Consider the following 72,089-nt stretch of genomic DNA (forward strand, 5'->3'; position numbering starts at 1 on the left):
ACTATCCTCTCTCTCCTACCCGATTGAGCCAGAGTTTATGAGATGAGTTTATTTCATCACTTCCTTCTCACATTCAATTTGTTTCAGTCTGGCTTTAGCCTCCATCATATTATGAAAGAGCTCTTTACGATGTCAGTAGATCCAGTGGATATTGACTTTTGTCATCTTACTTCACCTTTCAGCAGTATTTGACACTGGCCATTGTCACTCTGTAAAATACTGCCTTGCCAGGGCTTGTATGGATCTGTGCAGTTGGTTTTCCTCCCACCTCTCTGGCAGTTCTTTATCTCTCTATTAGTTCTCTACTCAGCCATTAAATCTTAGAGCTCTCAAAGCATGGCCCCTGGCCTTCTCCTTTTCTTTTTTTTTTATGCTATACCTTGGCTATCTCTTTTACTCCCCTGGTTTTGTTTGCATTCTCCACACAGGTAGAAGCCACTAATATATATCTCCAACTTAGGCTTGTCTCTGACCTCCAGATTCATTTATCTGATTGCTTCCTGCCTGTTTATAAGGACACCTCAAGCTTGACATATCTAAAACACTCATCATCTCTCTTCCCTCCCAAACCTGACCCATTTCCAGTGTTCCCCCCAGTCAACAGCAACCACTGTCCATCCAACTCCAAGACAGACGTGAGTTCTGCCTGATAGACGCTTCTTCCCATCAGCCTTTTCTCACAGAGTAATTGCCATCACCTATCTTATCTCATTGCCTGAATATTTAAAATTTATAATCTTTACTTCCACCACCCTAATCTAAACTAACTTCCTGTATTTCCTGGGTCTAGCCTATACACATCCACCCTGTTTTCTTTCTGCCATATGTCTGTTCTTAACCACTCAGAAGGCAGAATGTTTTTTGTTTTTGTTTTTGTTTTTCAAAGCCAAATCTAACTTTATCGCTTCCTGTTGAACCCTCTGATATCTTCTCATTGCTATCAGTATAAAAGTCAAAATTTCTTACCATGGCCTTCAGAGCCCCTTATGTTATGGGCCCCGCATGTCCCCTAGGCATTGGCATGCCTTTTACTGTGTCTGCTTTAGGCCCACTGGTTTCTTTTAAGTCCCAAGTACTTTCCATCCCCTCCTCCCCACAGCACTTTTGCACACGGCCTGTTATCCTCTGCCTTCGGGACTCTTGGTGATAGTTCGATTAGTGCTTACTTCATCACCTGCGTCTGGACCAGATTAAAAACCCTTACCCTATGCTGCCTCCAAACTGTGCATCTCACCTTCCTGCAAGTGTGTGATTATTTGATCTATGTCTTTTTCCCTCCTTTGGACCATAAACTCCATGAGAGTGGGAATTGTGTGTTTCTCTGCTTCTAGGATTGTTCCTGGCAGAGGACATGCCAAATATATGTCATATGAATGAATATCCAAATGCATAGATGAATGAACTGTTAGAGCACATTTTGCTGCTGTATTTACTGCGATTTCTGCTTATTACCTTGTCTTCATATGCATGTTCCATTCGCCCTACTAGATTCCAGGAACTTGTTGCCTTCATTTTCATATGTCCTTGTATGTGGTAGACATACTTTAAATAAAATACTAGTTGATTGAACTAAATGGCAACAGCCAATTAAAGCAAAAATTCTTTCAGTATTTAGAATATCTTAGAAAAAAGAATTAGTATCCACTTTAGATGTCAAGAGCCATACCATTCTTGAGACTCATGTTTTAAATCAATTACTGACAAGATAGCCTAGTTTTAAGGACTAAATCTGCCTAGGAAAATCATTGTCTGAGTGCTGACAACTACTGTCTTTTGCTCCTCCTGAAAAAGTTTCTGGTTTATATGACTTTATATTGACACTAATCTACAAAACTTCTGTTAACTACAACAATAAAAATTTTCACATCAAATCAATAAAGCTTTGACTTAGAAGTGAAATAATTTATTTATTCCCATTCAGAACTCCTTGGGTAGTAATTGATTTAAATTTAATATAATATTTTTATATTGGCTAAATTTTTCTTTTACTCAAGTATGGTTTTTGGGTCTTCAATTAATGGTTTCTTTTAAATAAGAAATGAACTAGAGAAGAGAGAATACATTTTAATGTCTAGTGAAAATAATTAAAAAGACACTTAATTGAGGAAAGTTAATACCATGTAACTTGAATTTTCTAGAAAGCATTCTTAATTTCAACTCAGACTCTAATATCTAAAATAATGATGGAGAGAATTGAAGAGGGGGGATACTTCCTGAATAGGAAGAGATTTTAATGGGAAGCCCTGAGCATGACAGAGCCTTATGGAAATAATCCCGAGCTAAGTGGAAGTAAGTCCTGTCCTCAGAGAATTCTGCAGAGAGTCAGTAAAAACAAGGACTTGGATGATATCCACTGTGTGATATGTACAGGTGTCCAACGAGAACTGTGGCTGCACAAGTTTGACCACCATTTATGCTAATCATCCTCAAAGGCCAATAGAAATGGAAAATAGGAATCATCTCTTTGGCACTGCCAGGGTTGAATGTGTCCCCGAAGAGTTCATGTGTTGAAAACTTGGCTACCATTGTGGTAGTGTTGGGAGTGGGACCTTTGAGAGGCTTTTGGGTCATGGGAGATCTGCCCTCATGAATGAATATCATGGGAATGGGTTAGTTATTGCAGCAGTGGCTTTGTTATAAAAATGAGCTCTCTTGCATGCACTGTCTTGCCTTTCCACCATGTGATAACACAGCAAGAAGGCCCTCACCAGATGCCAGTGCCATGTTCTTGGACTTCCCAGCCTCCATAACTGTGAGCTGAATAAATTTCTTTTATAGATAAATTATCCAGTCTGTGGTATTCTGTTATGGCAACAGAAAAATGGACTAAAAACAGGCATTGATGGCTTTAGGATTTGTTTCTTTGACTGTTTATCCTTACCCCTTTCCTGCTACTGGTTGGTTAATGAGGCACTGAGCTAGGAACCCTGGAAATGTTCAACTGTTAAAATTGTGTTGTTTTACCTTTAAATATAAGGAAAAGAAATTGGGAGAGATCAGATTAAAATCTTAAATGCTTATATGGTTTAGAAAAGTGACAGCATGAGGGAGGTCAACGAGGTTTAAGGGTAAATACTTAGGTGACCAGAAGATCTACATTAAACTTGAGGACATATCCCACTAAGACCCACAACTCAGCTCCAGCTGATTGTTTCCACATGGGACTGAATGCCTGCCCAGGGTGACACAAATTTCCAGTTTCTTGGGTAAAAAACAAAAAATGTGTTTTGGGTTTTTTAGGATTGCTTTTTTAGTATGAATTTTTTATTAAAGAGTTGGCTTAAAAACAAAAAAAAACTTTTTAATACCGTACAGACCTACCAAAATGTGTATCTTCAAATTTGCCCCATAGTCTTCAGTCCTGTGCTACAGATATTTACCTCTAAATGTTATGATTCAATGTAATATTCTTCATTTTATCTCTTTTGTCTTTTTACTCCACCCTTCCTCTCTAGTGTTCTTGTTTCGTTTATTTATATTGCATTTGCTTATTAAATTAATAGATTTACTTCAACAGACTTACTAAGTTCCCACCATGTTTCAAGTCAAACTGAATAAACAAAGGTAACTTTAAAAATGGTCTCTTACTATCTCACCATAATTTAACAGAATTTGATGTAGATGAAGTGGAAGCCTTTGATGTTTAAGGATCCTTTAACTCAAAGTGAGCTTAATTAAGGGCACCAAGGAGTCTAGCAAGAAGTTCCAACTTATGGAATAAGGGCTGGAACCCAGTGAGGAAGAGCTGTACTTTATGTGGTTTGGATCAGAAGGTGCTAGAAACTTTCTTTAATGTCAGGCAGGCTGCAGAGAGAAAGCTACACTTATACTGTCTGAAGCCTTCCAACCAACAAGAAATTAAATAAGGTTTATAGTACTAGATTAGTTAAGTACAAGGCTGGGGGATTCATTTATAACTTAAACACATAAACTTTCCTGTAGAAAACATGTTTTTAAAACTTTGGGTTTATCATGTGACTTAGAGTGGAAAGGTTACCTTTGTAGAGATTCATTTAAATATTGATGGTTCAACAGTTAATATCTTGTTGAGCCTCTTGTTGCTGTAAAATATAATAAGAAAGTACATGAATGGCAGAACCTTGGGTGAGACTTTGCCTCTCCAACCTGGCGGTGTTATTTGTTCATGGTGCTCTTAGGGTAGTGAATCACAACTCTTTTATAAACTTCCTTAGCTTGCTAAGGATAATAAACTACACAATTTTTAAATTCTTGAAGTCCTTAACATCCATGACATTGTTTCCTTTTAAAAGACTGCCCGTCAAAATGTCTTTGAAACCGAATCTTGTTTTTTTAATGCAAAGGTAGTTAAAAGGTAAAGCTTATCTTTTGATTCTAAAGGGAGCTCTGTTTTCTCTATAAGGTTGGATGTCTGGGGTGGCAGTTCCCAGCACAGGATCACAGAGCAGTGTGTGGCTGACTCCATGAAATTTACCTGGGGAGGCTTTTCAGCTTTGCATTTTCAGGACCCCACCTCTCAAGATTTTGTAGATTTGGGATAGGACCCAAGAGTCTGTGTTGATTAAAGGTAGCCCAAGTCATTCTGTTGTGTGGTTAATTTGGGGAAATACCAATGGTTAGGAAGAACTAATCTGATGTGGAGGATTGGTATATATGCACGTTATTGCTTCTGAGGTATAGAAGATTAATCAGGAAGTGTTCTGGCTATTCACTGGAGTGGCGAGGAATTACTCCAAGAGTGTAGAACAAAGCCAGAGCTTTCTCTGAATGTTTCTTGACCTGGAGTGGACTTAATACTTCCCAAATTTGATAAGGGAGGTGTTTTCTTTTCTGTTTGAATCTTTTATGTTTCATTACTCATGAGTGACTTTGTCAGCAATCCTAACCTAGATTATGAAGTTCTTTGATCTTGGAGTACATTTAAAATATCTTGTTGAAATTATTCCCTCTTTATTCATGTTATTCTACAAGCTGCATTGAATTTCAGTATTGTTGGAGAATATTATTTTATATGCTTTATTTAATCTTTCTTTTAAAAAAATGTGGAATGGATACATTTTTTACAATTCTTTCAGACCTGATTTTTGTCAGTATCTTAATATTGCTGTGTCCCTCTGCTGTCTTAAATTTTTCTTTTTCTCTCTCCATGGTCTGAATTGTAATGACATCTAATGTTAGCTTCTGGCACGATGCTAGTCACTTTTTGCTCGCACCCTTCTGTGCAATGCTAATCTGACATTCTGAATTTTAAGCTCTATATCTCTATAAATCCTGTCTTTTCACACAGATCAGTAGCCAAGCCTTTTATCTGAGCCTTATATTACAAAAAGGATGCAAAATCAGAAGATATCAATGGAATAATCATTTTAAAAAATAAGATACAAAATTAAATTTGGTTCAAATATAACAGGTGATCAAAGGACCTTTCTGCATAAATTATTTTCTAAGTTATTTGTGTCTGTTTTTACTCTTTAGGCATTATTGGTTAATATTCTACCCAGTCATTGACTTAATTTTGCATGTTGTCTAGCATATTTAATCTACCAACATTAGTAGCTTATTTAATGTTTGAACCTACAGAAGTGTTGCCTTTAACCATATATCACAGCAAAGACTAAAGCATTTTAAATTACGTGGAATAATCATACACTATGTAAGTGTGTGATAACTTCAGTAATGTATTTAACACTTCTACTTTTGGATTAAAATAGTGAAACAATGGGCATTGATTTACCAAGTTGAAAGAAAACAATCAGATGATCTAGGCATGCCACGTATGTTATTTATATTTTAAAATTGGATTTATTTTGAGAGTTTTGTTTTCTTTAAATTCTATCATGAGGTAACATTTAGTTCCTATCATTTGGTAACATAGATGGACTTTAGCTTTGAATCAGTACATGCCTTTATGGTCTTGTTAAGGTGTATAAATGAAACCACAAGAATATGGTGGATGAAACCTGAGAAGGGAGATAATATTTGATGATGCACAACATATAATCTATGTACAGCCCAATCCTTATGCTTTGAAAGTTTTGTGATAGGTTGATAATTTTCATAAAAAGGTGTGCCTTGTCCTAAAATGTTTGCAGGAAATATTTTCAGTATTTTTAGTATTAAATCAATGGGAGAGAAATTTTAAACATATGAGTTAGATATGCACTGTTTATTTTCTTGTATTGCTTACAACTAAACTTGATAGTTTATGGAGTGTTTTCTAAGACTGTTATTTATAAAATAAAACCAAATTATTCATATATTTTTATATTTAAACCGTCTCAGATAGTTCTTTAATGTGATGAGAACTGGAAATATATACCTGTTAAACATTTTTGTTTTTTCTTAATAGGAAGAAGAAAAGAATTCGGTCAGTTATCCTTCTCTCCTTAGCCACATGACTTCTTCTTTCATGAATCATCCAGTCTTTCCAATGGCAAATAAGTTCTCCTCACCTACCCTTGATCTGCAAGGTGAATTCTCTCCATTACAGTCATCTTTGCCTTGTGACATTCATCTGGTTAATCTGAGAACAATACAGTCAAAGGTATGTCTCAAAATATGTCTTATACAAAATTACTGTTTATTATGTACTTGTTTTAAGGGGGTAAGGAAAGGGGAAAAAAGCAATGTATGCTTTACTATGCTTTGAGGAATTATTAACAGGGCTTCACCTTTAGCTGAAAGCTTCATGCCTTTCATTTGACTATTGCTCTGTATTTTAAAGCATATCCTGATACTAATTTGCTCTTAAATTCTGTATGGCAAGCAGGTCAGGAAATATCATTAGTAGGTGGGCAATCTGGGCCTTAAGTTTAGTACTACTGACTTTTCCCATTCATTTCTCCTTATTAGACAGTATCTCTCAGAAGCTAGAGAAATAGTACTTAGTTCTTTCTGTATCAGAGACTTTGCATTTTCGTACCTTTCTCTTGAGAATCACTGCAACTCAGTTTCCCATTAGAAAACCAACTGTTTAGAAGAAATATTAGAGGAAAAGCATAGGGAAGTTTTATTAGGTATGAAATTTAACTTAGTTAGTTAGTTATATACATACCTGTTTTTAACATCAAAAAAATAACATTTGGAAAGAACAAGAATTAGACATTTGACATTGTTCTTATGTGTTGCAAAGCTGTTTTGATATTGCAAATTGACATAGATTTAGCTGGAAATAGTAAGTGGTTATGGATTCTGTGGAAAATACCTCATGGTAAAGGCCTAAGTATGAAAAGAAGAGGATGCTCATGTTTAAAGACCATACAAGAGGTGAGAAATGTTTAATTTAGAACAAAGAACTAAAGCAATAAAGTAAGGATAAATGCCTACAATTTGACCGTTAGAGATTTACAACTTTATGTCTAAGATATAGGATAAAAATTGTAATTTCTTTTTTTCCTTCATAGATTTTTAGTTGAGACACTTTTGAAAATAAAGGTCAGATAAACAGGGGAAAAATAGCAATAGTATATTGTACATGCTATACCCGTCACTTGGGAGAGGCCTCAGTTCAAAAGTATTTTTTTCCCAAGGCAGTGGTTTTGGAACCTTGCCTAAATGATGTTTTAACAAAGAGCCATAAATCCTCTAGAGACAAGACAAAGAAGAAAGCATCTTCAGGCTTCCAAAAGGCAGGAAAGTGTGGGAGGATAAATTTATGGGAAGAGTAAAGTCTGTTCCTAGATGCTCTAGCACTGCTGTCTCTTAGCTGATTAGCAAACCTTGTAAAGGGGCCTGTCTTTAGACAAGAAAAGGCAGAGAGGAAGGGCTGAAGACTTCTTGTATTTGTAAACTGCTGTAAAAATCAGACAGACAGAAGAAGGGACAGAATGGCCCCCTGGTTTTTTTCCTTCTTCAGCTCAATAATCCTCAGTTTTTTGAGAGAAAAGTATTTTGGTTTCCTTCAGAGATAAGGAACTTATGCTTGGCTATGCAGGCAAACATATATGACTTGTAATAATGACTACAAGCAAATGCTTAAGGCATGTGTATGTGTGTGTGTGTGTGTGTGTGTATGGAAAGGCTTTTTAAAATCATACGAGTGAACTTGCAGGATTTATTTCCTACCCACTACATGCTAGTTACTGCCATAGGCACTAGGGGTGCAGTTGTGAACAAAACAGACAAATGCCCTTGCCCTTCTGGAGCTTAGAATCTAATGGGAGGAGAAAAATAAGAAAAAGTAAGAGAAATATATGTTAGATGGTGTTAAGTGTTATGAAGGAGTAAAAAGCGAAGGGCCATTCAGAGGAGGTAACACAATTTTGATTAAGGTGTGTAGAGAGGGCCTCACAGGGGTGATAATGGAGTAAAAATCTGAAGAAAGTCAGACAATAAGAGACTCCTGCAGATTTCTGGGGGTAGAGTGCTCCAGGAAAAGAGCAAGTGTGAAGGCCCTGAGGCCAGAGAGATATGTGGCCAGAACAGAAGCTCCATGAGAGCTGTGCTTGTCCTTTATTCTTGCTGTATCCCCGTGAAGAACAGTGCCTGCACAAAAGATCTCAAAAACTATTTTGAATCAGTGAATTGTGTAGATGTTTTTTCTAGGATTCTGCTGTGGTTTTTTGTAGGTCTACATTTTGGCTCCCTGAGGTGTCATGTCATAAATCAGTGAGCTAAAAGAAATGGAAAGAATAGAGTAGAGGGCATCAAATACTCTGGGCTTCAGGTTACCACCACCCAGCATAGATGGTAGAGGACATCAGCGACCTGAAGAACCCAGAAGCTTCTGGGGAGGATGGGCGGTCACCATCCCTTAGCCTCACTTCTAGGTGGCTCCTCCACTGTAGTTGTTTTAAATGTGATTGTTTTTTGGAAGCAGCTGGAGCTGACTAGAGTCAGTGAGCATAGGGTTTTACCTTCTGTAAGCAAAGCCTGGAACTTGTTTTTTATGTCACCTTTTTTTAGTGGTCACTCACTTCTTCACATCCTTGCTGCTTTTGACTGTTTTCTTGTAATACAAATCTAATCCCTTCTCAGATGAAAAATCCCATTGCCTCCTGAATTGGCTCAGACACTGAGCATTCAGGCCCTCTGCAGCCTGGCCTCTACTCACTGCAGCCACCTAGCTTCCCGTTGTTCTTCGTGTCTTTGGACAGGTGGGCCACCCTCCCTGCTGACTCAGCTACCATTTATAACATGAGGTTAATGTCACGTATTGCTGTGTCAGGTCTTTTGCTAAAAACAGATGAAATCCTATTGTGAAAGCCTTTTGAAAACAAAAGCATTTTGTAAACATACCTTGTTATCCTAATGACACTCCAACTTGGGTGCAGATTGGGGTTTTAGCAGAGGGAATAGAGAGCAACTTAACAACATAAAGATTTGACCAAGAGGATTAAAAACTGAAATGTTAATAATGCCTATTGATAACTACCATGCTGGCACATAATCAGAACTAAATACTTGAGAGTTTTGCATTATCATATAATATCAGTTGGTGCCAGTTCCTGTGTTAGCCTTTGACTCTTAGCACATATTTATAACAGTTGTTTAAAAGCCCGCTAGTAATCCAAGAGGAAGGATTGATCCATTCAAAACCACTTCTTTGAAGAATTGCCCTAACATGATAATAGAAAGATAATCATTGAAGGGAACTGTTGTGGGTATTGATTCAAAGAAAGCTGTGCTTACAAAGTGTCCAGTGTAATTCAATGCTTATACTAAAAGAAAGACCAAAATAACTCAATGAATAAGTGCAGAAGCCAGACCTAAGCATTTTGGTTGGGTTCCTGTTTCTGTGAGCTAGAAGCTTCCAATGTGCAATAATGGGCTGTTCATTTGGAGAATGCAGCTTATTTTTCCCCTTGAAATAATGTCAAAATAGACATAGGTTCCAAGCAAGACCTGAAGTCTGCATTGGCTTGTATTTAAGTAAGCATTTTCCTAACCACCAGAGTATTTCATGAGACATGTGTTTGAAGGCCACTGTAGCATGATAAGGACACATGTCTTCCTGCCTGACCAACTCCTACAGCACCATGATAGAGAGTGCCTTGCTTGGCCCTCCTCTGGGCCTCTGTCTAAAGGTTTCTCAGTTCTAAACCTCAGTTGGTTTTCTTGACTGCTGGGACAAGGGGTTATATATTCGAAGAACAGTGAGGGAGGCGAGTTGCAGGCTGCAGGTATAATAACCCACTGAGGTGGTTCAGCAGTTTCAACTACTAGTCCTCAGAGTCACTGTGTCTGGATCACACAGGGGAGATTTTAAACATAGAGACTTTTACAAATTTCCAGATCTCTGAGATTCTGATTCTATAGGGCTGGGGAGGAAAGCCTAGGAATTCATAATTTTTAGAAATTTTTCTGATGAAATTGCTGAGTTATCTCCATTTCCTAAATTAGGAAAGTAAGAGTTAGAGCGAAGTTAAATGATAAAATCACTCAGCCACAAATGGCAGAATCAGACCTACAGCCAGGCCTCTGAATCTCAGTGCTGTGTGTGGCCTCAGAGGGTAGCATTTGACTTTTTTAGAATTACTACATTTGTTTGTAAAAGTCCAAGCTTTCCAGGATTGCTCTGTATTAGTAGATGAGTTTACATTTTTGTATAGACATATCTTGCTTTTAGACAGACATATCTTACTTTTCTGCTTTATATCAATTTTTGGAAATGATTATATGCCATATATACAAATTCAGATGAAGAGGGGAACAAACATCTCTTGAAACCCTGCCTCACAGCATGCTGCGTGGCCTCGCCCATTCCAGCCACTATCTACAAACTTACCCGTTAGCCTTCCTATTTTGTTGACCAGTCTTTCAACTCTTTTCCTTGATCACCCCCTTTCCCTACACCATGAAGAGCTTGAGATACTACGAAGAAGCTTCTGTAAAGGTTTGAAACCTTGGGAACAGGAACACCACTCAAATACACTAAATGCAAAAGCCTTGTCATCAGGAAAGGACCACTATTTAAGAAGAAGGGAGATTGGGTATAGAAGATGCTGGGAGGATCTCATGGGAGGACAGATCATGAGTCAGCCTTCTGAAGCTGGAGCTGCAGGTTCAGCCTAGAATAGAGGGACAAAGAGGAAGCTGGTTAAGCTCAGCTTCATGGAGCCATTCTACTTGGAATCACTTTAGAAAAGTGATATGTAGTTCAACTCTTTTTCTTTTTCTTTTTTTTAGATTATTTCCATGACTTTTATATTTAGATGTATTTATTTTATATAAATATATATCATATATATCTTACATATATATGATATATATCATGTTTATATAAAAATATATACATATATACACACATATATACATATATATATCTTAACTCTTTATTCTCTATGTAATTTATTTTGATTTGTATTTAACTGTTTCTTGCAAATAGTTAACCATCATTTCAATATCAGCAGCACTTACTGAATAAGATTTTATCTCTCCACTTGTTCATTCTGCCTCTTCTTTTCTTATAAAAGGCAGTTTGAGGATTTTACTTTATTTGTCTTTCTTATAAGAATTGATTGGTGCTTTATTGATCTCCTAGCTTCTGGAAAGGTGAAAATTGTGGGAAAAAAAAATTCCTTTGTTGTACATATCTAAGAACAGCCGTTTACCTTCCCTTTCTTTCTGTCATTTTATCTTGTTGATCAAAACAGGATAGCTATTATTGGCCATTTTAATGAGCACCCTAAAAAATGAATTTCTACTGGTTATTTCCTGTCTTTGGACTTATAACCTTTCCAGCTGCTAGAATGCACTAGAGATGAGCGTTAGGTATTTTCAAAGAATCTGAGTGGGTTGGAGAAATTTTCTCACCAGATGTGTAGCCGTGCCTTAATCTATGTTCACCTTACTAACTCTGTGAGAAGGGTGGGGTCCCATGAGTCCTGGAGAATTTGACCAAAGTTATGGTCCCTCTTTTCCCCATAAATTGTGGGTGCACACATAGTGTTTACTACAGTTTCTGAAAGTTTACTGTTTCTTTTGGTGCGAGAGAGGAATGACATAACTCACATCTTAAGATCTTCAGTAGAGGACTATTCACCTGCTTTTTCCTTAGAAGAGACTGTCATGTGTGTATAATTTCCAGAATGGCCTTAAGTCCTATTTGAAGTGGGGTGAATGGAGAGGTGGATAGGTGGTAGATGGAAGGAAATTACAATTTCCAAAGCTTGATTTCTGAATTGATACGTTTTTTGATAAGTCACAGTTTTATCTCTGCTGGAACCATCAGTCAGTACTCCCCTTTTTCAGCCATAAATTGAAGGGGTTATCTCCTTTACAGTATTTTGTTATTTTACATCAAAAATAATTTTTATCTTTTCTCCCCTGGCTAGGTATCTATGAGCACAAATTCATAGCTAATGCAAAGGTAGGAGAAGGAAGCTGTTAAAAGCTTAAACTTTGGAATCAGATGTCCTAAGTATGAGCTTGTCTGCTTCGCTTTCTAACCATGTGACTTAGAGCAAGTCACTTAACTCTCTTGAGTCTCAGCCTCCTCCTTAGTAACATGGAAATGGTAATAATACTCACCTTAGAGATGTTCTGAGGATTGGAGATAATTTTAGTGTTAGTAAAGTGCTTAGAACAGTGTGTGGCACATAGTAAGCCCTATGAGTGCTTGACAAGTAAAGGTTCTTACCTGTGATAGTTCAGTCATGAATAATGGTGATTATCACTAATAAGGAGGTAAAAACATTGGCACTTCTTTATAAATTAGAGGTTGACATTTATTGCCAGAGTAAATCTTGATGTCATTTTTACTTATTCCTGATATTTTAGGTTGGTACAAAAGTAATTGCAGTTTTTACTATTAAAAGTAATGGCAAAGCTACAGTTACTTTTGCACCAACTTAATACTTTGTTACTAATTCCTCAGATATTTAAAAATAACATATCTAAAATTGTCTGTTTGCCAGTCATTGTGCCAAGTGCTTTACATGAACTTTAAAGCTCTCACAACAACACTAAGAAGGTAGGCAGTATTTTCATCCCATCTTACAGAATAGGAAAGTAACTGACCTAGAGATATGATAGTTAACTGTCTAGGGCACACAGCCATTAAATGTGGTCCTGGGAGCACACGCAGGTGTGTCTGAGTCCAGATGGCTTCTCAGAACCTTATACTGTCTTGCATGGGAACAAGAAGGGAGAGGGAGCACTGAAAGTATGAGGGAATACACTGTCTATTTTTCTTGTGTCCTCAGTAATAATAGGACACCTACAGAAGGATATCCCAACCATTGGCGGGAAAAGACTAAGGGCTAATCCAAGATCACTAGTGGTCATTGCTATTTGAGTATGAGAGAGAATGCTTTGCGATAGAGGTTTTCCCATATATTTACATATTTTAATACAAACTCATATACCACCTCAAATATTTCAAAGGTTGTTGTGAGATAAAATGAGTTAATTAATGAAAAACATTCTGCACAGGGTATGGCACACAGCAAGTGCTCAACAGGTATTAGCAATGACTGATATTATCACTGCAGTTGACCCTCAGTCCTCAGAGGGACTCTTCACAGGTCCAGCTTAGCTTGATGAATTTGTAGAGGTTTACTCAAAGTCACATAAATGGTTCATGGTAGAAAAAGTCATTGGTCTGATCCAGCTTTCTCTAAGCCCCGCTTTATCTGATGGCTTCATTCTGCAAACCAAATCATCTTTCCCCATACTCCACCAAGTTGCTGGAAAAGTCTCAGAGGCCCAGCTTAGTCTGTGAGCTGAATGTTGGTTTTATCCTCTGAATTAAGTTTGCAATGGGTTTTCTCTGTGCAACTTTTGAATACGCCAGCCTTACTTCAGTAATCCAGCCTTGAAAGTGTTCTAATCTGTTTTACAAAGATAGTTACCTACCACAGTGCTTGGCACAGTTTCAAAAATTGTAAATTTTCTTCCCCACATCCTCCCGTTTTATGGGGTCCAGATATTACTAATGCATTAATGAATGTAAAAGTAGTTCTTCCAAAATCTGTTTACTCTCCTAGAGTATACAGTGTAACTACTTGAAGGTATCTGTTTTCCTGCATGCATATTCAATTTAAATTCACAGTTTCCCTACTTTGAAAAACAGTTTTCTTGGAAATAAATGTCTAGACAGACTTTGAAACTGAAAAACTGCTGCTTTGCCTCAGGTATTTTTGCTTGAAAACTGATACTTTCATGAATATTTGATTTTTTAAAAACTTGGACAAAGATGATTGCTATTTCAGTTTGTTCTTACAAAAGTGATGTAATTTTAGTTTTGAGAGAAAGTGTAACTTTTTCTATCAGTGAAAGTTAATTTTTATGACTTTTATCTCTATTTTTGTATTGTCGGTTTAAATCTCTTGTAGAATTCAAATGTAGAATTCCAAAGGTGTTTCCCTCCCAACTTTTTTTGTCCCCTTCTGTTGCTATAAAGGCCTTAGGAATTCATTATTCCAAGAGCAAATGTGTTGCAGGAATTGTAGCAATGCATGCTATCAAGTGATAAGTAAGGATGGACCCATGAGTTAAAAAGGCCAAATGCTTTAGGTTAATAGTGATATGTGCTTTTAAAAGAGCTTAATGAAGAGGGTTTCTAACCTGTTAATCTGAATACAGACTTTGTTATGATTTTGATATATGACTCTAGACATATAATTTAGGAGTTCCCTGAGTCTTTAGCTACAAAGTTGTAATGTCAATAAAGGAAATTTATGCTAAGGGCTTCCTGTGTGCCAGACACTTGACCAGATCTTTGTTAAGCTATTTCATTTCATTTCATCTTCATTTTATGGAAAAGGAAAACCTGGTTTTGTTGAAATCCACAGCTAGTAAATTGCAGAGCAAAGATCCAGATCTCCAGCTGTCGGACTCCCCACTCAGGCTCTGAACCACTCTTACTACACAGCTCCTGCACTAACGCGTTCTGCCCTACAAGGCAGTGTGAGGCTACTTACATAGTATTTCCAGCAGGTTAATCCACACAGTGACTCATGAAGGAAATAATACAAGCATTGCCTCCATTTTGCAGGCAAAAAAAATAGATATTTAGGAAGAAGAAATTCCTATCCTAAGGTTTCACAGTTGGCACATGATAGAGTCCTCTTTGTTTTTCTTTGGGAGATCAAATGATACCATAAATGAAGGATTTTCCTATTTATTTTTCTACTACATGGGGAGGGTGTTTTAAATGTATTGAAATGCATTAGAAATTTTTATTATATGATTTAAAATTGCTGTGTGTATTGTGGTCTTGTGATGACTCAGAATTCCTTAAATGACTTTTCCTTCAAACAAAGTCTTAGCAGTACCGCTACAAAATATCAGTGTGAAACATCATAACATAGGTTATTCTAGCCAAGACTCTGAGGTGAGGACAGCTTTAAACCGTTCAGGCACATTAAAATCAAATCAGTGGTGCAGATTCTGGCAGCTATTCAGGAAAGATGTCTCTTTAGTACATTAAAAAATCTTATCCCCTGGTGAGGACGATCAAGAGTTTGGGCATATTCCTGTCTGTGACCAGAGAACAGAGGAAAGAATCAGTTTTATCACAGTGTCAGTGCTAAGCAGCACATGACTCTTTTTTCAAAAACTCTATGTTTCTTAATTTTTCCAGGGATTTTAAATTCATTTATCATAAACATCTTCCAACTTTAGGAAACATAAAATTTATTAAGATAATTGTATTTTAAAATATTCAGAGACCTGAACCATTCATGACATTGATACTTAAATGGATATGAGAAATTTTATTGCGAGAAAAGGTATACTGACACTCTTACCTGACTTGTCAGGCGGGTATTTTTATTTTTGCCTGCCCATCCACAATAGCTTCTGTAGTATCAATTTAAATGATACATCAAACTGATAAATGTGAGCTGGCCTACCAAGTGAAAGCATAACTAAATTTAAATAGCTCTAATATAAAAATAATGAATCAATACATCAAAGATTAAGAATGCAGTTAGCAAAAATTAGTGTTCAATAAAGAAGCATGTGTGACTTTTAAGTTAGATGGTATATCATTCAATGACCAGATAAGGACTAAGTTCAGGTGCAGTTTATTCAACTGACATGTGTGTTCAAAAAGTAAGATGAAAGCAAAATGCTTTATTTGAAGAAACTTTGATAAAACAAATAATATATGGACATAAGGAAACCTAAGTCCTCGGGGATTATAGGAGAAACCAAGGCATGAGGTTACCTAACAAGTAACCTTAGAACATAATCTCATCTGGCTCAGTACAGGTAGGAGAGGATGGTAGCAGGTGAATGGGCAGTGAGCATGGACCTGAGGAGAAATGAATTTGCCTAACTTTCTTGCTAAATAAACGTGCTTTTGGATGCTGACATCAAGAGAGTGGTGTGTGAAGTACTGTAAATATTTGCTTTATTGCCTGCGCGGTGTGACTCCCTTCTGCTCATTTGTAGGTGGGCAATGGGCATTCCAATGAGGCAGCCTTAATCCTCCACAGAAAAGGATTTGATTGTCGGTTCTCTAGCAAAGGCACAGGGCTGTTTTGTTCTACTACTCAGGGAAAGGTAAGTTGAAAAGGTTATTTTTGCTTACTGTTAGTGCCCTTTGAAATCTCTTTCTGCAAAGAATCTTGACAATAAGATCATGTTTCATTGCCTCTTTACTATCTCAGTTTCATCAGTCTGCAAATTAGTTTGAATCTCCCCAACTGAAAAATACACTTTCTCAAAACTTCAGCCTGCTTTCCTTGTCAACATCAAAAGGTATAGCTGGAGTTTATGCACATTTGAAGGCAATGCTCTTGTCATTTCCTCAGCCTTCTATTTCCAGTCTACAAAGTGCCTTGTTCCCAGTCCCCCAGTTTTCTCCTCCCCTGAACCATACATGCTCACATATCATTTAGTTCAACACTGGTAAACCTAAGTCCTACAGAGGCCGAGGCAAGTTTATAATAACTGAAGCTTTATAGAGGTAGCCATAAAGAAGCAACTGGGAAAATTGAGACTGTAGGCTAGTAGGATAATCCACCCACAGCCCAGGAGGCAGCTGTACGTAGCACCAATCAGTTGTTTTCCCTTGGGAAATAAATGTAGGTCTTGGTCTTCTGATTAGTGCAGATTTGCATATGAGTCAACACTGTGCAGGCCAAACAGATCCTCAGTCTGAACACAGCTTGCTGGCTGCCTATTTGTTATTTCTTTTCAAGTTGGTCTTTCTGGCAGTTCCATCAAGCCTGTCCTTGGAAGGAAACAAACCTCCAATCTCCTGCCTTTGTCACTGAAAGGGCCATGACTCAGAGAAGGCAGCTGGGTTGATTTAGGCACACAGGCAGGTCTGCCTCACCAGGCAGCTCAGCTGACCCAACTTTCCTCCAAAACCCCATAAATAATGCTGTAGACCAGACTCAAGTGATTCAGTTCCAATCCTACAAATTAGCGTGTGTGGGGTCCAAAAAGAAAAGACAAATGTGGTAGGAGCCCTGAACCTACTTAGATAGATTAGCTTTTACATTTCTTTTACCCTACCCTGCTTGGAGTTGATGCCAAGAAAGCACTGATATTTTTACTACTTTTTTATTATACTGTATTTGCACTCTATCTTATTGTTGATGATCTAAGTATACTTGGTTCTGAGCATTCTGACATTAACGCCTTGAGTCATAAGGGGGTTATACGATCCAGAGAGACAGATAACATGGCAGCAGTGAGGGAAACACTTTCCAAATGACCTGTCCACCTCTGTAGACTGGGACTCAATGACATAATGATCCTTCCTTATAGTGAGCCTTTGTGCTCTCTCTCAACTCTGTTGGAACAGGAAAAAGTGGTTGAGGACTACCATTGTTAGGGATAAGTATGGACTAAAAGAGAATAAGGATGTTTTTAAAGCTTCTTGGCCATTGGATGTCCTTTCTATTATTGAAAAAGCCCCTGTGCGTGATAAAATTCTCAAGCAATACAAAAAAGAATGCAGAATTTGTTGCTCATGACCATTACTGGTTTCCTGTTTCCTTCCAAGGATAGTCTGTATGTTCAAGCATGTATATGTGTATATTTAATTCACTCTTTTTTCCATAAAAGAGAACTTATATATGTATGTTTAATAACTTATATATGTATATTTAATCCACCCTTTTTTCCTCAAAAGAGAACTTCAACATACTGTTTTATTCCTTCTCATACTGATTTTCACAGAATATATAGTTGTGCTGCTAATCTTCAAAGTTGATCTAAATATGCAAATTTTATCATTTACTTTTCAGATGTTGGTACAGAAACTTTTTAACAAGTTTATTGTTGAAAGTCTCACACCTTCATCATTATCCTTGATGCATTCACCTCCCGGCACTCAGAATATAAGTGAGATCAACTTGAGTCCAATGGAAATCAGCACGTTCCGAATCCGGTTGAGGTGAACCTGACTTTCACATTTGGATTGGGAATCATTGGCTTTTATACCTTTCTTGGTTTGACGTGCAATAAAGAAGCACATTATTTTAGCTTCTGGCTACTGTGAGAACATGAATTCTGTGATTCTGTGATTTTTTTTTTTCTTTTACCACTACAGTAAGAAAAAAAAAAAAAAAAGCCATGCTATCAATCAGGTTTCTTTTTTTTAAAACTTCCTCCCATGAACTACCACCATCAGTATGAATTGATGCAACAAATTAAGGAATATTTAAAGACAGCCTCTCAACAGATTGTATCTCAGGTTAAATGCTAACTAATTATGTCTGTGTTAGGGGTTGTGAAGAGATTCTTACAGTATCTGTGTGCTGATCCTTCATTAGTTTTACAAAAACACCTATTTGGCTGAAATGGAATAAAGTGTTTGTGGGTAAAAGCTAATGGCCAAAATGGTTGCAATCATTCATACTAGTTTGAAAAATTATGTGTTGAAGTAAGTGGAAAAGTGCAATCTATCCACCCTTATGATTAACATAGTTGATTTTTATACCTTTTTCTGGTGTACCTCTTGACCTTTTCCTTCCCTTCCTACCCTTTCTAAGTATTTCCAGAAATACCTGATTTTGAATCATTCAACAGTAGAAAAAGAGGCATATTTTCATTACTTGACAATGTGGGATGGGTGCAATTTATTCCATCTTCACTAAAATAGAAGCAATTCCATAGGTACCATAAACCTATTTTAGGTACCACAAGGTGTCTTTTTACACAACTCATTTGAATACAGGTGTTCTGAGAAGGGGTTTCTATTTTAAAATTACCATATCAAAATAAATGTGCCTTATTTTTTTATAAGTCTTGTTAAATCAGTGTCCATATTACTGTCTGGGGAAGGGGGAATGTTGCGGGATCGGGGAGAGGGGTGGATACTTTCTATGACACATAAATTGTGTAATTTTTGCCTGACAATGCTGGCCACATACTGATCTGTTTCATTAAATTTGTGGTGATGTTACTCTAAACATTTTGACTATTTGAATGTACTGAGATGTCGGAAAACAAAACAAGGAAGGAAAATATTGTTAATTAAAATATGCTGCTGCCAAGGAAACTGCAACTTGAAGCAAGGATTTTGTAAAATGCAAAATCCAGCTACTGTTTCCATTTCACAGTAGTTAACTATATTAAAGAGAGAATGCTTTAAAATTGATCTTGTTTTGAAACCCACTTTTATGTAGCTCATCATGGTTTATCTAACTAAGGAATATGTTTGTTCATTCAATTCTCAACTTTTGTATGTGCTAACCTTAAAGTGAAGTTCTGAGCCCATGTGCCATTACAGTGCTTTTAATAAAATTTATTTGGGATTATCATTTCCTTAACATTAAAATAATAGCAACATTTAGACTATTCAGTTTTAGCATAGAAAGGAATCTTTGAGTATGTACAGTTTTGAAAATTCTCTTTGAGTTAATCGATTTCGTATTCTGTGGCTTTCAGCCTCCATTTACCTTTTGTCATTCCAACATCTTTATAGAGAAATAAAAACCCAATTTCTCTTTCACCATATAGTTTGATTATCATCTGGATTTTCACTCAAGATGCAGCTCCTAAGATTATTGTTATGTTAAATTCATAAACTCATTTGCCTTTAATAATTAAGGAAACAATACCAGTGTTGATAAAGATATTACAAGGGGTAATTTCATGCAATAAACATGTACTGTAAGTTTTCTTCCACATTTTTTGGGAAAAAACTAAAAAAAGAAAAAGGACTTCCTTTTTGTGGACATCTACAGGTGTTAGGGTTGCCAGAAGCAAACCCCAGGAATGAGATCAGTATTTTCATTGCATCTTAAATGTAAAACCTTCCTGTGGGAGTTCAGTGTGTTCTGTGGTTAAGTGGGTGTGCTTAATCATTCTGGAAATTCTGATCAGATGAAATTAAAAAAAAAAAAATCTTGATGCAATAACAGTGATTTTGCCACTTCTGGTTGTTTGAGATGGATCTGTCCCATGTCAGTCTGGGGTTTTATTCAGCTTGTGTTGCTACTAGCAGTTCACAGGTAAAGCAGAAATTCTCTTTAACCAGCAAGTTTCTGCTTTTTAAAGTTACTTTTAGAATAAATCATCAGGGAAATGAAGAGAGGATGCTTTTGCTTTGGGTTGTGGTCAAAAACTGATTAAATAATGTAATGTCTCTGGCACACACTAAAAACCATACACTTCAGTTGTGATCTCAGTGGCATATTTATTTGGTTAGGTTTCATTACATTTATTATTACAGATGTTCAATTGACCAAGTAGTTCAGTGTTTTCTTTCCTTTTTTTGGAAATTTTGAGTTTGTGACTGCAGTGTTCAAGAACTCAGCATCCTTGTTTTCTACAAATACTGATTAAAATAAAATGCTGTAAAATGTGTTGTAAAACATTATCATGATCTTCCCATGCCTTTGTTGTACTTGTGCCGAAATGTTTTTATATTCCTTTGTCTGGAAGAAAATGTTTGCCTTCATTTTGATCATTTTGTTCACCTTGGAATCAACAGGTTTTGATATTTTTCTCTTGGAAGATTTTATATCTTTTTGGGAATATGTAATATAAGATCTCTAATAAAAGATAATCTTATCATGTACATGGTCCTCTAGAGTAGTTCTTAATCCTATTTTATAAACATGTTTTAAAACATAATGAAAGGGTAGGGGGAGTAGTGAGGGTCTGTTCTTTGTTCCTTCATGATGGATTGCCTTTTTTTTTTTTTTTTTTTTGACACAGAGTCTCACTGTCACCCTGCAGTGATGCAATCTCAGGTCACTGCAACCTCTGCCTCCTGGGTTCAAGCAGTTCTCTGTCTCAGCCTCCCAAGTGGCTGGGATTACAGGCACCCACCACCACTCCTGGCTAATTTTTGTATTTTTAGTAGTTACAAGGCTTCACCATCTTGACCAGGCTGGTCTTGAACTCCTGACCTCGTGATCCACCCACCTCAGCCTCCCAAAGTGCTGAGATTACAGGTGTGAGCCACCACACCTGGCCTGGATTGCTATTTCTTTAGTCCAGTTGTAGTTAGAAAATGTAGTTGTAGAGAGAAGATTGTAGATGGGTGGTGTCTAGTGTTACATCTGGGTTTGGAGGCACCTTTCCGGTTGAAGTCTAGGGACCCTCCTAGCACCTGTGCCCCACGGGGCCTTCTGAGCCCATTAGGAGGTAGGTAAATTGTGGTCAGCTTCCATATATAAGCAGGACAAAGTTGTGGAGGGGAGTAAGCTCAGACATGAAGCTAAGGTCCATGTGAGTTGATCTGGAAGGAAGGGTGGGTTGAAAGAGTCGGATCTGGAGTCATCCTCCAGCCTGCTGGCCCAGACTACTACAAAGCTTCAATGGCTTTAGAGGAGTCCCCTCAAAGCTGGGAGGCAGGCGCAGGTGGAGAATATTCTGGGAGGTACACATGGGTTAGCCAGGTAAACAGTACATGTTAACTAGGAAATCTGCACTTGGTTTGGATAACTTGTGCCATTAAGAAATAATCCACTTAAGGCCAGGTGTGGTGCCTCACACTTGTAATCCCAGACTTCGGGAGACTGAGGCTTGCAGATCACTTGAGACCAGGAGTTTGAGACCAGCCTGGCCAACATGGTGAAACCCCATCTCTACTAAACATACAAAAATTAGCTGGGCATGGTGGTGGGCACCTGTAATCCCAGCTACTTGGGAGGCAGAGGTAGGAGAATTGCTTGAACCCAGAACACTGAGGTTTCAGTGACCTGAGACTGCTCCACTGCACTTCAGCCTGGGCAATAAGAGTGAAAATCTGTCTCAAAAAAAATAATAATCCAGTTATGTACACACAGGAGTGTTAACAATCTGTAGAAGTTAATAAAAATAGATGTCATTGAGAAATAGAGACTTAAGTCTTTGGCTCCACAAAATTAGATCATTTACATTTTAAAATAATTTGAATATTAAAATTGGTAAAACTTTAGGTGGGCATATGTTCACAATGCCTTTTACAAACCTTCGAATCAGACTAACAAAGGGCAGTTATGATGCTGAAAAGTTGGATCATAGGGGAGTTGGAAGAATTAGCAAGTACTTGGTTACTACCACATATCAAAGCAGAAAACAAACGTCTTAAGAGAGGTTGTAAAGGGCGAGATTTCTCCACTATACACTAGATGAAGCAAAAATAGGAAATTATAACTGTCCAGTAACTAGTGTTCAAGGTAGATAGCACTCCAAATACAGCTATTGCCAGGTAAGAGATGCCATCTAAGCTCTATCTGCATCTCTTGGATTTTCTTTCCCCTGAGTTGTCCTCATTCTTGGGCAAGGTCTGCTCATTGAATGGCAGAATGGCTGCCAGCAGGTCCAGACTGGCATCCAGACAGCTCAAAGACTTCAGTGGAAAGGGTACTTTTATCTACACTTTAATTTTTTCAGCAAATGTCCTGGGATTAATGTCACTGGCTCTCATCTGGCTCATGTGCTAATGATTATGGCTAGGAGTCTAGACTTAGGTTCAACTGAACACATGGAGAAATGGGTGAGAAGTAGTGCCCCATCCCCAACCCAAAGAAAATGGAGTTCTACAACCAGAGAAACAGGAGCTGGATGCTCAGATACTTTGGATACTAGGCAGGCAAAATACAGTAGAAATACACTGCAGAGGAAAACCAAATAGAGATTGCAGATTTAAAGGAAGCTGAAAGCAACACCCAGTTTGAGTTTCAGGAAAGGTCCCATAGAAGAAGTGGATTAAATGTAAATAGCAACACGTGGCTACTGTGTCTGGAGTGCGTAGTTAAGTATAAGATATTAGCAGAAAGTACAACTGAAAATACAAGTTAAGGCCACATTTTGCTAGAATCCTGGTATGGTCCTCATCCCAGAAGCACTGACATTACCTGAAACATGTTAGAAATGAAGATTCACAAGTCCCACCCCGAACCTACTGAATTGGAATCTATTTTAACAAGATCCTCCAAGAATTCAAGTGCTCATTAAAGCTGGCCTAGCACATTTTTCAAGAAGTCAGGTCTCTGTCTTGTCAAACTTTTCTAAATAACTGTTAAGTCCCACCCTTACAATCTCTACTGCCTGAAAACATCCTATAAAATCTGTGCACTTGTCCTAACACCAACCAATTACAAGCTATTTCCGGCCCTGCCCACTTCTAAAAAGTGACATTCAAAAATCTTCCTTGTTAAAAATCTTCTCTTCTCTTGGAAAAACATAGATGCATATTAACTTGGATTAACATAGAAACTTTTGCCATGGCCTAAAAGCCTGGCCTGGTCCCTGCCCCTCCACGTATATGAACTTTATTGTGTGTGTTGCTTAAAATTTTTTTTTCATGACCCAAGCCAGTCTTGCCTTCTACCACTCTCCCTCTTACTGACAGTTATCCAGGATTTTCTGGGTCTCTAGCTCGCCAAGATCATTGCTCTTAACGACCTTGCACTTCCCTCTGCATCCAAGGCTCTGCTCTCAGACCTCCCTATGGCAGGCCTCCTCCTGTCCTTCTCATCTTAGTTCAGTTGTCATCTTAAGGCCCTCTTCTCTTGGCCGGCCACTTTATCAGAGTCCTACCTCCACTCCTTCACTTAGTTATCTCCTTTTTCTTACAGCAGAGCCAAATCTGAAATTTTGTTGGTTTGACTTCCCCATTAGAATGTAAGCTCCTCTGAGGGCAAGAACTGCAGCTGCCTTGCCTTGTATCCCCACGCTTGGAACAACAGGGGTTCTATAAATATTTGTTCAATAAATGAATAATGATTACCACCTGTAAATGTAGAGAAACAAGAATTATAATTTCAGAATAAAAGGCTGCAAAATCCCTTACATCTAATTATTTGTTTGTTCATGTTATTTCCCTGCTCAAAACTCTCAGGGAATTCCCATGGCCAGTAAACAATGTATGAATTTTCAAGCTGCATTCCTAATCCCTTCAAAGGATATGACCTTGTGGAATATACCATAGGTTATTATCAACCAAAAGCTGTCCCTTCACCTTCTTCTTCCTAACAAAACTCTGATTTTATTCAAGTATCAGGTAGCCATGGGTCTCAGAGGGTGAATCATGGTTGATCTAAATCAATCATGATAATTTCCGTCTCCAGGCTGGATTATTGATTTAGGAATTGACATGTGATACAATTCTGGCCAATCCAATGACTTATCATGGAAATTAGTTGGGAGTTTCTGGGACAGGCCTCTTTCCTCCCTCTTAAAAAGGGGAGAGCATCTTACTCTCACATGACCATGTTCAAAGACAGCACTGGGTAAGTGTTGATGCTGGAGCTGCTGCAGCCATTTTGTAACCCTGCAGGGAAAGCCTGAGGACAGAAGTCAACTGGGTAAGTAGAGCCTTGGTCCCTGATGATGCTGAGCTGGTGGATGAACCAATTCCAATTTTCTTGTTACATGAAGAAATAACTCACTTGAGTATTTGGAGTTGTTACATGACAAAGAGCTAAAAGCATTGAAACCACTGCTCTTGGGTGTCACCACTGCCCCAGTACCACGCTCTTACTTATGTAGATGCTTTGCCGAATGGGTACATTTGGACTTGAGTCCACTCAAGGGGACCTGATTGCAGAGTCAGTCCCTCGGAACATGGTCTCTTACTTTGTCTCTCCTCCCCTCACCACCTCACACATTTTGCTCAAAAATTTTAATGAACTGCACTTTATTACACTGCAGTATCTTTTTTCAAACATAAGGTGTGTAGATGGGTTTTTAAAAATGCAAAGTGAATTGAGCATGTGGGTACTAGGGAAATGCCTGAAGATTTTAGAGTTCCTTTAGCATCTGCTCAGAGAGTGTTTTAATTCAGATGTGGAATTGGGACTGGCTCCTGTGTGGCAAGATGACCCTTCCAAATGTCAACCAAAAACTGAAGGTAGAGGGGAAGAATAAGTAAAGGGCTGGGGTGGGAGCGATGAGTCAGTGGCAGCTAGCTTCTTTGAAGTATGTCAAGTAACTCTTTTAAGTACTTTGAGACTTTTTCAAACATCACTGAGAAGCTGTCTGAATTTCTAAATCTACAAAGGAGGGAAATTGGAATACTGCTATTTAAAAAGGTCTTTTTTCTTTTTTTCGAATTTGTTGTTTAGAGTCACTTTGTGAAAGGGCCTGTTTTACGGGCTTTACATGTAGACTTGAGTTCTTGGCTCCCACATTTTTAAATTCACAGTTTAGCCTTAGGACTCATTTTCTGGTCCCAGAGCTAAATGACAATGCTAGCAGGCAAGATGTACCTATGAGGTCTGGATGTGTGAAATACTGGTAAAATAAAATGGAACCCTCACTGGTTGGCTTTCAAAGCTTGATCTGAAGTTGGGGTGGGTCTTTATTTGGTCTGAAACTCCCTCCTGGAACTGGAGACTCAGAGCCTTTGCGTTTCCTGGGATGGATTTTTCAGTCATATGCAGGACTGAAATAATTTCGGACTGGCTATATGGAAGTAAGTATTCCAGAAAAACCATTTGAGTCTTTCATTTACGTATTCATCTTCCTAAATGAATTTTCTAAGTGCAGTTAATAAGATTATTTTGAAGTCAAAATATAATCTTAAGTAAAATCTGTAAACTCATCCTCACTGAATTTGTGGGGTACCTTTAAGAGGAGCCTGAAGGCAATCAGTTTTCACTTTTGCATTGTGCCATCAATAAACATTAACTGAATTTATCATTAGGGCAGGGCAGCTGTGCCAGGCTCTGAGAGAGGGGGATTCCAATAATCCTGCCCTCCTATTAGTAAGGGAGATAAGTCCCAATGCAGTTAAGGTGCCAAAAGATGAGAGCAAGAGGGTCACATTAGTGGCACAAATGACAGATGCTCTGGGAGTACAGAGGAAGGAGACTTTCCTTCCATCTGGAATGATGAGGAGGGAAGGCAAGGGGGTAGGAGAATTAGAGCTGAGCCTGAAGAATAAGTGTGTCACCAACTGGGTGTGTGAGAGGAGTGTGACTTGAAACCAACAGCACAAAGGCAAGAAATCTCATTTCTCGTTGAAGTTTCATGGAGGGAAATTATTGGAAGTTTGGCTGGAAATGTTTTTGATTAAAGACTGTGCAGTCTGCATGTAGAGCTTGGATTCTACTCTACAGAAGAAAATGGGGGAGTGGTAGTGTGCCCATTAACATTGGTCTGGAAACATGTAAGCATATGAAAGGAAAACGTGTTTATAGTTTTTGGGAAAACTTAATATAACCACACAATTACAAATAATTGTGAAGGAAAGGGCACGTATATCTCTGAATCTGTGATTTTTTTTTTCCTTGCAGCCCCACGATACTTAAGGAAATGATGAAATATAAATTTCTTATATATGAGCCTGTTAGCCCCAGAACTCTATAGTGATACAATGAAACCTTATCAGTGAAAGTAGAATCTAATCTAAGTGTGGACAGAACATTTTTCAGAGTATTAAGGAACTAGCCCCTTTCATTCATCCACAGCCAATCTACTTCAGAGCCGTCTCTAGGGTTTAATTTGTTAACCATAAAACTCAGGAATATTTGTCACCCAGATAAGAGGTTAAAGAATTAATGAGACACATTATTAAAATACTTTTAGCTTTAAAGAGTTCTATTATTTTAAGGTTTAGTAGAAACTTGTCATCATGCAATCTCTTGGGCCTGTGTCATTGAAGTGTAATAATGATGAGGTTCTGCAATTAAGTGAAAACTACCCGCAGTGAAAGAGTAGGCCACCTTATCCTGAAACTCATCCTGTCTCCACCATGGGAAATGAGTGGGGTTTCTATGAAGTTGTAGAAACATAAGCACATAGGCACATAAGCACATGCCTTAGTTAGTTCTTGTAGCTTTGACAAATAGAGGAAACATGAAGCTCTTTGGAATACAAAATTTCAAATTACAGGGGAACATAAGGGGCGGAGTGGCACGAGAAATAATGGCTGGCCTTTGAAACTATGCACCTGGCTTCATTAAAATCTCTAGAAATAAACAATGAAAATAAAAACTGTTCTAAGTTTAAAAAGAAAACTATCTATTTGAGCACCTGTTTCAAGGAGCCAGGCAGGAGGCTATAGGAATTTAGAATTTGCCAGGGTTCCAAATAGAAGGCAAACTGTCTGTCTCAGGCTTGCAGAGCCCTGGGAGCATGAAGTCTGATGTTGCCATCTGTGTGATTGTGACAGTCACCTACCTGATGAAGTTTGTAAAGCATTAGAGGGTGGCTCATGGCAGTGGGTAAATCTTGTCTAGGGGTGGGAGAAAAAGAAAGGATTGCTAAATGGTGATACCTTTGTTTCTCATCCTTTTTCAGAAGGCACAGTCAGAAATTAAATAATGATGATAATAATGATAACAGCCAACATTTTTTGTGTCATGTGCCAGGTAGGTACTGTAAGACAGCATACCTTCTGTCATTTAATCCTCACAGCCACCCTATAAAGGATATGCTATTGTTATACCCATTTTACAGAACAGGAAAGTGAAGGCTGATGAAAAACTTCTGTCTATCTGGGAGTCTGCATATTATAGTCCACAAGCCAAAGCTAGCCCACTGCCAGTTTTTGTAAATAAAGTTTTATTGGAACACAGTGATACCATTTATTTATATATTTTCTGTGGCTGCCTTATGGCTGCAAAGGCAGAGTTGAGTAGTTTTGGCAGAGACTGTGTGGCCTGCAAAGCTGAACATATTTACTAATGTTCCTTTACAGAAGAGTCGCTGCCGTCTTGTCTCTCTGTAGATGTTGGGTTCTTAACACCATCCTTCCACTTCAGATGGAAGTCCTAAAGCTGTCATTTCAGGGAGTATTTTTATTACAAAAGAGAATGGAAATGATGCAACAGTAATGGAGAGAACACCAGATTGGGATCTGGCAATCTGGATTTCAGTCTCAAATTCTGCAAAAGTAGCTGTGGGACCTTGGAGGAGTCACTACACCTCCTAAGAACTCTTTTTCCTGGTCTACTGATTAAAGCTACACTGCCAACTTTCCAAATTAGAAGGTTTCCTAAACACTTTTTCTGGTTGCAAAAAACTATTTTAGCAGATGAAATAAAATGCATTTTAAGTGATTCTCTATGGCAATGCTTGCAGCTCTTTCCAATAACCTTTTGAAGTCCGACTACTCCATGTTGTGGTTATGGCACCTTTGGGTAGATAGATATTTGGGGATGGGAACAAAATGATCTGTTTAATGCAAAACTTATTTTGGTTTTGTTCTGGTTTTGTAAATGCCAGGGTTTCCTTTCCCAGAAACAACATAAGCCTGAAAAAAAATGTACCTGAAACTTTATCTGGAGTGGTTAAAGCCCAAATTTTAAGAGTAATCTGAAAAATCTTGAAAGGATTACATGAAAACAGCTGAGTTTTGACCTGGGAACCAGCAACCACAGCTCATAAATGCCTTCGGCTTCAGATCAGCATAGGAACCTGCAGAAGAGGAGATTCTCTTCCATTGAAGTACTAAGAGGAGAAATGTCTTTAGATCTCAAGAAATCTTAGTTTTTGGCTCTCTGTGGTTTAAAATCAGTCCTGGTGTAGCTTTGCTCTGAAAGATTAAGGGAAAGGACTGCTTATGAAAATATAATGACTGCTTTGTAAGAAGTGCTTGAGCAATGAGTTCCATATAGGGTGAATTTGATAAGGTGTCTGCTTATGGGAACTTCACCTTGTTCCACAATGCATCGTGGTGGTTTGAAGCAGGAAGCACGTGTAGTTTGGTGATGCTGTCTTGACTCTTCAATTTAGAGTATGAAGATTTGGAGTGGGAGCAGAGAGGAAGTAATTAAATGTATATCTTTTTAAAATGCAACCTCAGTCAAGTTTGAATCTGACAGAAGTTATGTGTATATTTTAGGAACAGCAAAATGTCAGAACTTCAAGCCCATCATTTGAGAGTGAGCTCCCATTTGGCTAATTTCAGCTGTGTCCTATTGAGACTCAAGTTGGCAAAGCACTGCAAGCACAGAGCCCGTTTACATTTACTTCCTCTGAGAATATGGGGCACAGGTAGCGACTTGAGTGGTGGCTCCTGAAAAGATATCTCCATGCCCTAATCCATTGAATCTGTGAATGCAACCTTACTTGGAATAAGGGCCTTTGCGTATGTGATTAAGTTAAAGACGGTGAGAGTCTATCATCTGGATTATCTAGGCCATGAATCCAATGACAAACATCCTTGTCGGAGGCAGAATAGGAAGAAGACACAGGGAGGAGGAAACATGACCATGGCGGCAGCGCTGGGAGTGATGCGGCCGTGAGGTAACCAATGCTGACAGCTACCAGAAGGCGGAAGAGGCCAGGGAGGAGTCTCCCCTAGGTTCTCCAGAGGGGGTGTGGCCTGGCTAATAGCTTGATTTGCAACTTCTGGCATCCAGAACTGTGAGAGAATAAGTCTCTTTTTTTCAACAACCCAGTTTGTGGTAATTTGTTACAACAGCCTCAGGAAACAAATGTAGCACCCAAAATACATTCATCCAACCCATCCCACGGCCCCTGTGGAGAAGCACATCAGAGCTTTCCCCACCTCCCTGTGGTCTTGCCGGAGAAGAAGGGGCTGAGGGACTGTGCTGACCCCTAATAGACAAGGCGGTGTGCCAGGATGACAGAGGCACAGAACTAGCCAAGACCCGCTCTAGGATTGGATTCATTTGACGGGACTTCTTATTCCACCTGCTTGGAATAAAAACAGGAAGATGTTTTCAGTGATTTGCCTCCATTTACCACAGAACCTTATTCATCCAGTTCCAGCAGATTTGAGTCATCTTCTCAAGATGAAATAAACTGGATACTTGTCAATAGTAGGGAATATGAATAATTTTCACTTCTCAGAAACTTTTAATTTTTAGGGCACTTTAAATATGCAGATCAATCTGCACTCAGTAACTCTGTGAAGCAGGTCAGACAGGTATGATTATGAATCCTTTTAAGCTGTGCAACTTAAAGCTAATGAATAAAGCTAGATTGAAAGATAATTTTTCCTCATCCATTGTCCTGCTTAACTGACTTACTCTCTCTGTAGGGAATGACTGACTGATTCAACAGAGAGTTGACAAATTGAAACCATATTTACCTGGAAATGTCCTTGCATGAGAATAGGGGAAAAAAAGTTTTAAATAGGAAAAACAGAGATACACCCTACCACACGCTGAAACACACGTATATTAAAAATTTATTCTATCTAGAATATAATAAAGATTGCATTTCGCATTGGTGGTAAAGATGTAGATCACTCAATAAATAGTATAGTCTTCATACAGAAAAAATTAAATTGTTTATCTACCTTAAACGATACAAAATAATTTATAGATTAGATATTTAATTGCAAATATATATATATACACAATAGAAAAAATACAAGAAATGTATTTTAATGACTTGGGAGTGTAGAAGGACTTTCTATGCATCAAATGAACTTAAGAACTATAAAGAAAAATAGACAAATTTGGTTATAAAAATTAAAAATGATGTGGTCAAAGATGCTATAATAAAGTTAACAGGAAAACAAAACAATATACAGTGGTAAATATTTGCAAAATATGTGCTATTTATTGATTTATTCAGCAAACAGTTTTGGAGCACCAGGTATGCCCCAGACACTACAGTCAGTGTTAGATACTAAACCCTGAATAAGATAAGCAGTCATCATGACCTCATGGACCTTGCCATCTAGCCCACATTGACCAAGTACTTTTGAGTATAATGAGTACTATAAAGGTCAAGCTGGATGCCATGGGAACGTGTGATGTGGATAAGTCTTGATAGGCAAGAGTTAGCATCTCTAAACAACTGACAGAAATCAATGAGAAAAATATTAACCTAGAAAAGTTGAAAAAAGATATGTACTGAAAATTCCCAAATGAAGAAATAATAGTTGACCAATAAATATAGGAAAATATTTTATCCTTACGAACAAAGATATTCAAATGAAAATGACATGTAATGTTTTTCCTATCAGATTACTAAAGAATCAAATGAGTTACAACTGCGGGTGATGAGAGGTAGGAACCTAGGCTTTCTCTCATTCTTTGGTAGGAGTGTAAATTGTAGAAAATCATATGATGCCTATCAAGATTTGCAATTTAAAAATCGGTTTCTGTATTCAAAGTGCTATGGACTGAATGTTTGTGTTCCACCCCACTGCAAATTAATGTATTGAAGTCCTACCCCTCAAGGCAATGGTATTTTGACATGCATCTTTGGAAGGTAATTAAGGAGGGATGAGGTCACGAGAGTTGGGGCTTGCATGATGAAACTATTGCTCTTATAGGAAGAGACACCAGAGATTTTTTTTTCTTTTTCTCCCTCTTCTTCCACTCTGTCTTTCCCTGTCATATGAGGACATACCCAGAAGTCCCGTCTGCAAGCTAGGAAGAGAGTACTCACTAAATCAGCAGGCACCTTGATCTTAGACTATCAGCCTCCCAAACTGTAAGAAATACATTCCTGTTGGTTAAGCCACCCAGTCTTTGGTCTTTTGCTATCACAGCCCGAGCAGATAAGACACTGTGTGTGTGTGTGTGTGTGTGTGTGTATGATTTAAAAGCAAGTAACAGGAGAAGTAAGAAAAAATGTAAGTACTACAGTATCAATCAGAACATTATATTGGGGATTGGCAAACTCTACAGCCCATTGCCATATCAAGCCCACTGCCTGTTTTGGAAATAGAAAATATTGGAGCAGAGCCATACCCATTTGTTTTTGTATTGTTTCTGGCTCTTTTTATGCTACAACAATAGACTTGAATAACTGCAACAGAGACTGAATGGGCTGCAAAGCCTAAAATATTTCTTATCTCTTCATTTGTTGACAGTTTGCCAATGCTTCTATTGAGATTAAAACCATAAACAACTTAGATATTCATGAATTATGCTTAATTAATATTATTTTATATTCACAATGTGGAGTGTTATGCAGCAACTGATAGTCTTACATATAGATGTGTAAATATGGCTTAAGAAATTTTGTTAAATGAGAGTTATGGCTCAATATGTGTAGCATAATTCGTTTATGTAAACAATGTGTATAAAGAGAGATGCATACATGTGTATGCTACCATTTATAAAGTGCTAAAGTACTACACTAAGCACTTAACATAATTTGTCTTATTATATGATTTATTACATATAACATTCGTATGTGTTAGGTAATATTATTTAATATTTTGCAGTTAAGAAATTGAGGGTTAAGAGACTAATTTGTCTAGTCACATAGCTAGTAAGTGACAAAGTCAGAATGTGAATTCACACTTTTCACCACTGTACTGTGCATAAATGTTCAAAAAGGGTAAACACAAACAGTTTTTACTTGGGGAGTAAGGAAGGGAATGGAAGTGGAATTATAGGGGTCTTTAATTTTCTAATATTCTTTTGTGTTTACTGGTAAGAAATGATGGTTGTTACAGATTCAAAGGTGCTTCCATTTTGAAAAAAAGAATGTAGGAAATAATTTCATGAACTTTGTCTGTCTATAAGTCAATGTTACTGTCAGTAAATTTTGATACTGTCACATTAATGCCAAATACATTGAAACCTGTCATTTAGGATTATTTTCTAATCATTTTAATTAAGAATGAATAATTGTAGTTCACGAATAAATTTATGAAAAAGATGTTTATCAGAAAACCCATTCAGTTTATAAATGAAGGAAGGAAAGCTTTAACGTCAATTATTTTCTAGGAAACTTGCAAAACAGGGAAAACTAAAATGTCAAAGTCTGGAGTAACCACCATGGATTCTCTAAGTTTGCATTATTCAAAGGGATATAATTTTCCTGCCATATCATTTGACAGGCATAGTTGTGGCCTGGTGGAAATAGGTTTACACTGAAAATAAATTAGATTGAATTAAATTAATGATCTGGCTATAAATTTTGGCCCTGTTCTTTTACTAGCTAGGTCATTAAATAACAAATAAATTATTTAGTCTCTTGAAATTTTACTTTATATTTAAAATGGGGATGTTAGTCCCTAAATTTCTGGGTCTACATACATTAAAACCTCTAATACATCCAGCACTTTGCCAATTATTTGCCATTTATTAAGCATCACTTAGTAGGTGCTTAATAAACACTGGCTGTATCTACAGAGATAGAATTTAGACTGTCAAGTAGCAAGTTAAATTGGTCATCTCAGATATTTCTGTCCTCAACTCTACTAGTCCAGAAGGAAAGTGGTTTTCTCCCACTCACTAGCACAAGCCAGCAACAGCACCATCGGGACTCAATGCTCATCACTATGGTAACAACTGTGGTCTCCCTGCTTCCTGCTCAGTGTTTATTCTTCCATTTTCTCCCCCACCTCAGAGCCAGACTCAGCCTGTGGCTCCTACTCAGAAGTCTTTCTAAAAAGAAAAGACAAATTATAGAAAACGGTAATTGGATATAATCTCTTTTTCCCTCAAAGTAAGGTACCACTATGATCCACTTTTTTTTTTTTGGTACAAGGAGCCTAACTAAATATAGTACTTCCATTCTTGTAACAACACATGATTCCCGTGTTTGATGGCGGTAGAAACAGGAAACATGCTTACTGATACTCACTTAATCCTCATGAATTTGCTTGCTAATCTTCAGAGCCCTACTGCCTAGGGACATCCCATGGAGGGGATTGTGGGAGCAAAGACACAGATATAGGAATGCAGTTGGTAGATCTGAAGGTCCACGGGTCCTCTGGCTTTGTAGGAAGAGTAGGTTGACACGGGTCAGGAGGAGGAAGTAAGGCTGGAGTGCTAGATTGGGCCAAGTTGTGAAAGAATTGATACTGTTAATCTTGTCCTTTTCCTAGGAAAAATCATCTCTCTTAATTATACCAAATTTCACTGTCAGGATCACTTAGGTCCTGCATTTCTTATGTATCTATGATTGTAGCATCTGCAAGAGAACCAAATATATGTAAACTCAATGATACTTGATCTTAAGCAGTTTGCCATCTATGGCCCTTGATGCAACAGTTATACCTGTATAACTTATTTTCTTAGCTTTTGGTTTTCCAAAGGCAGACCTATCTAGATAATTATTTTTACAGGAATAATATTTTTGCAAATGTTAACTTGACATTTTTCATTTTCAGAAATCACGTTGCTATGCAGCTCTGCACTTATTAAATCACTGGACTTCATTTTATGGGAGGTTGGAACAGAGAAGTCATTTCTTGGCCATCAATGGAAAACCATATTTTAAAAAATTCACAGTGAGAACATAATATTGAAATCCAGGCTTTGCTGAGAGGGGAAAAATGTTGTTTGAATTTGCCAAAATTTCATTTACAAATCAAATGCTAAGCCTAGGGAATCTGGATCACTGAATTTTAATTTAAGCCATTATGTAGAGAGGACCGATATATGCTGCAACGGACATTTCTATCTAAGAATAGGAAAAGCCCCTTATATTTCTGAGAGGAGATGGTTGGGAGGAGTAAAGAGAAGAAAGACAAGCCATCAGATGTGATTATGCCAGCTCTCTTGTCCCCTTTGGGTAGTAGTTTCTTGGAAGGTGTGGTAGAAACATGGTCCAGGACAGTAGGTGTATCCCAGCCTGTGCTTCAGAACATCCCACAGTTGGCGTGGCACTGCATCTAACATGGTGCCAGACTGGATGGCAGAAATGGCTGAGGGAGCTGTCTAGAGGGCTGAGCTTTAGATATCATCTCATTTCTTCCTGTCCTCCAATATTCTGTATCCTTGACATGAATGAGAAACGGAAGAAGCAGTAGACCAGAAGAGGACTAGGGTTAGAAGGAAGAGGTCATGAATGTAGTTAGACTTCAGCAGGGGATGCCAGCATAGCATTTGAGGGAACCAGGTGGGACAAACCACACCTCTGTGGGCACCACCACTGTTTCCTGGGCACAGGACCAAACAAGCTATGTGTTGGAGGCCAGCAAGGACTCAGAGGCAGTATCTATCCCTAAAGACAATTCATTTATTTTATGTGTGATACATAGGCATACCTGTATGTCCAGGTGCCACTTTGGGAAGTATAAGAGGAAGGGAATACTTAGAAGGAGCTTAAACTTTGAATTATCCAAAACTGAGGCATCTTTATATAACAAGTAGAGAATAAATAAAGCTATATTTTCACTCTGAGTGTGTAACTGTTGAACCATCAACATCAACATTCTTAACCACATGGAGAACTTCCTGGAGGATCAGACCTAATAATATGACAGAATTAGAATCAGAATCATAGAATCCCATAGTGATGGGAATCTTTCAGTCCAACCATCGAAGTAACCTGAACCAGGAAAAAACAAGACCACCATGTCCAGCCAGCAGAATGCTATAATATGCTATGATGACTGGAATCCTTGTTAACCAATTCCAGCACCCAGTGAGTATGGATTTCAAATAAAACTATATTCATTGAGTACACTAGATTTTGTAAGGCACCATGCATTCTCTAAGTGAGCAATAAACAGTTGTGATAGACTAGAACAGAAGAAGGGTAAAAATTGCGAGAGGCCTTTGAGGTTGTGTATTTTAATTTTTGTTTTGATCATCTGCATCAGAATCAGTTTAAATGTGTGAACATGTAGATTCCTGGATCCTAGTCTTCATCAACTGAATCACAAATCTCTAGTGATGGGCTCTGGATATGTTTTTATTTTTTATGTATTTTTTATTTTTTTTTAAACCAGTAATTTTTATGATGTAGTCATTTCCAAAGTTGACAAAGAAAGAGTTTAACTATCCCAATTAGTTGTATTGACTGAAGAAAATGTTCACAATCGTGTTGTAGAAATTGTTTTTTTCTAAATTAATAGGATGGTTGTAGTAAATATTTGAGATAGACATACCATGTTTAAATATTTCAATCCCCAAGCATAAAAAATTAATCAGAAGCAAACTAGGATGGAGCTATCAGTCTGGGATTTATTATTGAATAAGGATAATCTCCTCCTACTGGGTTGTCACCAGCATGTCACCCCTCCCTTGAGACCAGCATGAAGGTCGAAGGTCACGCCACTTCTGCAGACTCATTTCATCCCTCACCTGCCCATGGTCACCTGTGTAGTTGGTAAGTCCTTGAGCCCTCAAAGGCCTAATAACTTAGATGAGTTCAGATCCAGAATCATCAGGGATCTGCAACTTTGGAGCGAGAAATTGGTTTTCAAAGCAAGAACCCAGATGAGGAAAATCTATAATGATAAATATTTAAGTGACAAAAGGGTTTTAAGAAATTAAAAGAACGTGAAGTGAAGTAAGTTGTGAACAAAACCTCCGTGCCCTTCTTCTCCGTGTGCCTCAGTTACCCTGGTGCCTGACAGGCTTTGCCCACGGAGCCCAGAGGACCCTCAGCGACGGCCTGCTGTGGTCGTCAAAGTGATGGCCTCGGTTAGGCCTCATTCAGTCCCCAAAGCAGGCCTGAATTTCGCCTGAATTTTCACCTTAAACCCCACACGGTCGTCCTGACAGGTCATGGTAATATAGAAAGCCTTGAAAGAAGTCAGGTTATCTGATCTGAATTTTTCTCTTGTCAGCCTGGGCCAGAAACAAGTACCCAAATGTAGCATTTGAGAGATTTCTACTTTCCTCTCTGCCTCCTCGAGAACAGCACGTAACTGCAATGCAGTCTGTACGGGAGGACAGAGGGAAGGAAAAGCCAGAGCCAGGTCTTGAGCTGAGGAGGGCAGAGTCGTGTGGACTGCCCTCAGGACTGGGTGATGCCGTCAGGGAGCATGAACCCCGTGTCCCCGAGGGTCCTGAGCGCAACTCGGCCATTGGGTCGGATCACCAGGTGGGTGATACTGCCATTGTTGAGGGAGCAATGGAGCCAGCCTTCGGGAGGAAACTGCAGCGCTGTGCCCTGTCACCGGCAACGAATGACACTGGCGTGACATCGGAAGATCTCCTAATTATCTTCCCCCTGCTTGGCATGCCCCGAGGGATGCAGTTTCGGAGCGCTGCCTGGATCCGCACTCCATCTTCACAACACGCCCAGTGGCCGCTTCCAGTGATACGCTGCCAGGCTGGCTTGACAAGAGGGCTTCCCGCCCCAGGTCTGTGTGGACTTTGCAGACGTTTGGCAGGTGCCTGTTGCTGAAGCCAGTGGTTTCTATGGGGTGGGTCATGGAGGAATGGACGATTTTATCAAACCTCAACCCCAAGCTTGCAAGTTGGAGTCCAGTTAGTTCTACCGGTTCACGACCCAGCGGGTTGAGACCACAGTCATTTTCCAGGGAGCCGTCCGCATGGTATTGGGAACGCATGATGAGGAGGATGTACGCTGTAGTCTTGGCTCTGCAGTGGTCCAGTCTGGACGTCAGCTCTTCTCCAGATTCCACGTTCCTCTTCCTTAGGTTGTTCAGAGACAGTGGTTCTCGCCTGTCCCAGTTGGGGTCCCAGACGCTGAGACCCGGCCGCGTGCCCCACACCCAGGCCCAGCTGCGCGCGGCTTCCCCACTGTGTCAGCAAAGCAGAACCTCGGGACCAAGCCCCTGGCCAGCCCGCAGGCTGCCAGCCTCAGCACCTGCCGGATCCCCGGGCCGCCAGCTCCCGTGCAGGTCCTGGGCGCTCAATGCCTGGCAGGCACGCCGCCTCTGGATATGCTTTTAAATAACAGATTTGGGCCGGGCGCGGTTGCTCACGACTACCTGTAATTCCAGCCATATAGGAGCTCCACACCAGCCTGGGCAACATAGCGAGACTACAACAATGAAAATAAAAAAAAATCAGAGTGTGTTGGCACGTCCCTGTCATCCCAGCTACTAAGGAGGCTCAGGCGGGAAAATGGCTTGAGCCTGGGAGTCCAAGGCTGTAGTGAGATGGCGCCTCTGCACTCCAGTCTGGGCGACACAGCAAGACTCTATCTCAATAAATAAATAAGTAAGTAAATAAATAAAGAACTGATTTGTTTCGTGCCACCTACACCACTTATCTAGTCCTAGCTCTCATTTAGCAAATGAGAAAAGTAAAGTCTAGAAGAGCAAATGATTTGGTCCTGATTACTCCACTAGTTAGTGAAAGAGCCAAGATTGTGTCTAATAATAGTCTTTCATAATTGTTAATTGAGAAGGAGAGTGGAGAGACGATGGGGATGGTTTATGAGATATACCAGGCTGGTTAATCTTGTTTTTCTGCTCCCACACTCCAACCCCATGACTCTCTTAAAGTTATTGTTCAAATGAATGTGGCAAGGTTCGTGAACTCTTATAGCTGGGGGTGTGAATTTTTAGTCCCTTGACATAGGAATTTTCAGAATATCCCAATAATTGGATTCTGGAAGAACCTGTAAACCGAACTCATACATAGGACTGCTTTATATTGAAACACCAACTTTCTGCATGTTATGGAACACATAGCTCCAGAAGCGAGATCAGTTGTTCATCTACAAATCTCACTCCCTTTTATTTGATGAGTTAACTGAGGAATACTTATTTCCATACCAGCAGACAGCTCTAAATATATAACATATAAACCTCTCTGTCTACATGTTTGTTTTCCCCAAGAAAAGGAAGTTGGCTTTCAGTCCAGAAATTATTATTATTATTTTATTTTTTGAGAGACAGAGTCTCACTCTGTTGCCCAGGTTGGAGTGCAGTGGCATGATCATTGCTCACTGCAAACTCAGACTCCTGGTCACAAGAAATCCTCTGCTTTGGCCTCCTAAAGTGTTGGGTTTACAGGTGTGAGCCACTGTGCCTGGCCCAGAGATAATGCTTTTCATAAGACAGAGCTGGAAGCAGATGCAGTTACCAGAGGTCCCTTTAGTTCTACTCTATTTTCCTAAATGCAATGCCGATTCTTGCCTTTGTATCTCCAGAAGATTTTCACGCTTTCCAAATTTCACTTCTCTTCAGTGAAATGCTTTCTCATTTCTAGAGTTATTCTACAGGCAACTTTCACCTGCCTGTTTATATGTTTATGCTTATTTTTATGTCAGCATTGCATTGAACAAACAAGGGACAATCAAAACAAATTTTTTTTTTTTCACAACTGCTGCAAGCACAACCACTCTGAGGGCAGGTTCTTCTCTGTCCCAGATGAAATGAGGGTCAGGTGCCATTGACTTTCCTGGTTACTGTTAGAAAATAAAATATCCTCTAGATACTTTAATCTGCAGAGTAATCTCAGTTTAGTAACCTGGATGTCCAGCCAAAACTCCAAATTTCATCCAAAGTTAAAGTTTCTTTCCTCATCCAGCACTGGCCTGTCAGGGCCCCAGGTGGAAAAGTGTGTGGGAAGTGATTGGCTTCATGACTCCGTCAGTTCTCCCCTGCCCTCCTTCCCAGCTCGCTGACAAGGTAAGAGGAAGGGAGGGGAGGCAAGAGGGTGGGAGGAAGCCTTATTGACTGGCATCAATCTATGATAGACATTTACAGTTGATTTTGTCCTGGAGCATTTTCATAGGTTCTTTGGGAACATCCATTGCTGGAAGTCTCCCTGGATGTGGGCATATGCTTCTGCTAATCACTTTGCCTTTATCTCACAGCCCCCTGGGTATACTGTGGTACACCTCCACTTTTAAATGCAATAGCTTCCTAAGACACAGCCCATTTTTCCTTTGAGCACCTGGTAGGCATCCAGCCCTAGCCATAAAATTAACCTTTATATTTCTCAGGTGCTAGTCACATACCAGTATGGTATCAGAAGTCACATCACAGGTTCTCCTTGTGGTTTATTTGAAGCCTCCTCACTAGATTTGAAGTCAGGAGAAGGCAACATTCATCCCTTTCCCAATGAGGAGTGGAGAGTGCAGGAAGAGTTAAGACTCAGCACTATACCAATTATTCCTAAAGAATTTTTTTCTCTAACTGCAATTTTCCAAGCATTTAATTTCATTTTATATTTTTTTTTGAGAGAGGCCAAGGTTTGCAAAACCAGATTTAGACTACATCCATTACACGTTGTCCATAAACAGCCTTGTATATCATTTTGGAACCTGGAAGAAGTTGTTTCTACCTATTGCCTTGGGACCTCAGCCTAAACTGAGACCAAATCTCATTTTACCTTCCTGTTGCATTCAGGTGGAGACAGATCTGTACAACCAGATGGAAATGATGTATACTTAACTTCTGAGCTCTCATCTATCTCTGCAATTTCCGTATGTTTGGGACTTTCTCTTCTCCCCTTCCCTCCTACCTGATAAGGACCTCCACTTTCTGTGAGGTCACCCCCATAACATCTATTTCATGTCATCATTCATTCTTTGATTTTGCAGCTCTTTCCAATTCAGTATTTCCTTGCTTCATATCCCTTCACCCTCAAACTTAGGGATTTTTAACTTCTGTTTGTGCTATCAATTCAACGCAAGATTCCTGTTTAAAAAAAGGTAAGGACTATAGCTCTTAGAAAGAGATGTTAGAGAAATTTTTCCAATATCCTGGGCCTTTGGTCCCCTTGGTACCTTATCATCCAGGCCCTGCAGATTCCTGCTCTCTTCAAGGGAACTCTGCCTGCTTGCAGAGATACAGGAGACCCCTTTTTTGTTGCCCACCTAAGCGTGGTATCAACCATTGAAAGGAAGCATGTTGTGAATTCTATTTGCCAGTTGTATTTCAGCTTGCATGTACTTACTTTGTTCCACTTCTTTACTTGCAGCAGAAGAATAAGGCAAACATTTTTAAAAATTCCTTTGATCAAACAACACAAAACAAGGATAGCCATTTATTTCAGACCAAAACTTTTTGAAGTATTTTATTTATTGTCAAAAATAAAATAGTGGAAATAAATTAAGATGATGTAGGTGCAGAGCTAAGAAGACAGATCAATACACTGAATTATATTATTATCAATTACATATTTGGCCATGTGATAAATGTTATAAATGCTTTCAACTTTCCTCTAGATCCCAAAAAGAATGTTTCATTAGACTAATATACTTTGGAAAATAATTTGAATTTAGGAAGCTAAATATTTAGAACAATTTTGATTAGACTGCATGTTAAAAAGGGTTTATATATTCACGATTAGTAATTCCCAATCTAATATTGACAATGAGGAAACTCTGAACAGCTGTCATCTAGAATTCTAAAATATCACTCGTTGATAAATGTGCAACATAAGCACCATAGCTCAACAAAATGAAGTGCAATTTTCTCTTCAGTCAGAGAAAAGAGCAAGTTCAAGATTAGTTATGCATTAAACAGTCCATTTGGGAAGGCTAATTAGGGAGAGAGAGAAGACCTTGAAATAGAAGTCACCAGAAAAAGCTAGCAGATGAATCTTTTTGGAGACTTAATTTGTCCTTTGTCACAGACAGAACACCTGTGAAAAGTGCATGTTGCCCTCATCCAAAGTCTGGTTATGAGGCTCAGAAGGTTTTCTGATGCCTGATGAAAAAAAACAAACAAAACAAAACAATAGGTAGCTCATGAAATTGTCTTTAGAGATGCTGAGGCCTCTTGGGCATCAGGTTTCCAAAATGATATAATAGGTGTGCAAACTCAATTCCAAAAAAAAGACATGGGCACAAGATTTTGGCTTGTTCTCTTTTTCCCCAGTACTTCAGAAGGCCTGAGAACAAATAGAACATACTGCATTTAAGAGAATCACATTTCTGACAGGAAATCTAGCACATGGATAAAAAATCTGAACTTTCTCCAATTTAAATACACTCAGATTAGTACAGCTCTCACTCCAACCAAATACCAGTACTCCCAGAAGCTGCCCCAGTTTAATATCACATGCTATTCTTTGTAGAACACTAATCAAGCACAAGAAAGAAGTTATTCTTGTGTAAGTTGCATTTACTTTCGTATCACTAATGTGTATCTTTCTTGAAAATCTAGACAATGTTTTTCTTTACAAAATTGTTTTAGCGTTTGGTATTCCTGTTCCTCAATATTATCTCATACAAGCTAAATAAAACAAAAAGGTCTAAAGGAGAAGGGTAAGAGTGTTGGTTGTTCATTATTGGAAGAGGAGGATCCCAGAATTAGTGATAATTCTTATGAAATATCTCTGAGCAGGTTGTCCTAGACCTGTCTTTGCTAAGAAATGGAACAAACGCCCTTAAGAAAAGACCAGAATCATAAGTTAAAGAGTTTTTTTTTTTTTTTTTGACGGAGTCTCGCTCTGTCGCCCGGGCTGGAGTGCAGTGGCCGGATCTCAGCTCACTGCAAGCTCCGCCTCCCAGGTTTATGCCATTCTCCTGCCTCAGCCTCCCGAGTAGCTGGGACTACAGGCGCCCGCCACCTCGCCTGGCTAGTTTTTTGTATTTTTTTAGTAGAGACGGGGTTTCACTGTGTTAGCCAGGATGGTCTCGATCTCCTGACCTCGTGATCCGCCCGTCTCGGCCTCCCACAGTGCTGGGATTACAGGCTTGAGCCACCGCGCCCGGCCCAGACGATCTATTAAAATCCAAGGCCATCTACATTCTCTTAAGAAAATCTGTTTTTTAATATAAAAAAAACCTCTAGTTCTCTTTTTCATTTGCAAGTAGCAGGGCTAAGGAAGGCCACTTCTGATGATTTCATAATGAAGCTTAGTGAATGGTTGAACTTGCCCACTCTTCTGAGCTCAGGTTAGGCAGTGTCTAGAAGCTACCAGAACTGCTCTGGGGGTCACGCTACTCACTGCCCTTTAACCTTCTCAAGTCTTTCTTCCCTTATAAGGGGAAGTTTCTTGGTCTCATGGGAGAAAAATATACTATTGACCTGAGTATGTGTGTGTGTGTGTGTGTGTGTATGTGTGCTATAAGTATATACTTTTTGCAAAAAAGTTCCAAATTTCTATGGTCTACAATCTCAACTATGGAAATCATCTTATTCATCTTTTATTCCCACAACCAGGGATAATATCCAAAACATTTAACAACCAATATGCCTTCTTCACAGGTTGTTCAAATGACACCAGCAGTAGTGCTGGAGTAGAGACCTGAAAGCCCCATTTGTGTCTCTGGTTGGAGGGTAATGGAGAGGTATGGATAGATGGCCATGGGAAACATGGGGTGGGCTCCAGAAGTGGCTGTTCATCAACTTGTAGTAAAGTATTTTAATATTTTAATGATCTACACAGCTGTTAACACTGTGTGCTGTCTGGATAGAAGCCCTGTTCATAGCACTGTGAGGTGGAGATTATAACCTCTGTTTTATAGCTGTGGGAACTGAGGCCGAAGGAGATTAAGTAATTTTACTATGGTTACTCAACTAGAAGGAAACAGGGAGAAAGGGAAACCTGAAGGTAAGCCAGGCTTATAAGATGGCCAAGCACAGGCTTTTCCTGCTCCTCTATGCAGCACCTGTTAGCCAGGCCCACATTTATCCACCTCCTCAGTATCTGATCTGCTAAATCAAGCTTAGAAATAACCTTTGACAGTCTCTCATTCTGTGAGGTTGACCTGGCTGGAAAAGTCCGCAAGAAGACCATAGAAGGGGGTGCACCTCTACAAAGTGAAGGTTGTTACTGCCTTACCCACTCCCCTCCAAGCTTCAGGAGACCCTGGCTGTTTTCAGGCCACACAAAACCCCTTCAATGGCTGCTTTCCTGAATGAGATGAAAGTCTGTGAGACCCTCTTTTCTGAGACTGCTTTGGCAACAAAAAGTTGAAATATACTCTCCAGAAAGGATTTTTTTCCCTTTTTCCTTTCCTTCCCAAAGATCAATAAAGTATACAAAGGAAATACATTTTCTTTATTTTAAAAATGTCTCTACATTTTAAAAAATTGGGGATTGACTATAAAATTAACTAATACTTATTGTAAGAAAGAGTGAAAAAAGCTGGTTTGCAAATTAATAAAATTAGTTATATTCCTACTACCTGTTATTTTATTATATTTATTGACATTTATACTCCTGGAATCATACTTTTCAGCATTTTTAAGTTTTTTTTTAATTCTTAGTTTTTTAAAGTCACTTTGAAATAGTTTTATGAGTTTTTTCCTTTTTTATTACATTATCTTTGAAATTTATTTAATTATTCCTTTTTCATTGAATGTTGAGGATATTTCCAGTTTTTCCTCATTATACATAAGGCTTCATTCAAATCCTGATATCATGAATCTCTTACTTATCATGGACTGTTTCCTTAGGTAAAAATTCTAAAAATTGAGATTATAGGAACAAGAGTATTAATATATTGCACAGTTACTTTCCACAAAGTACCAATCTGCACTTCCACCGTAGCATATTAAAGCACCTGTTTCACCTCATTCTTGCCAACACTGATAATTTCGGAAGACCTTTCCAAACTGAAAGAAGAAAGATAGTACCTTTTTTTTTAAAAAAAGTTCAGATTTATTTTTTATTTTTTTTAGATGGAGTCTCGCTCTGTTGCCAGGCTGGAGTGCTGTGGCACAATCTTGGCTCACTGCAAGCTCTGCCTCCCAGGTTCAAGTGATTCTCCTGTTCCAGCCTCCCAAGTAGCTGGGACTATAGGCACACGCCACCATTCCCAGATAATTTTTGTATTTTTAGTAGAGACGGGGTTTCACCATGTTGGCCAGGATGATCTTGATCTCTTGACCTCGTGATCTGCCCACCTCAGCCTCCCAAAGTGCTGGGATTACAGGTATGAGCCACCATGCCTGGCCGAAAGTTCAGAGTTTTAAAGCACTAACTATAGCCAGTTTACTGGGCTTAGTATTTTTTAACTATTATTTCCCTTTAATATCGACTAAACCCGATGGAATAATTATTGTTTCTATTCTAGAGATGAGGACCTTGAGGCAGAGAAGGAGTACCTGGCCTGAGGGCATACCTGCAATAAGGGCCAGTGTCCAGGTTGCACTGAGGCACTTTCAGGGCTGGTTCTGTCAACCTTTCTACTGTGCTGCTTTGCTCTGCCCTACTGTGATCTAGTGAAGAGCAACACATTTTTAACATTCACTTTTCCCCCAATTATAAAAGTATTATAAGGCCATTGAAAAAGTGTGGATATCCAGAAAAGCCTAGAGGAGCAAAAATCCACCTATCCAGAATCAACTACATGTATTAGACATATTTGTGTACTATCTAATTTCTCTCTCTGTGTGTACTCTGTGTATACATATATGTGTGTTTGTGTGTGTGTGTGTGTGTATATGTATACAATTGATTCTTGAACAATGCAGGGTTTAGGACATCAACCCCCTGCATAGTCGAAAAATCTGTGTATAACTCTTTATTCCCACAAAACATAACTACTAATAGCCTACTGTTGACCAGAAGCTTTATTGATAACATAAACAGTGGATTAACATATATTTTCTAGGTTATATATGCTATATACAGTATTCTTACAATAAAATAAGCTAGGGAAAAGAAAGTATCATTAAGAAAATCATTAAAAAGAGAAAATATATTCTCCATTCATTAAATGGAAGTGGATTGTCATGAACATCTTCATCCTCATCATCTTCACATTGAGTAAGCTGAGAAAAAGGAGGAAGAGGAGGGATTGGTCTTGATGTCTCAGGGGTGGTTTAGGTGAAAGCAAAACCACATATAAGTGGACCTGCATATAAGTGGATCATATAGTTCAAATCTGTGTTGTTCAAGGGTCAACTGTATATATATTATGTATATTATCACATTGTTTAAGTTGCTTGATGACCTGCAGTATATGTCATTCAATAGTCTTTTACAAAACGATTTTAAATGGATACACAGTATATTAGTCCATTTTCACACTGCTGATAAAGACATACCTGAGACTGAGTAATTTATACAGGAAAAAGGGTTTAATGGATTTACAGCTCCATGTGGCTGGGGAAGCCTCACAATCATGGTGGAAGGCAAAGAGGAGGAGCAAGTCATGTCTCACATGGATGGCAGCAGGCAAAGAGGAAGCTTGTGCAGGGAAACTCCCATTTTACCATCAGATCTTGTGAGACTCATTCACTATCTGAGAACAGTGCAAGAAAGACCCACCCCCATAATTTAATCACCTCCCACTGGGTTCCTCCCACGACACATGGGAATTGTGAGAGTTACAATTCGAGATGAGATTTGGGTGGGGACACAGCCACCATATACATAGTATTTTATTAAGTGGAATGGAAATTTAATTAAATAATTCCATAGTGTTGTACATTTAAATTTTTATCATTTGTTCATTTATAAGTATCTTCAGTAAAGATATGTATAATTAGGAAGTTCATTCTAGCATTGATTGTAAAAGTAACAAAAGTTTAAACCACCTAAATGCTTACCTATCACAGAATGGTTAAAATTAAGCTAAATTAATAGATATGCATCTGTTTAATAAATGAAATAAATCAACATGTATTTTTCTAGGAGGAGGTGTACAATACACACAACCCTTCATTACACACACACACGTATGTCTATGTGTTAACCCTTCTTAACACACAGACTTACATCCCTTGGATATCTTAGGCCAGACCTGTGATTTAACAACTATTGCTTTCTACGGGTTCAAGAAATGTATGCTATCAGTTATTCTTCTTTTTTCCAGCAAATTGTTTGCTTCATTTCTACTCGATTCTTCCTAATGATATTAAATATGTCAAAATCTTTCCTATGTTAAAAAATGAAGAGAAAAAACAAATATGCTCCCTAGACCCCTCATCTCCCTGTAGATTATCTCCTTATTTTTCTTCTCTCCTTTGTAGCTATGATAGATTGGAATATTTTTATTACCTACTGTGTGATAGAGTTAAGTATTCCTTACCATCATGTTACAGTCCTTTTTTTGTGCCTGCTGAAGGAGGAATATGTGTCTCTCTGTTGTAGATGAGCATTTATTAATAGGTAGTTTGAAGTTTTGTTATTTTTACAATCAATGCTACAATCATCTTCCTTATACATACATCTTTACTGAAGACATTTAGAAATGAAAAAGTTGGAAATACTGAAATGTGCAATGCTATGGAATTATTTAATTAAATTTTGCTGTGACTTGGACTTTGGGCTTGGCCATATGCTTTGGCCAAGGCCACATTTTCATGTATTAGCAGAAGCTTTAAATGCCATGACATGGTTTGTCTCACATTTCTATCCTCCACTATGAGCACAGAATATCCCAGTAGCTTCTTCAGCTTGGATCCCAGAATGGAAATACATACATAGTTGAGTGGAGCCTAGTCAAACCCAGAACTATAGCTGGTCCACTGAAAGAAATGTTTGTTGCTCTAAACTACAAGGATCCTGAAGATGTTTATTATCACAGAAAAAGTTGATTAGCACAATAGCTAAACCTCTTCAAAGAATTGTCCATATTCACCATTTTTATTTCTTTATTTCCTGGTCTTTTTTCCAATTCACTCTATATGACTTTAGCCCAATTGTCTCACTGAAATAACACTTGCTATAGTCAGTAATAAACTCAATAATGCTATATGCAATGGATACATTTTAAAACTCGCTAGGCTTTTCACCTACCTCAATGGCCATTTTGTTCTGTATCTTTTGCAGGCTCTTCTCCTTCTACCCAGAAATTACACATTGACATTCTTCTCCTAGAGTCTCTCCTTTTCTCATTTCATACTTTATTCTTAACCTCAACCAAGTTCAAATCTTCAGTTACCATTATTATGTAAATATATTTAGCCCAGACTTATACATTTAACTAACTACTTGAAATCAAAGTTTCTCACTTGAACATGATCAGGACTGAATCCATGATCTTCCCTTAGACTGGTACTTTTCCATTGTTCTTACTGTGATCAATGGTACCACCTTCTATTCACTCGATTGCACAGGACTAAAACTTAGGCAATGTTCCTTTCCCTTACATCATCCCCATATCCATACCAAAAGCATTGTTGGTATCACCTCCAAAAAATTTGTTTCATTTATAAGATTGATGCAATCACCATTTTAGCCCAAGATACCATCATCTCTTGTCTAAGTAATGCTTCTGTGCTTAATTGCCACCTTCTCCTGAGGAATCCATTCAAAGTTTCAATTGGATTTTAACACATCCACTGGGCTTGGGATAAAGAATAAAGACCAAAATCCTCAGCATAACGACCAAGGCTCTGCATGCCTACATGCTACATCTTCCTCAAACTTCCTCTCTTACTCTCTGTCCTCATTTTTCATGACCAAGTCACACCAGTCATTTCCAGTTTCTGAATGTGCCTTCGCTTTCCAAACAGAGCATTTGCAATGGCCATTTCCTGTCTTTTGAATGTTCTTTTTCGTCTCTCTACTTTCACTTAAGTTCTACTCACATTTCAGATTTAATTTCCTTAGGGAAGCCTTCCTAACCCCCACACTTGGGATCAGTTTCATTTGTCATATAACCTCATAAGACAACCTTTTTATCCCTTGGGATGATTGTCTTAGTCTATTTGTGTTGCTATAAAGGAATACCTGAGGTTGGATAATTTATAAAGAAAAGAGGTTCAGCGTGAACCCGGGAGGCGAAGCTTGCGGTGAGCGGAGATTGTGCCACCGCACTCCAGCCCGGGCGACAGAGCGAGACTCTGTCTCTAAAAAAAAAAAAAAAAGAAAGAAAAGAGGTTCATTTGGCCTATGGTTCCGCAGGCTGTACAAGAAGCATAGTACCAGCATCTGCTCTGGTGAGACCTTCAGGCTGCTTCCACTACTTATGGTTGGAGGCAAAGTAAAGCTGCCACGTGCAGAGATCACATGGTAAGAGAGGAAGAAAGAGAGAGAGCGAGAAGGCCAGAAGGCACCAGGCTCTTCTTAACAATTGGCTATTGTGGGAACTAATAGAGTGAGAACTCACTCCCTACCTTGGCGATAGCACCAAGTCATTCATGAGGGATCCACCCCGTGACCCAAACACATTCCATTTGACCCCACACCCAACCCTGGGAATCAAATTTCCACGTGAGGTTTGGGGCAACAAATATCCAAACTTTAGCACTTATCTTCATTTGAGAGTCTACATTAATATTAGCTGACTTATTTCTGTAATGTCTTCCTTTTTTGTTACATCATAAACCCCACAATAGTAAAGTTCAACTATTTTTACTTACCACTGTATTCCTTCCCCTTAGTAGATATGCAATAAAAAAATTGATGGATGAGTATAAATATATACTTAAATTAAAAATAAATTCTAGAAAAGTGTGAGCTGATTGTATTCTTTTTAAAATAAATGCATATGCATATGTGCTGATATCCATCACTACCTGCAAATTTATCATCTAATATAAAAAATAGAATATATTCAAATGTTGGGGGATATTTGCGTGTATTTTTGTGTAAAATATAAAAAAGTCTTGGGATACTAAAAAAGTCGAACATTTGTAAATGTCCTTTCTAAATAATTAAACTTCAGTGAGACTCTTCATCAATCTTTAGACAAATCTTTGATTATTTCCTTTAGGTAAATTTTGAGAAGCAAAATTACTAAATCTAACTGTGTCAGATTATTTATGTTCATGCATATTGCCATTCCTTATCTAATGATAAGGGGCCCAGTGACTGGGCTTGCCCTAGGAATCAATAGGAATAAAAATAAAAATAAATATAGAAAATATATACAATTAAAAACTATATATATATATATATATATATAGTTCTATTTTGATTATTATATTGGCTAATTCCTTAAAAGTCACTCCACATCTAAGGATCTGATAAAATTAAATATATTTTCTTCTCATTTATTTGAGGCTAATTTTAAACATTTCACTCTTTAAGTTTTATTTGCCTAAGGTTACTTTTTCCCACTAAATAGTGGTGTAATTATCCCTGCACTATTTACTGAAAAGTCATCCTTTTCCTCATTAAGCTGTACTATTACATTTATCTTACATTAAATCATTATATATACTAGTGTTGGTTTCTTGGATATTTGTTTTGTCCTATTGATATTTGTACTTTCATGAACCAGTACACACTACTTTATTCATTTAAGCAAGGATCATAGGGCTACTATAAAAGAGTTACTACCTATGCTTTAATCATCAGTAAAACAAACTTACTTGTTTTAAGTAATTGAAAAGTTACTAAGATATATAAGTACATGATTTACTTATATACCTTTCATTACCCCCAAATTTGAAATATTTTACAGAAATGTGTATTGCACAATGGAATAAAAATAAATGAAAACATTTGTAAGAATTAAGATTATTTAGGAGTGAGGTTAACATATGAAATCATTTCCATAAGGAACTAGAGTTACTTTAGAATAGATCATATATTGATTCTAGATGTGATCAAAACAAAGAAAAAAAATGTGACCAGTTACAAGACTCCAAGTTTATCCTTAGAATATTTTTTAAAAAGTATTATGTTTTGAAGTCCCACTCCTCTGGTATTGAAGCCCAAAAGTGGTGGTAAGCCACCTTGATTATATCCCTGCACTTGGCAGCGAGTCTCTCTCACTGTGCTTCTGAAGCATCTTGTGTCACTATCCAACACTGACTGTGTTGTGCTACAATAGTCATGCATGCTTTGCTCTGTCCCCACCAACATGACCCTCCCAACCCCAGCCTGTAAACTTCTTTGATGCCTGTTGTCATAGCCCTTGTGTCTGGCACAGTGCTTGGAACAGGAGAGGGTTCAAAATTGTGGGGAAAAAGGGGGAAGAAGAAGCAAACAGACAGAGAGAGGGGAAAGAGGGAGGGAAAAGGAAGTTATCTAGGATTCCACATGAATTTGTTTGAAGTTAGCACTAATATGTTGGTGCCTCTGGCTTCACATTCCATGCTTCTAGCTTATCTCTGGCACCATCCTGGTCCCCAATTCTGTTCCCATCCCTCAGAGCAATAGAAATGGATTTTAACCTCTCTGCTCACTGTCCCCAGTCCCAGTTCTGACAGTACACTGTCTATGCTCATATTAAATAGCATAAGATGATTTTTATTGTCAACGTGTTGGGATTTCAGGGCTAGAATCATTTTCAGTTAACAGTGTGACATTAGGAGTTGATAGATTTAGCATCAGCCTTGGGAGCTAAGTCGAGCTCACTCATCTGCCTTTAGCAATGCTGTAACTTTGTTCAAAAGGACCACTCAGAAAGCAGAGCTGCTGGCTGCTTGCTCACAGCTCCTTAGATAAGGCAGACCCATTCCCTTGGCTTATTTTCTGAGCATAATGTGCTCATAGCATCTGCCAAAACTCATTACTTATAACAAACAAGGACTTACCTTAAGCCAGCTTAAGTATGAAATGAAACTCATGTAACTAACTTGTGTAACTCATGCAACTGAAACTTCCAGGAAAAGTTGAGCAGGGACTCAAATCAAACCGTGTCATCAGGGCTCTGTCTCACTTCTGTTCCTCTGTGCTGGTGTCATTCTTAAGTAAGTTCTCTCCCCATCGTGAGCCCAGCATTTTTGGCATAACAACCCTGGCAGAAAACACCTCTTTTTATTTTATTTTCCTCTTTTCAAACAGTTTACAGCAAAATCCCAGGATCTGAGACTCACTGGCCTCTCTCAAACTCAGTAACTCTATTCAGGACATTGGAATACTCTCATTGTCTATTCCTAGAAATTCAGAATAGGAGTCAGCCCTAGCCCACCCACATAGACTGCTGATGGGCAAGGGGTGGTTCCCCAAAGGAAAATTGAGTCATGGACCTGAAATAAGAAGGAATGATGTTGGGCAGATGTGAGGTTATTTTACGTGTCAACTTGACTGGGTCAGTGTTTGAACAGATATTTGGTCAAACATTATTTTAAGTGTGTTTTTGGAAGAGAGTCGCATTTAAATTGGTAGACTGAGTCAAGTAGATTGCCCTCTCTGATGTGTGTGGGTCTCACACATAGTGGAAGGCCTGCATGGAACAAAAAGGCTCACCCTCCTCTAACTAGTGGAGAATTCTTTCTGCCTGACTGCATTTGAACTGGGACATTGGTTTTTTTCTGCCCTTGGACTCAAACTAAAATACCAGCTCTTGGCCGGGCACAGTGGCTCATGCCTGTAATTCCAGCACTTTAGGGGGTTGAGGGGGGCAGATCGCCTGAGCTCAAGAGTTCGAAATCACCCTGGGCAACATGGTGAAACCCTGTCTCTACTAAAATACAAGTAAATTAGCCGGGAGTGGTGGTGCATGCCTGTAGTCCAAACTACTGGAGAGACTGAGGTTGGAGAATTGCTTGAGCCAGGGAGGTGGAGGTTGCAGTGAGCCAGGATCGCCCCATTGCACTCCAGCTTGGGGGGCAGAGTGAGACTCCATCTCAAAATAAACAAACAAACAAACAAACAAATAAATAAATAAATAAATAAATAAATAAATAAAATAAAACACCAGCTCTTCCTGGGTCTAGTGCCAGCATGCATTTAGACTGGAATTTGCACTGTTTGTTCTCCTGGTTCTCAGGCCTTCTGACTCAGACTGGTGCTACACCACCAGCTCTGCTGGGCTTTCAGTGTGCTTTCTCACCCCACAGGCCTTGGGGCTTGTCAATCTCTCTAATCCTGCAGGCTGATTTCTTACAATAAATCTCTTTCTATATATGCATATAACCTTTTGGTTTTGTTTCTCTGGAGAACCTTGACTAATACAGAAGGCCAGACAGTAGAAACCCTCTACACTCTCCCTGTCCTCTTTCTGTGTCTTTGAAGTCCCTGTGTTCTGTCTACCTGCATTTTCTCCTTCCTGTCCTTGAAATATATGTGTGTCCTATTCCAAAACTCATTCTTATCCTCTGCTTTGAAGCCCTTCCTTATTTTATTCTTGGAGAACTCAGCATCATCCACCTTACAGTTTCACAGAGCGTAAGTATTTCCCCACCGTTTCCTCATTCTGATTCCACGTGGACTTCTATAGCTTCCCTACCTTTAAGGGAGAAGGGATGCTTTATTTTGTGCACCCACTATGTATACAACCCTGTGTTAATGTTTTATGGAATATGGATAGGAAATACAGATGTTACTTGACTTACAATGGGGTTATGTCCTGAAAAATTTGTTCAAAGTTGAAAATATTGGAAGTTAAAAACTCATGTAAAGGATAAGTCATGACTGTGGACTGTGAATGTCCCAACTCACATGTGATGGCCATTACTGGCCTGCTGCCTTCATGCTGGGCAATTATCTTGAGCTTCATCTCAAGAGTGATTGCCTTCCTCTTCTTCTCACCAGAAGCAGGAGACACAGATGGGCATTTTGTAGACATGATGGATGCGAAAACAGGATATCCAAAATTTGCTGGCAACACAGCACACTATAGAATATCAGCTGTTTACCCTCATCATCATGTGCCTGACTGGGACCTGCATTTCACTGTCACTGCCCAGCACCTCAAAAGACTATCCTACTGCATATCTCTAGTCTTGGAAAAGGGCAAAATGAAAAATGAAAAATATGGTGTTTACTGAATGCATATGGCTTTCATACTACTGTAAAGCCAAAAATAGGAAGTTGAACCACTGTAAGTCAGGGACAAAGGTACTTGGTTTTTTCTCTCAAACAGAGTGAGAATTAGATAATCATGGTCTTCTCCCTTCCTCTAGCCTTACTTTCTGACTCATCCTCTAATCAGGCAGCTCACAATATTTCCTGAAGATACATTATCCCCAGGACTGTTGTTAGGGTAGTGATTAAGTTCTGTGACAGGTGACAATAAACCAGAGTGATGACAGGAAAAAACAACGAAATTAGCTTGAGGGCAAGCTAGAGGCAAGTCGTGCCAGAAGTTGCCTCTTAGGGTTGGTGCCTTCCATAGCAGGGGCAAAACCAAAGATGATGCCGTTGCACCTGACTGAGGCATCAATCACAAATGGCCCGTCCCCCAAATTATCTGGTTCATCTTGTAGAAGCCACATTGGTATGCTATAAGTGGTCAGAAGGCACGGGGTGAAGATCCGGTGTCAATGTTTACCTAATGTGAGATCATGGAAGTCCACTTTACTTCCCTGGGTTGTTACCTCCTCTGTAACTTGAGGTACTGCAAGGCTGACTTCATGGTCATGCAAGCTCTGTGCAGTTCCAGAGGAGCCCACATGTAGAACAGCCCCACACTTGGCTTAGTGCTTTGCTGTCATTGTCTTGAATTTCTTAATGATTTTTAAGCAAAAGGCTCATTATTTTCATTTTGCACTGGGTAATTATGTAACTTGTCTTGTGGGACATGTCAGTGATTCCACAGGATTCCTGGGGTTGGTCTATGGACTAAGGTGCCTAAGGTCTTATTTGTTTGGGAAAAATGTGGGTTAACCATTAAATAAAGCTAAGTAAGTTTCTTTACTGAAGGACGTGTCAAGAGTGTTTACATGTCAATGTTTTTGTCACTCTCCAGAAAAAGAAGATGAAAATCATGTTTTAAACTTATTTGACCACAAAGCTCTCCAACTTTATTTTTTTTTTCTCAAGAAGCATCTCATATAACAAGTGACATGCAGAATACATTTTTGAGAATGTTGGCTTCAGTGTTTGCTTGGGTGTCTGTGAAGTCTTGCAACCTATACTTTTTTTTATTGTAATGAGTCATAGATGGAGACTGGGAGCAGGGGAGGGGGAATTAAAGCTGGAATTAAGGAGTGGAAACAGGGTCCAGTTCCACATTCAAAGATGAATAATGCTATTCTATGGCCCAGGGCTCTGTTGCAAGAAAGAGTTACACTGGTCTTGTCTCACTGAAGCCCACATAGACCTACCATTTATCTCCTCTGAATTTCTGTTTATGCTGCTTTGTCTACATAAATGCCCTGCTTCACCTGAGTCTAGTAAATTATTATTGTTTTTTCCTCCAAAATGTATCTTGAATTTTTCTAAATGTATGTCTCCCAGCTTCACCGTTGTGAAAAACACGTTGTCACAAATGGAGCAATGCTATAGTTTTCTAATTCACCTCCCAAATCCACCCCATTCTCCACTTGGTACTCTGATTTGACTTCTCTTTTCAAATTGCAGACTGGCCTTATACCATGTCCCAGATTAAAACCTGTCAAAGGTCCTGCTGTTTTTCGGAGAAAATCAAGACTTCCAGTCATAACTAAGTACCTTGTAAGATCTGAACCCCACCTGCTTCTCCAACTTAGTGGCAAGCTAGCCTGCCTACTGCTCCTATTCTCTGAACACAGTGACATTTTGAGACTTTCTTGAGAGCACCAAATTATTTTTCATTTTAGGAAATGTTTACTTTCTGCTTTCAGTCTCATGAATATTCTTACCCTTGCTATTCAAATGACTGACTCCTCCTCAGTCTTTAGGTCTTCAATAAAAATCACTTCCCTTGCAAGATCTTTCTTGACCACTTTTCTAAAGAACCTCCCCCACCCCCACTGATACCATATACCTCCTACCCCTCTTAATACTATCAGTTCATCTTGGTCATTCAATTCTTAATATCCATACATGCTATAATTAGTTGTATACTTCCTTATTGCTAGAATGCTGATGCCTTGAAGGCAGGGATTATATCCCTCTGGTACATCCGATTCTTAACAAATGCCTGGTACATAGTAAATGTTCACTATATATTTGTTGACTGAATGACCAAGTAAGTGAATGAATTCCTAAAGTTCTGTTTAATGCTTATTCCCTATCCATGATATCTCTTCTGATTTTTCCCAACCAGAAAGGATGTCTCCTTTGTCTGAATTCCTGTAGTTCTTTACCTATGACTTTTTTATAGCTCTTGTATTCAGCCCCTTGGCATTATTTGTGAGTTTATTGTATCCTTCTTAAGTTCCTGGAGTAGTATCTTACAGATTTTTGTATACTCCTGCTGTTCCTGGCACAGAATAGGTGCTCAATAATTCTGATTGACTTGATTTGAATAACTGGAAGAGCTTTCAATAGAACAGGCACCTAAAAAGTTGTTGAAGACGATTATTTAAAAATAAAACCACAACAAGCCAAAAATGGGCACATTTCCCGGCCATTTTAGGAGTCTTGGAGGACGGCCTAAACACCAATCTCCACTGATCCAAATCAGCTTCATTAAACACTCCCTGGGCCTGTGAGATGGATGGCATCTGAGCAGAGCCCTGACAGGCAGGAAGAAAAGATCTCCACCTCCAGGTGCTCCTCCACTGCTCCTGGCCCCAGCTGATGGCCCTGCCATGGAAACTTTCAAGGAGGAAACTGCTGTGAGCATGAAGAGTGAGCAGTGCTCCTTTTTTCTGTCCCTTTAAGAAGTTTCCTCCGATTGAGAATTAATCCTGGATATATATGCATAGGTGAGACTGCAATAAAGACTTGGGAAAGAAGAAGGTGTCTTTCTTGGCCAGGACACTCAAATTTGAGTGACTATTACCATTCTGAGTTTATTTTGTTTCATCTATAAAAATAATAATGTATTCCTGACAGGGTTGTTGTGAGGATAAAATAAGATAATATATGTCTTAATTTTATATGCATATAGTAGACACTAAATATATGTTAGGTTCCTTCCTATCTTCCCTTCCATTTCAGGTGAGAGCTCTGTGTGTGACCTCCAGGATGGACCACATCAGGGGACATGATTTGAATTTATAGAAAGGGGAAAGTTAGATTGAGTTATATGTATATACACATGAGTGTATATAGCTCATGTATATGTGTTGTCTGATGGGAAGCTGGTACTTGCTATACATTTTGATGTGATAAGTGAACAGCAAACAAAATGACATGCACCCAGAAGAGAATGCAACTGGAACCTTCATCTCAACCTGGACAGTAGTGCCTTTTGGAGATACTGTTAGTTTGTGGGAAGAAAAGTTATATAACCTTAAAGGGGCAAAGGGTGAAAATTTCTTCTTCAAGCTAGGAATAAGAACAAGTTTCATCTGAAGCAAACTAACATCAGAACAGTCACAATTTCTTTTTTAAAGTTTGTTTCAGAGCCAGGGTGAGCGATTTCCATTGGTAGAACTAGAAGGCTTTTCATATCAGTCTCCATTATTTATTAAATAAACTTCAGAAATAGATGGATAAAGCAGTATCTGACACTTGAAAGTCTCTGCCAGATGCTGTGTTCCTAGCGCAGCAAAAGAGGGGCCAGATTGCATTATGATGTCATTTTTCTCTCTTCCTTTCTGATAATCGCTTCCTGGACACAGCGGTGGAAAACAGATTATTTGGAAACAGAACATGTTTAATAGAAACTCACTGAAGGTTCAGGAATTACCTGAAACATAAAGGATTTTTTGCTGTAAATGTGATGTGACAAGTTCACCTGTGGACTAAATGAAGTAAATGTGTGGAGGGCCATAAAAGTATCCACTTGCTTGAGAATTATCCCCAGAGTAACCTGACATCCGTTTTCAGATGACTCTGGAACATTAGCTGTGGCCTCGGGTTTTTTTCATCTATATCCATGGTATTTTCTTCACTCCCTCATTACAAATGGGTAAGAGATCTACGGAGAAAATAAAAACTAATAGAAAAACACACACACACACACAGAACTCCCCCTCCCCCAAAATGCCCATGTTTATAAGGACAATGGATAGAATGGATAGAATTTGAGATAAATCTGTCACAATGATAGCTGTCATTTAAAATAGTTGTCTTTAAAATTTTAACTGACTGACTTCTTTTTTTTTTTCTCTGTCATACAGGCTGTAATGAAATGGGATGATCTTGGCTCACTGCAATCTCCACCTCCTGGGTTCAAGCGATTCTCGTGCCTCAGCCTCCCAAGTAGCTGGGATTACAGGCATGCACCACCACACCTGGCTAATTTTTGTATTTTTGGTAGAGACAGGATTTTGGCTTGCTGGCTAGGTTGGTCTCAAACTCCTGGCCTCAAGTGATCCGACCACCTTGACCTCCCAAAGTGCTGGGATTACAGGAATGAGCCACCAAGCCCCGGTGTTTAACTGACTTTAACATGGCATGAAGTTTATTTTATGATTGTAAGTTTTGGAAAATAACACATGTATTTGCTCTGTTGTTAATGAAAGCTTACTTTAAAAAGATGCAATAAAAAGGAGATACACTGGGAAAGAGGGCCATCTTCTCTGACATTTAATACATGAAAACACAGCAAAACCATAGGAAAATAATACATGTTCTAGAATGTTGATGTCTCAGAGACTCCTCCCCAACTATTTATTTGTTTATTCTCTCCTCCATCCCACTAACAGTTGTTACAGTGGCACAGCAGCACCAGGGCCATTTATTAGATAAGGCACTTATTAGAATGGTACTTCACTGGAATAGAGACCCACACAGTCCTTGAGTGAAGACACATGTTGGCAATGGGAAGAGGTTATTTTGCCACAAGTCATATTAAAGATGACTGGGTGTTGACACAACACAGAATATCACAGCTGAAGGATTTTAACCTTCTTTAGCAATGAGCAGATCACCTCATGGAAAGACAGGGCAGAGTTTTCTGAAATCTTCCCAGGAGCTTAACAAATGGATTTGAGCATGATTATAAAAATGGCTGCATAAATATTTTTCTTTGTTCATTTCAGAGCATGGTAATCAGAAAGGCTCTTCGAAAACAATATTTTTATCTGCACCTCAGATTCATCCATACCCATTAGCTGCTCAATTAGGTGAAAGAAACTTTAAGTTGCATGCCAGGGGCTTAATTTAATTTGCCTGGGATAAGCAGTTGGCCATAGCTGTGAAGCCCTGTGTTTTTAGAAATTATACCAGAGTATTGAAGCAAAAGCTCTTAAAATACAGTGTGGGAATTGAAGCAGACCATAGTTCATATTGTGTGGGAAATTAAGAGATCTAATAGCCAGTAAGCAGGTATGTGAGTCACAGCCCCCCTGATGTTCACATTCCAGTTGCTGTGTTTTTTCACTCTGGTCCTGTGGATTCTAAAGTAGTACAACTCAAGTGACATCAGTTCAGGAAGACAAAAGAAGCTTTTTGTTTGATTTTGGCTGGGTGGGTGTTTTGTTCAGGCAAGTATTGAGCAGAAGAAAAAATGTCTTTATAAATCTTTAGCCTAATGGATTTTTAAAAAATCAAATGTAAATTCTATTAAACTACTTTTCAGTTATCACATAATTTACTTAAACACTTCTGCATAGCAAAATATATTTGGCCTAAATGCAAAGGGAAAAAAGTGATTTAACTTTGCAAGAAACTGTTCCTTTGTTTTCTTTTAAAAAAGTATTTTTAAATTTTATGGGTACATAGACATATTATTTATGGGGCACCCGAGATATTTTGATACAGGCATACAATATGTAATAATCACATCAGGGTAAATGGAGTATCCATCACCACAAGCATTTATCATTGCTTTGTGTTACAAACATACCAATTATACTCTTTCAGTTATTTTTAAAAGTACAATAAATTACTGTTGACTATACTTATCTTTTGTTTTCAATCATTTAAAACAACATCTAAGACACCATTCTTGTAAAAAGGAAAGTTAAAAAGTTGATTCTTTACAACATGTAAAATAAGTATATTTAGGTATGTAGCACCTTCCTAGAATAATAGGGGAGTCAATAGCAAAGCTTGTGTCCATTGTGTGTCACTGACGCATGTGTTGTTGTGTGGAAGATCAGGAGGAACCGACGCGTGTGTTGTTGTGTGGAAGATCAGGAGGAACCGACACATGTGTTGTTGTGTGGAAGATCAGGAGGAACCATGGACACGGCTCAGGGTATGAGTGCTGGCTCCGATCCTGATATTAGCTGTGTGACTTGAGACAAGTCACTTGACTATGCTGTCTTAATTTTCCAGTGTGTGAAAAAGTGAAATAAATAATATGACTCATTTAGCCCACAGGGTTGTCTACAGCAGAGGAGGAAAAGATGAAAGTGATTAACATATTTAGCTGGGAAAATATGCAGCAAGGTTCAAATGAGAGCTGTGAGGTAGAAAGAGAAGAAGGTTGAGAGGAAATTTGGAAGTGAAAAGCTAAGAGGTCCCAAAGTAGTGTCTAGAGTGAGAAGAATGGGCTAGACGAAAAATAGCAGTGGGTTTGATGCATAGAGAGATGCTGGCATGAGACTGGACAAGATACCATCACAGCAGAAAACATGGAGCCACTTGGTGATGGGTGGAGTCTTCTACATCGACCTTTGCTTCAGTGTGTATCTTCTGTTAACTGTCCCCATGCTGCAATCTGTGACAGGATGGAATTTGTTATGAATCCTTGTAAGTTCTGGGACGGGAAGGGAATCAGTGAGAATGACTGCATTGTGTTGATACTTGAGTCCCCTGCCAAGCCTGGTAGATAGGAACAGTCCATGCTGTGGCTGAGAGTGATGAGGTGATAACTGAAGAGACAGAGTAAAATGAACAGAAAACCACTGGGTGTTCAGTGCGCAGAACTTCTTGGCAAGCTGGATTTATCCAGCAAGCAAAAGAAATAGACGGAAGAGATTGGCTGATGATCTCTCGCTTGTAGACTTAGTTGCTTAATTGCCAATGAGGCAGAGAGGCTGCTTGCAGGTGAGTTGCCAAAGTGAATAAACATGAGTTATGTTAAGAAATTAACAAAAGATAAATCTCAGGCAACTTTCTGGAAAACACAGACTGGTGATAAGATCCACTGGACTGTGAAAAAGCCTTAGCCTTGGAAAGTAGAGAGAGTGCCATCATTTAAGATATTCAAAACAAGACTAGCTAAAGCATCTGCTAGAATCTTATCCAGAAGGGAAAAATCCAGATCTGGCAAGAGATGAACTAGCTGATGTCTGGGAGCTCTCACACCTCTCATCCTTGATGTTGAAAACTTGTGGTCAAATCCCCGAACATTTTCCGAGCGCATTTAAGACTGGGAGCTGTGTGACTCATTAGTCATTCTGGTAATCTCCAGGAGGCAGTGCCAGCTGTGGAATTTTGAGCAGATGTGGCAAAACAGCAGAAACCACCTTTTGGATTTATATCCTCTTGTCTCTCACTATTATCCTTGGAAGAATTTGAGCATCTTTTTAAAGGGCAAGTTAGGTGGTGTTAGAATTGTTTAAAAAAAAAAAAAAAAAGAGAGAGAGAGAAATCTGTTTGAGAGAGAGAGCTTCCAACTTCCTAATTTATATTAAGGGGAGAAGAATTGTAAATGCCCAGATTTAAGTACAGTAAACTATGCCTTGATCTAACCATTATAGGACTGTGCCCAACCCAGGACAGTTACTAATTGTTAATTATGCATTTGAGCATGAGGCCCAGCAAACTGATAATTCCAGACCATCTTCCCTCTGCTGCCTATCTGTTTCCAGCCTGTCCCTTGGCTATTTGCTAGCAGAATAAACTATATCCTTGATAAGACTGCCATTTGACAAAAAATGCATCTGGAAGGACTGGCAGAATAGAAGGGATAGGAGTGTTCCCTTGATAAGTCGTAAAGACCATCTGTCAGCTCTGAATCTCTGATCCAGGCTGATTGGGGAAAAGACAGGTGCAGACTGAATTTGAAAACACTTTTTTTGAATGAATTTGTCAAAAGTTTGCCTTACTTAATTTCCATGAGAGTCTAAGCCTGTGGCTTTGAATCGGCCCCTGAGAGTGGCATTTCCATTTCCTGACTCTGACACACTTGTTGTGAGGAGAGGCAGAAAGAACCATTGATAAGGCATCAGAAGCTCAGGGAATGAGGCCTGGCTGTGTGTGACTCTGGACAAATCACTTGACCATGTTATTTTAGTTTTCTGGTATGTGAAAAGGTGATAACTCTCTTTAGATTTAACCCACAAGATTGTACTTACTAAGGGAGGAAAATAAGGAAGCAATTGCTGTATTTTCTTCTGAAAGAAAAGCATTTAGATTAGAACAATTTGTCCTATCAAAAGCCAATTTCTCTATTCACTTAGTAAATGCAGCTCGTCTCCTTTTACTTACTTAACTCCAGAAGTTCATCTTGTGTTCTGTATCATTAATTTCCCCCATCAGCTGGATCATTCCCATGGGTATAAAAAACTCTTAATATTTCTCATATTAAGAGAACAAAAACAAAAGAACTAATTCCCAGTCCCATGTCTTTCTCCACCTACTGCCCACTTGCACTGCTCCCCTTCATGACAAAACACTCAGTGGAGTTGTCTATGCTCTTCTTCTGCTTGTTGATCTTCCTGTCTGTTTTTCACTCATTTCATCAGGCTTTGTTCTCACTCCTTTCAATTTGTTCTGGTAAAGTCACCAGTGACTTCCACATTGCTGAATCTGGTGATCACCTTATAGCACTCATTCTTCGTGAACTCTCTGCATCATTTGACACAACTTTTAACATCTTGAAACAGTCTTCACTTGAGCTCCAGGCTGTGACAATTTTCTCATACTCATTCTGTCTCCTCAACTACTTCTCAGGCTTCTCTATGGGTTCCTTGTCTTCTTTCTGAGCACTGTTTTTTGGCATTTTGGGGACTTATTTATCAGATTTTTGTCTTCTCTGTATTGTTAGGTGACTCCATCCAGTTTCATGACTGTAAATATTATCTCCAGCCTCAACCTGTCCTTTGAATTCCAAACTCCCATCAAGGCATCTCTGTGGGATTGCCACTGTCTATCTAATACGTTCCTCAAACTTAGCATGTTCAGTACATCTATTCAGTTAGTCAGGCCAAAGTTCCAGGAGTCAACTTTGAATCTTCTTCCTTCATATCCTAAATCCTACCTGTCAGCAAATCCTGTTCATTCTTCAAATTACATATCCAGCTATTCTCCACCAAGTTCATGACTACTATCCTATCACTCAATCATTCTATTAAGTCATTAATATCCTATCCTATCATTCTATTAAGTCACCATCATCTTTCAGTTAGACTAGGGCGAAAGTCTTGTAATGGATTTTACTTTCACTCCAGACTGCCCAAAATCCAGTCTCCACACTTCACCCTCAAAAATCTCAGTGAGATTCTTTCACTTCTCATTCAAAATCCTCCAACTCAAATTCTTTATACTGGCCAATAAATCTCACATCAGATTTAATTTTATTTTCTAATTTTGTCCCCATTACACATTCTGTTCTGGTCACCCCAGCTTTCCTGGGTTCCTTAAACATGCCAGGTTTATTTCCTTCTCAGGCTCTTTGCAATTCCTGTTTTCTCTGCCTGGGGTTTCTCTTCCAGATTTTGAAGGAGTTCTTCCAAAGAGTCCTTCCCTGACCATCTGACCTAAAGTGGTCCTTGAGTCCCTGCTGTGTCACCACAATCTCTCAACTTGATTAATTTTTCTTTAGAGCATCTATTAGTGCCTAAAGCTACATCATTTTTTTTTTGTATTTAACTTGCTTTTGTTTTTTTGTTTTCTCGGTCTTTCCAAGTAAAGGTAAGTTCCCTGAAAGCAAAATTTACTGTTGCATCCTCAGTATCTGAAATAAGACTAGCATATAGTAGATGCTTCATAGTGACTTTAAAAAATCTTATTAATTCGCCATACCATCTACATTTCTTTGAAAATCTCTTTGTCATGTTTAACCTTTGATGCACGAGGACATCAGGTCTTCCTTACGGAATCAGAAAATGCCTGCTGTGTTGGCTAACTCCAGTGCAGTATTGTTTATCCTCATAATGATGGTCCACAGCCCTGTTTGTGTAGTTGCTGATTCTTTACAACTCCTGGGTTTTTTTTTCTCCCTGAGGATATGCCAGTATATCACAAGGATGCACCACAAGGGAAACTGACCACTTGGATGTGCTTTGGAATGGACTTTTGGAGCAAAATTGAAAAAAACAAACAAAAACAAACAAAAACCAACCTGGGTCCTTTTGTAATTCACTTTCGTAAAATGAGGATGTGTCAGTATGGGGACTGTGGATTGAAGCAATTAGGGTGAGAATGGAGGTGAGCTGGTGAAAGAGCAAGCCAGGGTGAGAGCTGGCTCCAGTACATTGAAGAAAGCAGAACTGAGAGTCAGGGGCACAGACCGATATAACACCTCAAGGCAGAACAGAGAGGCCCAGTGCTGGAAGGTGGGGGGCTACTGATGGTGACTGGCAAGCTGAGGGAGGTGATCACGGAGCTGGACCGCGGAGATAAATAGCTAGCTGCAGGACAGAGGGGACAACGTTAAAGGAGAGGCTAACTTCTACCTAGGGAGTCCTCAGCTCATCCTTTCTGGTGTACTAACCACACTCTTTATTCAACTTAATTATTTAGGAATTTGTTAAATGCCCATACATGCCAGGCTCTGTGCCAGCTACTGGAGATAGGAAGCTAAAAAGGAAGCTCCCATTCCCATTTTATGCCTTTGAAGTGCTTACAGTCTGATGTGTTGTTGGTCTTAACAAATCTAGGTACACAAGAAATCTTTTTTTAAACCAGATAAATTTGTATTAATTTCAGGGAAAATAACGATGATGGAAATTAGTTGAGGTTAGGGGGGAAAGGAAGATGGAACAGAAAGAGAAGACTTGAAGAAGTAAGGTAATTCCCTGAAGATACATATTTTTCAGTATTTATCAAAGGTTTCATCAGCATAACAGGCATTTCATTGTCAGTAGGGGATTTTTTCTTTTTTCTCTTTGCTCATATCAGCATAGGAGATTGTAAGATGGAATAAGAAATATTAAGTCAGTTACATAGGTATGTTATTTCCCAGAGTGTCAAAAAATTTTATATTGGGGATTTCCAACGTAGGCAAACATTTATAAATGCTGTTCTTATCTTCTATGCTGTTCTTTTTTTTTCCCTAGGACTCCTTGGAGAAGTTCACACGACATTCTGTTTGACGTAAAATCAGCATGTGTCCCAAGAAAATCAACAACAGCTGTTTTAAATAGCAGATTGTATTTCAAAGTATCATTATGAACCAGGGGAAGAATTGCATGGATGCCCACGTCTCCACATTACAGTGATGGAACCTAGCATCTGCTCATTGTGGCCATGGGCAGACAGATCTCAGAGTTGGCTGGAAGATGGTGGTCTATTTAATGAAACAGTGATCTTTAGGGGGAATTTTTTTTTTTCATGATCCATGGGTTAAAAATGCCAGCAAAAAAGAATGAAAGGAAAAAAGGCTCGGATACATTCAAAGGAGTCATGCTTCTGTTGGCTGAAGCTTCTTCTCAGAATCCTGTGCATTTCTCTAAACAGGGTAGCAAAGCAGTTTAATACCAGTTTGTTCACTTCAAAAGTACTCATACCAATAAACAAGTAAGATTCAGCACCCATCCCTGAAAGAGTTCTTAGATAATGTGATGGACTAGATGTATTACACTGTGTCACTAAGAAAGTGTAGATTCTGTGACCTACAGGTTGTTCCAGGCACAGGATGCACCTGGCTGCACTTTTCAGTCTCTCTCATTGTCCCCCACTGGTTATAATTCCTTTCACAATGCCAGCAGCACTTCTCTCTGCTCTGATTTTAGACCTCAGAGAATTTAGGTCTTTCCAAGTAAAGGTAAGTTAGGCATTTCCCCTTCACCTCCTAATAAATGCTTATTTGAACAACCTGCTTCCATGATGCTGCCAATGGGGATGTTTCCTGTTGGCACAACCCCACTGAGTTGCAGGGCAACAGCTTCACCCTGTGGTGGCACATGCATACCTCAGAGTCTCCGTAGCCGGCCCAGTGTGCCTGAGCCAGGTGGGCACTCGTTTCCTGGAGAGTCTCCTGTCTTATTTGTAGGCTGACGGGTCCGTCGTTACATTACATGACTGAAAGTGCAACTCTCATGACTCATGGCTCTCTGCAGGGCTTGTCCATTGTGCACAATATTATGAATCCCGTGGTCAGCCTTAGTATCTCAGGGAACTGCCGGACTCGATCTCATGCTCTAGATTCACTATGGCCTCACCGTGCTGTCTTTAGATTGACAACTCTAGCAGGCTAGCTTGTTCATATATCCAGTCTCTAGGCCCAGCTGCTACCTTCTGTACTTATACTTCTAGCCTGCAGAGCAGCCCCTCCGTAAGCCTCCAGCACCCAGCCAGAGATAGAGCTGTGGGCCCCCTTCTGCTTTGGGGCAGGAGTTTGAACGTATCTCCATTCATCACGTATCTCCCAGAAAGTTTACTGAAAAACTTCTGTTTCTATCACTTATATCTGAGGTTATCAAATTTTTGCCTGTTGTAAGTGAAAATGTGAATCCAGAAAGTTCATGGGTCCAGCATGTGCTTTTCCACTGTCTAGTGTCCTCTTCTTTGAAATACTTGCTCGCCCCAGGGCACTCATGCCACAGTGAAAATTCACCTGAAAAAGCAAGCAAACAAACAAACAAACAAAAACCCACCTATTTGTTTTAGAATATTTACTGTAAAAATAGAAAGCTTACAAGTTAGAATGCTTCTGAAATGCTTTCCAGATAGTCCAAATTATACCCACCCTTTAATGCACAGCTCAAATGCCAGAAGTAATCAATAACTTCCCCTCTTGAATTCTCATGGCATTTTATCTGAAACACTCTTATGACACTTATACTTTTTCCCCTAGATTGTCGTTACTGACACATATCCACCTTCTAAGAAAACTCTGTATAGTATAGGCTATTGTATTCCTCTATCTCCCACAATGCCTGTGCATGGAAGACTCTTAATATATGTTTGCTGAGCACAAAATACAGAACTCCTTGAAAGAGTTATGATACTCTGCAAAATAACGACAACAAACACATTGAAAATGGCCACGTTTCTGGCCCAGTAGCTCCTGGTTGGTGCAGATATCTACGGACAAGTATAGTAGGGCCTTTTTAACTCTTTCTAGATTGTCCTACCCAGGCACCTGGAAGCCTGACTCCAAGAGTGAAGTAGCTAATGAGACAAATGGAAAGTGATTGTAACCATTCACCCAAACCATGATGGAATCTAATTAACAAGCGTCGTTTTGACCACTATGTGAGAATATGAGTTCACACATGTGGTGCTAACCTTGCCAGGCAGACCTTTTGGAGGAAAATGGAATCTCACTGAGTGGCAAAAATGTTCATTCAGCAGAGGAAAGCCTCTTGATTGTTTTAATCTAGCACAGGCAGGGAGCTCTGTTCAGCAGGGAGATCTAGACTTCACTCTTGAACGTGAACAACAAAAGCCTCTTGAGCTTTCAAAGCACAATTCTGTCTGCTTCTCTCACCTTTTAACTAATGCTGAAGGTCAGAGAAAGGAAATGGTATATTTGATGTAAAAACCAATGAATACCAAAGTTACTACTTTTCTCTCCAAGGTTAATTCTGTTTAGAATCTTCTTCACGGTGGACCTTTGAGACAACATCAGATAAAACCAAGAGAACTAGCGTGCAAATTGCTCTCTCTCCAGGAGAGATTTTGACAAACTCTTTGTGGAACACTCTACTGAGCAAAGCATTCTTGTTCTCTTCCTCTTGTTGTTAATAGGGTTACACTCTTTTGACCTCAGAAGCAGCCAGCTTACCCCACCTTACATCAAAATCCTAAAGGTATTTTTCAGTGTCTATCAAAACCAATAAATTTGGAAAGCATATTGTTCATGCTTTCTCATTTACAGTTTTACTCTGTAATATTGAAGAGGCAGGGAATATGTGAAGCTGAATCCTGAAAACTGGGCTTCATAAGGCCCTTTTGGTGTGGCATGTCAGTTTTCCCTTTATCAGTCCGCTGGATGGTGCTTATATACACACAGTTGTCATCACTATTCAATAGTCATTTAAGTGCCAACAATAAGCAAAGTACAAAATATAAGCTTAAATAACATTTCTGGCCATAGTGAAATGCATGGTGAATACAGAGCAAAATGATTAATAAAGAAATTCAGTGTTTAGAAGATGAGGGAAGTAACAGGGTTCACTTTATTTCTCTTTTCCTAGAGGAGCCTGGCAGAAATCCTGTTTCTTCTTTTCTCCTGGATGTCCTCCATTCTCCACCCCACTAGCCCGGCCCTTCTTTTGCTCCTACACCAGATGTGCCTGCGGAGTTTAGGACTGGCTCTGACTTTTCCGAATTCCTGAACCATATATTTAAATCCTTTGTTTTGAAAGGCACTTGAGTTGTTCCACCATAGACACTGTTTCATACTCAAACCCTACAGTAAGTATTTGCTTGGGGGGCAAAAATGAAAATGCCCAGAGAGGGCCAATCTCACCTGTGTATAAACTAATTCTATCATGGTCACAGAGCTGGAAAAGTGTGTTCAGGTATGTTCTATGGCCCAACATGTGTAAGATGATTAAAAGGGGCTTGGGGATTTCCCTGTAGAAGATACAGAGGGCTGTGGTCCAGATTTATTTGGGTACATCCAGTTCTGCCTTGGGAACCCCTAACCCCTACAAATTTGATCTGATTACTGAAAGTGAGATAGTAATACTGAGATGCTCCATTCATTCATTAATTTGTCTTTTCAACTAACATTTGTTGAGCATCTGCTATGTGCAGGTCTCCGTGTTGGGTACACATGAATATGAGCTGGGCCTTATCCTCAATATGCAAAACTGATCAAATCTTTCACTCCTTTCAGGGGGCTTACAATGACCTTCTCTTATCCAGGTCTTCATCTTTGTTTTAACCTCTCCTCACTAGGCATGACAGACCAGTTTGGGATTACATGAATGAACTCTACTCTCTCATGCCTCTGAGACTCAGTACATGCTATGTCCTCCACTAGAGTGGCTTGCCTGTACTTGAGTCCTAATAAATGCATATTATTGAAATCTATGCTCAAGAGTTATCCTTTCTATAATGCCTTCCTTTATATCTTCAGTCAGTTTGGATGCTCCTTCTCCAATACTCTTGAAATACTTTATATACACAGTCTCATAAGCTTGATACAAAAACATGTCTCACTCCAAAATTATAAGTTCTTTGAGGGCAGAGAGCACATAGTTTAATTACTCTATCTCTATTATCTTCCCCAATGGCTTAGTATATGGTTGACAAATATTTGCTAATTAAATAAATTATTTAATGTAGAAAGTGATAACTAACAGAGGTACCAATGACAGCTGCCATTTATTGACTGCTTATCCTGTAGCAGGCACTATGTTATGCTTTCTGTATACATGACTTTATTATTTCCCACATTATAGATTATGAAACTGAGCTTGGAGAGGTTAGTGAAATTGCTCAATCTGACATGGCTAAATGTGATGGAATAATATTTGAACACAGGCCTGTCTGGTCCCAAAGCTTTGCTCTTAAGTGCCACGTGGTGCTGTCTTCACTGAGGCAAAGCTGACCCAGGAAAATGAGCCTATAATTTAGAATGCTATGACTCTTTTTAAAAGCAGCAATCATAACCTCTATGTATTACTGTAAATGTATGGCCCATTATTTCTGAGTCTGACCTGTAACCTCAAATGATGGTTGAAGAAGGAAACGAAACCCTTTCTGCTGAACAAGCACAGCACAAGCACTGACTTTTCTTTCGAAGTTAGGTCACTACATAATGCACAGTATTTAATTGATGCCTGATCAAATTCAAATCTCATTTGAATGTGGAAATTAAAGTTCTCTACAGTGAACTCTGAGGGATTTTGTCAACATGAGATAATTCTCTTCCAAGATAATGACTAAATTTAATCTCACATAAGCCTGATAACAGACAATTCTCCTGACAGCCATGAGGCTGTTGGGCTTGTGTGTGAGTGGTGAGAAACTGAACAGTGGACAGAAGTCCTGAAGAGTGGGATGTGAAGAAAATGATGAGAAGCGAACAGGCCATCTTCAGGGAAAAGAAGGCCCCAGTTAAACATTGCTCTGTCTGAGATAGGCCTCTTAGAGCAAACATAGCCCTGTCAAAGGCACATGCAAAGATGCTATTTCAAGTCCTAGAGAAATTTCTGGATGCATTTATTTCCATTTCTTGTTTTTTAATGCTTGTATTTCTCTTCCTAAGAGTACTGCCCTGTGATATAATTAGGTTTCACATCCCCACCCAAATCTCATCTTGAATTGTAATCCCTATAACCCTCATAATCCCCACTTGTCAAGAGAGAGACCAGGTGGAGGTAATTGAATCATGGGGTGGTTTAACTCAAGGTGTTTTCATGATAGTGAGTTCTCACGAGATCTGATGGTTTTATAAGAGTCCCCCCCCTCCCCCCGCCTTGGCTCAGCACTTCTACTTCCTGCTTCCTCGTGAAGAAGGTGCTTTACTTCCCCTTCATCTTCCACCATGATTATATGTTTCCTGAGGCCTCCCCAGTCATGCAGAACTGTGAGTCAATTAAACCTTTTTCTTTTATAAATTACTCAGTCTCGGGCCATTCTTAATAGCAGTATGAAAATTGACTAATACACTAAATTGGTACTACAGAGAGTGGGGTGCTGCTATAAAGGTACCTGAAAATTTGAAAGCGACTTTGGAACTGGGTAACAGGCAGAGACTGCAACAGTTTGGAGGGCTCAGAAAAAGATAGGAAGATGTGGGAAAGTTTGGAACTTCGTAGAGACTTGTCAAATGGTTTTGGCCAAAATGCTGATAGTGATATCGACAATGACTTCCAGGCTGAAGTGGTCTCAAATAAAGATGAGAAACTTATTGGGAACTGGAGAAAAAGTCACTCTTGATATACTTTAGCAAAGAGACTGGCTGCATTTTGCCCCTATCCTAGAGATCTGTGGAACTTTGAACTTGAGATTTAGGGTATTTGGCAGAAGAAATTTCTAAGTAGCAAAGTGTTGAAGGGGTGACCTGGGTGTTTTCAAAAGCATTCAGTTTTATGCATGCACAAAAGAGATGATTTGGAATTGAAACTTACGTTTAAAAGTTTGGAAAATTTGCAGCCTGATGATACAATAGAAAAGAAAATCTCATTTTGTGAGGAGAAATTCAAACCAGCTGCAGAAATTTGCCTAAGTAACAAGGAGCCAAATGTAAATTGCCAAGACAATGGGGAAAATTTTTCCAGGGCATGTCAGAGACCTTTGCAGCAGCCCCTCCCATCACAGGCCCAGAAGCCTAGGAGAAAAAAAATGGTTTCCTGGGCTGGGTCCAGGGCCTTGCTGCTTTGTGCAATCTTGGGACTTGGTGCTCTGCATCCCAGCTGTGGCTAAAAGGGGCCAACTTACAGGTCAGGCCATTGCTTTGGAGGGTGCAAGCTCCAAGTCTGTGGCTTACACATGGTGTTGAGCCTGCTGGTGCACAGAAGTCAAGAACTGAGGTTTGAGAACCTCTGCCTAGATTTCAGAGGATATATGGAAACACCTGCATGTGTAGGCAGAAGTTTACTGCAGGGGTGGAACCTTCATGGAGAACCTCTCCTAGGGCAGTGCAGAAGTTAAGTGTGGGGTCAGAGCCTCAATGCAGAGTCTCCATGGGTCACTGCCTAGTGGAGCTGTGAGAAAAGGGCCCCTGTCCTCCAGACCCCAGAATGGTAGATCCACTGATAGCTTGCACCATGCACCTGGAAAAGCTACAGACACTCAATGCCAGCCTGAGACAGCAGCTGGGAGAGGGCTGTACCCTGCAGAGCCACAGGGGCAGAGCTGCCTGAGGCCATGGGAACCCACCTCTTATATTAGCATGATATGGAGTCAAAGGAGATCATTTCAGAGCTTTAAGATTTGACTCCCTCGTTGGATTTAGGACTTGTATGGGGCTTATAGCCTCTTTATTTTGGTCAATTTCTCCCATTTGGAATGGGTATATTTACCCAGTGCCTACATCCCCATTGTATCCAGGAAATAACTAACTTGCTTTTGATTTACAGAATCCTAGGTGCAAGGTACATGCCTTATCTCAGTTGAGACTTTAGACTTGGACTTTTAGGGTTAATACTGGAATGAATTAAGACTTTGGGGAACCGTTAGGAAGGTATGATTGGTTTTGAAATGTGAAAGGGACATGAAATTTGGGAGGGCCCAGAGGGGGAATGATATGGTTAGGCTTGTGCTTCCACCTAAATCTCATCTTAAATTGTAATCTCCATAATTCCTTGGTCCCCATGTGTCAAGAGAGAGACCAGGTGGAGGTAATTAAGTCATGAGGGTGGTTTTCCTGATGCTGTTCTCATGATAGTGAGTTCTCCCGAGATCTGATGGTTCTCCCGAGATTTGAGCTTTTCCTCCTTAGCTCAGCACTTCTCCTTCTTGCTACCTTGTGAAGAAGGTGCCTTGCTTCCCCTTCACCTTCCACCATGATTGTAAGTTTCCTGAAGCCTCCCCAGCCATACTGAACTGTGAGTCAATTAAACCTCTTTCCATTATAAGTTACCCAGTCTTGGGCAATTCTTTATGGGAGTATGAAAATGGACTAATACACCCTGGGAATTTGTTTCTCCTTCTTAGGACAAGACAAAAGATACAATATTTCCCTCATCCCATGCT

At 39.1% G+C, this 72,089-nt stretch overlaps 2 protein-coding genes across 2 annotated transcripts in view; both read left to right on the plus strand.

Annotated features, from left to right (window-relative positions):
* MAN2A1 (mannosidase, alpha, class 2A, member 1) overlaps positions 1 to 20,908 on the plus strand; it is a 173,321-nt gene extending 152,413 nt beyond the window's left edge. Inside the window, exons 20-22 of the mRNA XM_011949322.1 lie at positions 6,329 to 6,523; positions 16,321 to 16,431; positions 18,129 to 20,908. Coding sequence (XP_011804712.1) covers positions 6,329 to 6,523; positions 16,321 to 16,431; positions 18,129 to 18,281 — 459 coding nt within the window. The 3' untranslated portion in view covers positions 18,282 to 20,908. The remainder of the gene's footprint in view (positions 1 to 6,328; positions 6,524 to 16,320; positions 16,432 to 18,128) is intronic.
* Positions 20,909 to 35,481: 14,573 nt separating this feature from the next.
* LOC105516990 lies at positions 35,482 to 37,852 on the plus strand. Its single transcript, XM_011949327.1, is given in 5 exon segments — positions 35,482 to 35,583; positions 36,171 to 36,270; positions 36,734 to 37,128; positions 37,131 to 37,632; positions 37,635 to 37,852. Coding segments are annotated over 4 exon segments (1,134 nt in total). The 5' UTR covers positions 35,482 to 35,583; positions 36,171 to 36,251.
* The last annotated feature ends 34,237 nt before the right edge of the window (positions 37,853 to 72,089 follow it).

The sequence above is a fragment of the Colobus angolensis genome, unplaced genomic scaffold (assembly GCF_000951035.1).
Source record: "Colobus angolensis palliatus isolate OR3802 unplaced genomic scaffold, Cang.pa_1.0 Scaffold298, whole genome shotgun sequence".
NCBI lineage: Eukaryota > Metazoa > Chordata > Mammalia > Primates > Cercopithecidae > Colobus > Colobus angolensis.